Source organism: Crinia signifera, chromosome 8, assembly GCF_055691185.1.
Source record: "Crinia signifera chromosome 8, ASM5569118v1, whole genome shotgun sequence".
NCBI classification, from domain to species: domain Eukaryota; kingdom Metazoa; phylum Chordata; class Amphibia; order Anura; family Myobatrachidae; genus Crinia; species Crinia signifera.
The window spans coordinates 12,262,900-12,334,988 of NC_139224.1; the positions used below are offsets into that span (position 1 = coordinate 12,262,900).

A 72,089-nucleotide genomic window follows, 5' to 3' on the forward strand; every position below is an offset into this window, starting at 1 on the left:
ATTAAATGAGATGTTTGGAAATAAAAAAAAAAAATCACTAAAGATAAACAACCGGCGCGGATTTCTGTGTTTTTTTATTTTTTTATATATATTATTTTTTTAATTTTTGGAAGTGTTGGAACTGAAGACTTGAAAGTGAGTTCAGTCCTTGTTGCACTTCAAGGAGGCGGACGAGAGCTGGAGGTTTTGTAGTTGTGGTGCTTTGTGAAACGCGTCGCTTGGATGACCTGCACTCACCAGCTGTGGTAAATGATTTACATTAGAATTCTGCTTTTGTTCTGCTCGAGCCTTTTGAAATTCCCGACTTGCGAGTCTGTCTTCAAAATTCCAATCATGAAAAACCAAACATACTCTGATAAACAGTTACAGACAATTAAAGTGGAAAAATACCCTGTTTAGAAGTAGAGTTTATTTCACTATGGTCTTTTAATAAAACATTATGTGCGGTGAATGAAGGGTAAGCTTTCATCGAACCCCTATATAATAATGCTGCGTTAATCTCACAAAATGTTGGTGGTACACGTGCTACTCTTCAGGCGAATGCTGCAAGTTATACCCATTTGTACCAGCGGCTGCAGAACTCTTATGGGTCTATGTCGGTCTAGGCTATAGAACTGTTATTCTAAAACTGGAAACGCTTAAGGGAGGTAATTATAAAGGCATGGAGAGAGAGATAAAGTGGAGAGAGTGATAAAGAGGGGTTAAAGACTCCGCACTGTGATTGGATATACAGATCCCGGAAGACATAGACCCCGGTTTGTGTTCCACTGAAACCACGAACGCCAGGAAATACGCGATACCGGAAGTGCATCATGGACAGATGACCCGCATATGCGTTTCACGGGGCGGAAATGACGTCCGGGAGATGTTACCATAGGAAGCGGATATTACACAGGTTCCGGAGCATGAGACTAAAAATGTGATATGGATTATTCTCCGTTGTGGATCTTATTATTATTATACACCTTATATTTGTGGCGGTTTTTAATAATAAAGTTTTATGTGTATGTATTTAGAGTCATTATTGCTGTAATATATTTCTTAATGGGATATGTATACGATATATATATACAAGATGTTTAGAAATACACTATGCCAGGTTTTATGTGAAACCGAGTGAGGTTGGGTATAAAAACCCACCCTATGATCATTATAGTGTGTACTACACCCTGAGGAACAACTTATAAAGGATGAAACGCGTTGGTGTTTTAAAGACTTTTATTGGGGACCTTCAGCACCTGTCCTGGGCATCATCTGTGGACAAACTGTATCCTGTTTCCTCATTCCGGGTGAGGGAGCTAAGACGCAGCTGTGGCGGTGTGGGGTCTGCATTTTAAAGCATCAAATCTGTTGTTTTAACTTTGGGTTAACTACACGTGGTCCGGTGGAGTTCTTAATAAAGAAACCTTTTGATGAAAATAGGGACTGTTCCCTAGGTGAGTTTCTGTTCATATGATTGTAAAGCAGATAATAATTAAAGATACCTTGATGTGAAAATCTCCTAGTAATTCTAGGTGAGTCGCTTTTGGGGTTCGCCGAGTTGAATTTAAGAATACCCTGTGTGTTTTTTAACATAGAGACTTTCTATCTTTCCCCTGTGGTTTGGAGACCCTGGATGGAACTTTCCAGTTAAATTTAAAGAGTTGGATAGATCCTGGGAATAGCGCTGTGGAGATCCACCCCCTTTGTATTATATAGAGTGATAAAGCACTGACCAATCAGCTAGAGCCGACGCTACCCACTCAGCAGAAGCATGCTCCTTGCTGCTGGCACTGCACCCGTCACACTGTATGATGGCAGCAGTGCCGGCAGCTAGATGCTCCTCTCTCTCCTTGTGAAACCAGAAGCATGGCCATAAAATGGGCGGGGCTGCACAAGAGTGAGGGGTGGGGCTACACTGATCAGAGCTGCAGAGAAAAAGGATGAGCTACTACAAAGCCAGCCAGACAGTTGCTAGGTAAGTGAGAGTCAAGATAGTAAGGAATAGTGTGTAAGCCACACTACTACTCTGGGCATTATGTGAATAAGTGGCACTACTACTATGGGCATTATGTGAATAAGTGGCACTACTACTGTGGGCATTATGTGAATAAGTGGCACTACTACTATGGGCATTATGTGAATAAGTGGCACCACTACTGTGGGCATTATGTGAATAAGTGGCACTACTACTGCGGGCATTATGTGACTAAGTGGCACTACTCCTGTGGGCACTATGTGAATAGGTGGCACTACTACTGCGGGCATTATGTGAATAAGTCCGGACATACAGTATAGAGACGAGTTTAGGGAGCGGGGATGATGTCACCTTGTAACTAATGCGCACTCCTGCACACTTACACTCCCTCATCGGCTGAAAGGTCATACTCCCCCTCCCCCCTGACTCTGCTCACCGAGCACATCCCACACTTAGAAAGCCGTCTTATCACGAGTAGGTTACCCCCGTGCCTGCCGCCAGCTGACTGCACATTCTACCTGCATTCCCCCGATGCCGACTGTCTCCGCTCACTGCCTGGCCCGCTCACACCGCGGGGGGGGGGGGGGGGGAATAAAAGACAAGCTGTCAGGCTGATCTTATTGGCTAGATGATTTGCTGATCCGCTCTGTCAGTCCATTGGTTACCTGTATCTTACCGTATTCAATATAAATACTTTTACTCGCTACACCCATAAGGCCATTAACCAAACTACGCCATCACCTACATTATTTTTTACTTTTTTCTTATTTCAAATTATCTCCTAACCCACCTCTCCGCTCTGCACAAGATCTAAGTCTCTCATCCACGCTCATTACTCGCTCCCATTCCCAATTCCAGGACTCTCTTTGGGCTGCACCCACTCTGTGGAATGCCCTCCCAAGCACAATAAGACTCTCCTCCGGTCTCCAAACCTACAAGCGTTCCCTGAAAACTCACCTCTTCAGACAAGCTTATCCTATTCCAGAACCTCCCACATAACCTACATAAACCTTTTCTATCCAATTATATGCCCACTGTATAGTCCTCACATATCATCAGATATCTTCTCTTTCATCTCTTTTCCTTCCTTCTGACCCTGGTTCATCATTACCATGATGTGATATCAAGCAACCAACCAATAAGAATAAGAATACAGAACCAAATCCAGGAAGAACAGGTAGAGACCACTGAAGTATCATTGGCAAGGAGACTAGTCCCTCCATGACTTCTAAGCACCCAATGAGTAGGGATGGCCATTGGTCATCGATGGTTCATAATAATCAATGGTTTATGGCCAATGTTGAATGCTGAGCATAGCTCCACCCCCTAACACACATGAAGTCCCACCCTCAATTTCTGATTAGCCCAGGGGCCAACTAATCTAAATATATTGATGATTATCAGTTGATGAAACCATTGATGGTCATCCGATACTTTGCATAGATGGCAGCCATCGATGTCAACCAGATTTTTTTTATATGTATAAAAAGTGCACAACACAGAACACAAAAAAAACACCTCACACCTATATGTACGTATATGTTACTAAGCAACCAAATTGTAGCCATATCTAAGGGGTTTCTCCACCATTCACTAACGCATTTCTCCATTATTACCTATGGCAGTTTCCTCTGATGTCAGAGCCAGGATATCCTTAACACATGGTCTGTAACAGACTGTTGAGAAAACTTACCCTGTTAGCTCTTTGGCTATATTTGGGGCCTTTGATTAATGTAGATGGTCTGCCAGTTTTCCTAATGCAAGTGTGAAGGTTCCCCCTAACTTTCAGCAGCGGTTACTCATTAATGCTACAATGTGACAATATTAATGTAATGTCACCATGGGGAGTATAAAATCTGTGTCGCGTTCTGCTCGCCGCTGATATATACTCATGCACGGCTTCTCGTTCCGAACAATATTAGCAGTCACATCAGCCCCGTCCTGACCACACATTCACCCCCAATCCATCCTATCTGCATTTAACCTGTCAGCCACATTACACAGGTACTGTAAGTAAGGTTCTAATATATTCAGCTGTGAACAAAGCGGCTGGAAATAGGATGTGATATGACGTTATATATATAGGATGCAGAGATCACGGGAAATATATACTCTGCAATTATCCCTGGAGGTCATACAGGAGTGTACAGTATTATACTACAGTACTGCTACGATCCCCCGATACGGTTCTCAAAGCCAGGGGTGCAATAATAAAGCCAGCAGAATGCATAGTTGCCTACCCTCCTGCATTCTGCAGGAGACTCTCTGACATAGCAGAAATCTCCCTCTCTCCCTCATTAGTCTAGCAATCTCCCTCATGTCACCTAGTCCACATTACACTGTTACACCATAGTAACCTCCCCTGCTGCATTCTGCAGGAGACTCCCTGACATAGCAGCAATCTCCCTCTCTCCCTCATTAGTCTAGCAATCTCCCTCATGTCACCTAGCCCACATTACACTGTTACATCATAGTTACCTCCCCTCCTGCATTCTGCAGGACACTCCCTGATAGAGCAGCAATCTCCCTCTCTCCCTCATTAGTCTAGCAATCTCCCTCATGTCACCTAGCCCACATTACACTGTTACATCATAGTTAACTCCCCTCCTGCATTCTGCAGGAGACTCCCTGAAATAGAAGCAATCTCCCTCTCTCCCTCATTAGTCTAGCAATTTCCCCCATGTCACCTAGCCCACATTACACTGTTAAATCATAGTTACCACCCCTCCTGCATTCTGCAGGACACTCCCTGATAGAGCAGCAATCTCCCTCTCTCCCTCATTAGTCTAGCAATCTCCCTCATGTCACCTAGCCCACATTACACTGTTACATCATAGTTACCTCCCCTCCTGCATTCTGCAGGAGACTCCCTGACATAGCAGCAATCTCCCTCTCTCCATCATTAGTCTAGCAATCTCCCTCATGTCACCTAGCCCACATTACACTGTTACATCATAGTTACCACCCCTCCTGCATTCTGCAGGAGACGCCATGACATAGCAGCAATCTCCCTCTCTCCCTCATTAGTCCAGAAATCTCCCTCATATCACCTAGCTCACATTACACTGTTACATTATAGTTACCTCCCCCCTGCATTCTGCAGGAGATGCCCTGACATGGCAGCAATCTCCCACCTCTCCCTCATTAGTCTAGCAATCTCCCTCATGTCACCTAGCCCACATTACACTGTTACATCATAGTTATCTCCCCTCCTGCATTCTGCAGGAGACTCCCTGACATAGCAGCAATCTCCCTCTCTCCCTCATTAGTCTAGCAATCTCCCTCATGTCACCTAGCCCACATTACACTGTTACATCATAGTTACCTCCCCTGCTGCATTCTGCAGGAGACTCCCTGAAATAGAAGCAATCTCCCTCTCTCCCTCATTAGTCTAGCAATCTCCCTCATGTCACCTAGCCCACATTACACTGTTACATCATAGTTACCACCCCTCCTGCATTCTGCAGGAGACTCCCTGACATAGCATCAATCTCCCTCTCTCCCTCATTTGTCTAGCAATCTCCCTCATGTCACCTAGCCCACATTACACTGTTACATCATAGTTACCTCCCCTCCTGCATTCTGCAGGATATTCGCTGACATAGCAGCAATCTCCCTCTCTCCCTCATTAGTCTAGCAATCTCCCTCATGTCATCTAGCCCACATTACACTGTTACATCATAGTTACCACCCCTCCTGCATTCTGCAGGAGAGTCCCTGACATAGCATCAATCTCCCTCTCTCCCTCATTAGTCTAGCAATCTCCCTCATGTCACCTAGCCCACATTACACTGTTACATCATAGTTACCTCCCCTCCTGCATTCTGCAGGATATTTGCTGACATAGCAGCAATCTCCCTCTCTCCCTCATTAGTCTAGCAATCTCCCTCATGTCACCTAGCCCACATTACACTGTTACATCATAGTTACCTCCCCTCCTGCATTCTGCAGGAGACGCCCTGACATAGCAGCAATCTCCCTCTCTCCCTCATTAGCCTAGCAATCTCCCTCATGTCACCTAGCCCACATTACACTGTTACATCATAGTTACCTCCCCTCCTGCATTCTGCAGGAGACTCCCTGACATAGCAGCAATCTCCCTCTCTCCCTCATTAGTCTAGCAATCTCCCTCATGTCACCTAGCCCACATTACACTGTTACATCATAGTTACCTCCCCTCCTGCATTCTACAGGAGACTCCCTGACATAGCAGCAATCTCCCTCTCTCCCTCATTAGCCTAGCAATCTCCCTCATGTCACCTAGCCCACATTACACTGTTACATCATAGTTACCTCCCATCCTGCATTCTGCAGGAGACTCCCTGACATAGCAGCAATCTCCCTCATTAGCCTAGCAATCTCCCTCATGTCACCTAGCCCACATTACACTGTTACATCATAGTTACCTCCCCTCCAGCAATCTCCCTCATTAGTCTACCAATCTCCCTCATGTCACCTAGCCCTGGATCAGGTGGGTCTGCTGCACCATGTGCATAGTGCAAATTTGCATCATTTGCCCCAAGCCTCATGCCCCAACTCATTGTTGCATATTATTTGTCTAATATCATCATGCCCATTTCACTAGGAAGTGAGCAGCGTGTGGAAGAGCTGGCCACTCTTCCATGGGTGCAGGGGGGGGGGGGGGGGGGGGGGGGCGGTTTGCTCAAAAATTGGAAGTCTCCCAAATAATTGCTGGAGCTTTGGCATGTATGTTGTAGGACACTATGAGGAAGCATACAGTATGTATTTACAGGAGTACACTGCAGGCTTTATCAAGGCACCGTCCTAAACCACAGTAAAGTGTGTTCTGTTCTTTATGTCAGTGGTGAATACTTGTCTGCACTCCAGCAATAGTCCGGAGGCTCCCGATAATCAGACGGTGCTCCTACAGCCCCAGAAAGGTGGGTAGGTCTCCAATATCCCTTCCTGCCAGCCATTCCCCCTATGCACCAACCAGGAGGTCCCCTCCTGGGCTGTGGTCAACAAAGGTGTCACTTTACCTGAAAGAAAGGAAGAGACAGTGTAACATCACTTCCAGTATCTGCTAATGGCCCGTACACACGCTTCGATTCAGGGTCATTGTTGATTCGAATTTGCTTATAGAAGGCTGCCACATCAAAGTGTCATTACATTCCTTGGGCATCTCTCTAATCTCCCATGTGTCCCACAGGGCTGACTGACGTAGGGTAGAGGGGCATCATGGTAAGAGTTGGGCAAGCCCGGACCCAAACCAATACAGACTGAGTCTAGGAAACCACAAGGCTAATAGAGGTGATCCTTGCCCATACGGTGGCAAACGCAGGATTTCAAATGCAGTCCACAATCTGCCACTATGCAAACATTGGAGCAAGTGCTGGAGTCTGGGGGAGTGGTAAAAGAACCTAGTAATGACTTTTTATGCGCGGGATACAATATGAAATACAGTATTTATATTTAACACTATAGATGATCTATAATATAGGCTGTATCAAGTATTGAAATAATCTAAATAAGTGTTCAGAAAAAGGTTAAATATGTCAAAATAAATAAATACACCAAGCTCACATTCTCCCACCTCATGGTAAGGCTCCTGTCTCTTCTCCCTGGTAGCTGCTCTCTAGTCCTGTGCACTGATTGAGGACTCAGATTCATTCACAGGGCAAATATGGTAGAGGCTGCCACCAGAGGGCATGTTCAACAACTCCGGCCTGTCCCTTACACTGCATGATGTAATTGTGTCACAGTATATACCATTACTATTGTTGTCATAACTTAACCCACTTGCCTAGAGAAGAACGGTATCCAGGCAACCAGAACACCCCCCCCCCCCTGCATTTGCCTATGTCATCCCATAATAAAATAATAATAATGAAACCCCTCTGATCTGGGCGAAATGCACACACCTGTACATATCCCACAGGGCGACTCTGACGCCCTCCTGCAGCACTATAAATTACAGGCGTCAAAGTGGCTTCTCCCCCTGGCCCTCCAGATAAACTTTCTTCTACTAATGGCACAGAAATCAATACTGTGAGTGTGGGGTTTATATATGTGGAATGGCTGCCAGCCGTCTGTGTCCCTGAGGAGTGTTTGTCATCGCGTCATTCCTCACTGTGACAAGAAGCTTTCACACAATATTGATGCCCCCCACAAACGTACAGATCAGTGCGCAATCAAATGCTGAGATTTATTAACAGAGAGCCGGGATGTCACAGGTGCAGATGAAAGAGCGCAGCATCGGAGGATGAGACGCTCAGCGAGGCTCATTCCCAAAGACAGCGCCGTATGTATCTTGTACAGGGGAGGAAATGGAGCTTATGCATTCCAAATATGTAGGTCGCATTGGAGATGAAAGGCACCGGTATTACAAACATTGGTAAATTCCTATCGCTAAGCTATGTACATAATGCACAGGCTGGTATATATAACAGGCATAGGACAGTATATAACACGCACAGACCGGTATATAATGCACAGACCATTATATATAACAGGCATAGGTCAGTATATAACACGCACAGACCGGTATATAACACACAGACCAGTATATATAACAGCCACAGGCCAGTATATAATGCACAGGTCAGTATATAACTCATAGGACAGTATATAATGCACAGGCCAGTATATAATGCACAGGTCAGTATATAACTCATAGGACAGTATATAATGCACAGGCCAGTATATATAACAGGCATAGGTCAGTATATAACACGCACAGACCGGTATATAATGCACAGACCAGTATATAATGCACAGGTCAGTATATATAATGCACAGGTCGGTATATAATGCACAGGTCAGTATATAATGCACAGGCCAGTATATAATGCACAGACCAGTATATATAACAGGCATAGGTCAGTATATAACACGCACAGACCGGTATATAATGCACAGGACAGTATATAACACACAGACCAGTATATATAACAGGCACAGGCCAGTATATAATGCACAGGTCAGTATATAACTCATAAGACAGTATATAATGCACAGCCCAGTGTATTACACGCACAGTCCAGTATATAATGCACAGGTCAGTGTATATAACAGGCATAGGTCAGTATATAACACGCACAGACCGGTATATAATGCACAGGACAGTATATAACACACAGACCAGTATATATAACAGGCACAGGCCAGTATATAATGCACAGGTCAGTATATAACTCATAAGACAGTATATAATGCACAGCCCAGTGTATAACACGCACAGGCCAGTATATAATGCACAGGTCAGTGTGTGTTATACAGAGTGCTCTCTCCCTCAGCCAATCAACGGCCAGCCTATCTTTTGAAATATTTTTTTGCAGATTTTGCCGCCGCCTGGCACCCTTCGCTGCCCGCTGCCCTCCTAGAGGCTTACCTGTGCTCACCACACCCTGCACTCTGCCCAGCTGCAGATGCACACACGCTGCCCTCCGATGTTCAACCCACCGCCGGACCTGTACATATAGCTGGCACACACCTACGGAATCGTGCTAAAAAGCACCCGCGATGTGCCCTGATGGCACCAATTCTAACTCATCTTAAGCGCGGAGTGTCCAAATCTGACCCGATGCGCCTCCAATCAGATGTGATGTCAGATTTTGGGCCGATTTTACCCAATTTTTCAGCCCGATACACCAAAATTGGGTGAAATTGGTCCCAAGTCGCATAGGGGGTTATTCTGGTTGTCACACTCGCATGAGAATTCAAAGGCAACGCAATGTTTTTCTAAATGCGCATGTGCATGCACCAGGTTAGCATAAACATCCATTCGCAGCCTACGTGGAAACACCCAAATTATTCGATGGTCACCAACCATCGAATGATGTGGAGGGTGCTTGCAAATCTAAGTGAATCTCAGGTCATGGAACTGGGCAGGCAGCTGACATCCGGTGATGTCAGCTGCCCGCCCACCAGGTGATTGCCATGGAAACGCCCATGAAACGCTGGGTGTTCCCATGGCCGCTGCCCCACGCACGCAGTCTTGGGTGCGTGCGCCCGGCGAACACTCTGCAGAAATGCGCATGTGCATTTAAAAACATTGCGCTCGCTTGCAATTTTGCATGCGATCGTGACAACACGAATAACCCCCATAGTGTATTGGGGCCTTTAATTATGTTTTGTTTTTCATATATTCCTGTGAATGGGTGCGTACGGGCCCCAGTGCATTGCTCTTCCCAGGACCTACACTACAGTGCTGTTACGGAAGACAATAAGTGGGGTATGGGTGTAAAGTTGCTTGTAAAGCAGAACACTGTAGAAGGTAAATACATTTATTTACTGATACATCAAAATCTGGATTCATAGTCTGTTCATGCAAAAGAAATAACTGCGGTGGGGGGTCGTTACAGAGAACAACAGGGCCGTCTGAAGCTCGTTAATCAGGGGATTTATTGTATGTTTTATGCAAACACCAGAAATCCCCACAGCGGGAAGCTTCTATTGCCCAATTATAGATACAGTCAAAGTTCCTGATGTCCGGATAATTGCCGCTGAGAAATGGTACGGGGACATGTTCCGTGTGTGTCCTGCAAAGATAAGCCGTGTTCCACGTATGACCTGCAGTTACAGAACAGTAGGATTTTATTTCATTATATTACAGACAATCTGGCTCCAAGGTCACTGCTGAAAATTCCCCACAAATAATCTGCTCCTTTCATCCTGATTCCTCTGCTTTCTAGTGAGAGAACGTGGGCCTCAATCTGAGCTTCGCAGAACAAAGACGCCTTCTAGCAGTTATTCTCCTTCTTCATGCCAAGTGCAGTTATACCCACCAAGTGGGGCAATCTCTCATCAACCAACAGTCGTCTCTCAATGAAACTGCAGTGTGGCCGGAACCTGCAGCACAGGATCCGCCCACTCCCGCAAGCTGCGGTAGGACCTGGTGGCTGCGGTAGGACCTGGCGGCTGAGGTAGGACCTGGCGGCTGAGGTAGGACCTGGCAGCTGCGGTAGGACCTGGCGGCTGCGGTAGGACCTGGCGACTGCTGTAGGACCTGGTGGCTGTGGTAGGACCTGGCGACTGCTGTAGGACCTGGCGGCTGCAGTAGGACCTGGCGGCTGCTGTAGGACCTGGCGACTGCTGTAGGACCTGGCGGCTGTGGTAGGACCTGGCGGCTGAGGTAGGACCTGGCGGCTGCGGTAGGACCTGGCGGCTGCGGTAGGACCTGACGGCTGTGGTAGGACCTGGCGGCTGCAGCCGCACCACTAATGTGTGACCAGCTGTATAGGAGTCTGTGTGCAGACTCCTTGCGTCACAGCGGGTCCCGATGAACATCCTTATGTTTCATTGTACAACAGGTTCCAGCATAGACCAATGCCTATATTGTCTCACCAGAAGCAGGCGTTGTACAGAACAATACAGCTGTGGGGATGTGGTATACTGTTGGCTTCAGGTCCAGTTGATACATGGCCTATGGCAAAATGCGTTCTGCTGTACTGAGTTGGTCCAATTAACATACAAATAAAAATTGTAGGGCGCCGTGATTTGAGGGCGCCACCAAGTCTGCTATCACAAAATGAAGGATGTTTTTTCTTGTGTTCCTGTACGTCATGCAGGGGGTGGTGTGGAACTGTGGAACTAAGACTAAGGACCTTATTCTGGTTGACTAGCAAGGCAGCGTATTTGCACCAGGTGCCGCCATGCAAATGACGGGTTGTCAGCCCCCCTCTGCACACTGTGCTCGTTCACACGACCTGCAAATGGATATTTTACATAAACATCCATTCGCAGGCCAGGGGGGAAACTCCTACATCTTTTGATGGTCACTGAAAATACAAATACGCATAAAATAGGCATATTTTTTGTATACGAATAGGCCTATTTTATGCAAATTTAGCTTAGTAAATTTCCCCCATTGTATGCTAAACGATATCAGAACAGAAAAGTGAAAGCTATTTCTTTGCAGGGACACTGATTTGTTTGAAACTTGTTGGATATCAAGGAGGGAGCTGTGAAGACAGAGATAGGAGGTAGGAGCAGATAGAGACTGAGGGTGGGGTGGAGTTTGTGGGCTAAAAACTGTCACAGCTCAAAGTGAAAGTACATAGAGAGAGAGAACAGAGGCCTCACAGTCCATTATATTGTGACTACAACAGGGATGGGGAACCTTTGGCCCTCCAGCTGTTGTTGAACTACACATCCCAGCATACTTTGCAACAGTTTTAGCATTGCCAAATAGCAAAACTGTAGCAGAGCATGCTGGGATGTGTAGTTCAACAACATATGGAGGGCCAAAGGTTTCCCCATCCCTGGACTACAAGATCCCAGGCATTTCAATAGTTTTTTTCAGTGTTAGTAATCAACAATGAAATGAATGGGCCATTGAAACCATATTGTAGTCACACACTTTGGCCCTTATTCTGATTGATGCGTACTTTTCCGAATACTTTCGGATAGCGTATTTACGGCGTCTGCGCATGCGTGGGGAACGCAAGGCGCATGTGCCAAGCCTTGACTCCATACCTGTTCGTGCTAATCCTGTACAAAACTGTGCACCGCAATTACTCGGGAAATATGGGCGTATTATGGGCGTCATGCGGAATGACACATGGGCGTAGTTTCAAAGTGGGCAAAACTGGGTGGAAACATGGGCGGACACGGGGGAGTACACTTATGTTGGGGGGCGTGCATTCGGATAGCACTCCGAATGCACGCGAACAAAACCGATAGAAATGTGCGGTGTCCATAAGCAAGTATTGCTTTGCGGAAACCACTCGGTCCTGCGGTAGGCGAACGGAACGCCTAATGACTACAAGCATTAACAGCTGAACCCAATACAATCGACTCCTTTACTCATTACTCACTAATGGCACGCTTGTCAGTGCTTTAATTGAAACCATTGCTGCTTCAAGGAACCTTTACTAAACACACTATGCTGTACTTGTCACACACTTTGAAACTGCTAAGAATGGACATCACTGAATATTAATACTATCAATACACATGTGTATTCTACATGTACTAATTAAACCACACAATTTTGGTGAAATAAATAAATTTATTTCAATACATTTTACAGACACTGACACTGTGAAGCAATAAAAAACATTAAAAAAAAAAAGCATGTCAGGAATGTACATAAATAAATTATAATAGAAAATAAATCTAATTGCACACATTCATAACCACAGCAGAATCATTTGGAACACAAAGGGACTTAGCAACATCACTTCAAGTACAGCAGACAGTAATGGCAGGCAAAAGAGGGCAACAGGGGAACCAAAAATGACATATGAAGCAAGGGCTAATCTGGTTACCCTCAGCACGTGATTGGACACAAGAAGCTGACACACACAGCACAATGAAAGATTTGGGACCACATAACGGTGGAGATTAATGCAGCCACAAGTTCATTTGCGGCCACGTTTGCCCTTGGTAGGCTCCTTGGCCTGTGCAGCAGCTCTTCGGCCATGGACAGATGCTGGCCCAGGTGGAGCAGATGCTGGTGAGGGGGTGGATGGTCTACCCCTCCTGCCAGCAGGGAGTGTTGCTGGTGGTAATGCACCAGAAACGGATGACATTAGGACCCTATTGCTGTCAACTAGCTCCACCATAAGCTCATTATGGTGGAGGAGGAGATCATTTTGACGCGTGGCTTGCTCGGCCAGCACCTGAACACTTGCAGCCATGGCCTGATGCGCCTCAGCCATGGCCTGCATGCTCCCAGCGATGGACTGCTGGGTGCTGGCCAAGCTCGCCATGATCTCCTCGGTCCTACGCATCCGTTCTGATGCCAACTCTCCCTGCTGGTTAATGTCTCCAAGCATCTGGGCCAAGCTGGCATAATCGGCTTGGACCGATGCCTGCTGCTGCACAGGCCTACCACTGGGGCCAGGTGGCACGGACTCCTCCACCTCCTGAGAAGATTCTTCACCAAACGGTGGGGTGTCTGTTGAAAATGATAAACACAATTAGGACACATTCTAAGATAATTACTTCCACAAGCTTATGGCATGACAAATATTTACCTTCCACAAAAGACGCAAACACTTCAGCTGGGGCCTCGCTATCCATGGTGCTCACCCCCCTGACCTCCTCAACTGCAACACAGCACTCGGCCATCAACTCCAGGGGGGTGAACTGTAGCCCTGATGGCATGGGCCCGGCCCCAGATCTCTGGCTGTGTTCCCACCGCTTGGTCATCTTCCTCTTCAGGTTGGTTTTGAAGTCGTGCCACCTGCAATGTCAGTTGACATATTAATACATGTCACTCCAGATGTTTGCTGTTGCAGCCATTGCTATGTGCTACATATTACGACATGTGCTTAATGTCAAAAACATAACATTACATTCAACTATGATATCAACCCTTACAAAATCGTACCAACCTCACCGGACATTTGCCCAATCCATCTAAGCATGAATTCAAACATTACTTGTCTATTACTGGGCACATGTAACACAAAACAACTTGCCTCTTCTTGACGTGCTCCGTCTCACAAACTTGTGGCGCCACTTCATTAATCTCTGCAGTTATGTCTTCCCAAATCTTCCATCTGCGTGTGTGTGTCAGCCTCTCCGGTGGACACTCAATCCAATCACGTGCTCGCGGAACCAGGATGGCAAGCTCCTGTGCTTCATATGCCTTATTTCTGGAACTTGGTTCCTCTGTTGCCCTCTTTTTCCCCTGGCCACGCCCACGCCTACTGCCACGTGTCGCTGTACTTGAAGTGCTGGCCATGGTATTATCTTGTGAAGTCCCCGGTTGTGTTCCAAATGATTCTGCTGAGGCTGCATATGAGTCAGCTGCAGGTTGCCCTGCAGATGAAGGGCCAGCTGCAGGTTGCCCTGCTGATGAAGGGCCAGCTGCAGGTTGCCCTGCTGATGAAGGGCCAGCTGCAGGTTGCCCTGCTGTTGAAGGGCCAGCAGCCTGATCATTACCCAGTGCCTGCCTGTGCAGTGGCACATAGGAGGTGCTGGAGTCCATCCTGGCAAACAGTTGCTGCAACTCCTGGTCCACCTCAGATTGGGATCCAGACATGTTACCAGCAACTTTGTCACATTCTAATACACCTTTATATACTGTTTGTGTATCCTGTTTGGCGTACATCAGCGGCAGCTGCGTTCCGTGCGCGAGCGTAACGGCCGCCTGCGTACGGCGCGTTTTTTTCGCGACGCATACGCCACGCCCATAGTTGCGGAAATTCCATTGTGTAAAACCTGGCGTAACTTCTACATTAAATATCGGTCACCAATTCGAACATTGCATAGAATCTTCTGATACACCTGTGAGTATCGCACAATATACATGCTATTTGGGATTGTTCATGACTACTGTGGTATTGTTGAGTTTCATTGAAATGTAAAAGTAACCCAATCCCTTCGAAAATCCAGGCCACAAGTCATGCAATACTCATCACTAATGTTATAGACAACACATGTGAGAGGCCTATAAATAGTGGATTGCTGCTAGAACCATTTGTCTCCAGATCTGTAGTTGTCAGGGTCTAAGGTAAGCTCTTCCATGGTCCTTGTAGATATGCTATCCATTAACAATGTAAGTGTATTAATGTATGCACCATTGCCTCACTGACTACAGATTGTTGGGCCAGCAAAGGCTTTGTAGCATTATTGAAACATGTCACATGTTCACTATTTCACTCACAGGTGTTAAACCTGTGTGTGTCCATCTATTGCAGGACAACATGTCCCAGCAATAGGTGAAATGTGTCATAGTACATGATGTCGGCATCAAATGCAGACACCTATAATACTCAAGTAGTGTTTAGTAGTTACATGTTGTAAGCATCTGTGTGTTTAGGACGGTGTGTATTGAGTTCATATTATTGTTACATCATTATAGATTAATATGGATCTTCGGGACTTCCCTGGGCGGCCGTCTATTGTACGTATTGAAGCATATAAATATATTCTTTGTCGGATATGGCCATTATGTGCATAGGTGCATCATTATTTATGTGCATTTAATTATAGGTTGCTGAAGCAATGATGGGTTTCATGGCTAGGAGGCTAAGGGCACTTGCGGCTCTCCCCACTCGTCGGGCAAGGAGGCCAGGACGTGCTAGAATCTATCGCACACGGGTGACACTCTTTGGGATGCCCGATGATGAGGTACTTACTAGGTACCGGTTACCGCCACATGTCATTCTGGATCTTCTCTCGTTAATTGAGAGTGATCTGGAACCTCTTCACGGGATCACGACAGCAATTCCGCCTCACACACAGCTGCTGGCGGTGTTGCATTTCTGCGCCTCAGGATCATTCCAACAAGTAGTGGCAGTACTTGCTGGAATATCTCAGCCGGCCTTCTGCCGAATCCTGAGGCGTGTGACGTCGGCCATGTTTAGGCGCAAGGGGCACTTCATGGCCATGACATTTGCCACCGAGACCCTTCGCAGAAGCCAGCAGGCCTTCCATCAAATTGCTGGCTTCCCTAATGTGATAGGGGCTGTGGATGGCACCCATGTACCATTTGTGCCTCCATCACGAAGTGAGAAGATCTATAGGAACCGGAAATTGTTCCACTCACTCAACGTGATGGTGGTATGTGGCCCATCCATGGAAATTCTCGCCTTCAACTCGAAGTTTCCCGGAAGTGCCCATGACTCTCATGTTATCCGACAAACCGGGATTTGGCAAAGACTACAAGAGCTGGAAGGCCGTGATGCGTGGGTTCTGGGTGACTCCGGTTACCCATGTACGTCCTGGCTACTTACGCCGTACAGCTCCCCAGCACCGGGCCCACAGGAGGCATTCAATCGGGCGCATGTTGCCACCAGGCAAGTGGTGGAGCGCTCAATTGGCCTTTTAAAGGGTCGATTTAGAGTGCTCCACCGCACTGGTGGTGACTTACAGTATGCGCCTGAAATGGTGTCGAGGATCGTGGGCCTGTGTGTATGTTTTCATAACATTGCTGTGCGGCGTGAGATACCCTTTGATGAGTGGGAGGTTCCATCTGAGCCGCAAGATCCGCCCATGCGCCCATCCCGCGCCCCTGAATGCCGGAGGGGATACCAGCTGCGGGACTCTGTGGTGCAAAGATTCTTCAGGTAAATTTTATATAGTTGACCAGAACACACCAATTGTAGTAAAAATCACACCTTCAAATAAGTACAGTGTGTTAGTTGTCAGTCTTACAAATCGACAATTAGCCAGCCTGCCCTCCTAATGGCAAAGAAATAGGCGATATTTATCATATGTGGTTACTTTTGGTGGAAGTACAATATAGGTGCTCATTATTATACCTTGTGCAAGGGATCTTATGTGTTTGTTATATCTTCATTATTGTAGTTGATACTATCACTGATGTCTGGTGAGTACATTGATTTATTCTCTTATGTGGTGTTGACTTTTTTCTGTGTTGATGTATGATTTGTTTGCAGATATATATATATATATATATATATATATGTGATTTGAATTTATTAACATGTTTAGACATTTCAAGTAGGAGCCAGGCAGGCAGGCAGGCAGGCAGGCAGGCAGCCAGCGCTGGTGTATAATGGTGGACTTAGGATACCTGCACGTATGTGTATGTGTCTTTTAAACATAAATGTACGCATACACATAGATGCATAGAGTAAGTAATGCGAAGTACAGCTATGCGTTGCCAAGCTATAGCACGCGTTGCTTGGCGGTGCGATGCGTTATTCGATTTGCAAAGTGCATACACACTGTGTTTTATATATATTACATTTGTTCATTGCCATACATCAGCTCTAACGTTTTTAAGGCATGCGACTTTTTCGCCATTTGTGTTGGCGCAGAGACGCTGTTCATGTAAAGATGAACAATAAAGTTATTAACACAAATAACTGTGATAAACCAATTACAGCACATGATTGGTTGATTGATGCCAGTGCTAACATGGCGGAGACACGCAGAGCAGAGCCCTTTTCGCCTGCGGAGCTTCGGGCACTGGTCTCCGTCATGGAGACAAGGCTGGGCCGTGCAGGGCCCTTTATTACTAACGGCCAAAAGCGGCGAGCCTATGCTGCGGCAGGGCGCCGTATTTACGCCCGCACCCGGGTGCGGAGGAGCATCGGGCAATTAGAGAAGCGCTGGTCAGACCTCCGCAGGCGCCAGCCAGAGCTACTGCAGCAGATTAGGAGGGAAATAGCTGATTGTGAGTATTTTCGCTATGAAATTTCGCACTTACATCATAGCATATATAAACAATAAAAATTGTAGAATGTGAAGTGGGTGTCCATGGGTTTAAAAGTCCATAGACTGTTATGTGTGCTTCTTCCTGGTTAACATGCAGTCATGTGCCTTTTATATGTAATTACATAGCATTATTGATTCTGATGCATACAATGTGCCTGATGTAATATGTGTTAACCATTGATAAATGCAAGGGTTGTAATGATTGAACAAATTACTAACAATCACATATAACTTAAATTTCAGATTTTTAAGTCCATTAACAGTAAGGAGCAACTTTAAAGCATAATTTTCGATCATTATCACCCTTCCATGTATCTCTTGTTATGGCTTAATACATGTGCCCCAATGACCCTACATTGACATTGATGTTTGTTTTCTCCCACACAGCACGAGCCCAAGCACGACAGGCACGGGAAGAGGCAGAGGCAGGCCAGGGCGAGGAGGAGGTGCCTGAGGAGATGGAAGAGGATGATATGGAGGAGGAGGTGCCGGAGGTGGTGGAGGAGGAGGATGTTGTGGAGGAGGAGGAGCAAGTGGAGGAGGAGGTGGTGGAGGAGGAGGATGTTGTGGAGGAGGAGGAGCAAGTGGAGGAGGAGGTGGTGGAGGAGGATGTTGTGGAGGAGGAGGAGGTGCCTGAGGAGGTGGTGGTGGAGGATGTGGAGGAGGAGGAGGTGCCTGAGGAGGTGGTGGTGGAGGAGGTGTTGGTGGCGGAGGAGGATGTGGAGGAGGTGGCTGAGGAGGTGTTGGTGGCGGAGGAGGATGTGGAGGAGGTGGCTGAGGCGGTCAAGCCTATTGAGGAGGCCAGGATTGTCCCGGAGTCGGCCGATTCAGAGGGGGAGGAGGCGTGTGAGGCGGTGGAGGCAGAACAGATCGGTATGTATACATAATGCATCATTCATAAATTAGTTGTACTGGTATTTGTTATGTAGCACTGGTGAGGATAAATTTTGTTACAATACTATCAATACATAACACAAAGTGGGTAGCTACAGATACAGGTACGGGTTAGATGGGGTGTCCAAGGCATCCCTTTCATCCAGGACACCTCTTAATTACACAGGTTTGTGGGATGGCTTGGAGCTCCATTTTGACTGCCACCGTTGTAGTTAAACAGGATCCTGGAGTAAAGGGATGAGTGTATCATTTTTGGATTAAATTCACCTGCTGCAAGCGTAGAATCTGTCCCATCATATAGCTGAATATATGTTTTAGGTGAATGATATTTATAAACGATATGATGTATGCTATAAATGGAGTATGGCCCGGCCTACCTTGGAATGGAGTCACAAGTTGACAGTGTCCCTGGAGCCTCCTCTACCTAAACACCCCCTGTGGTTCAGATTGTTTTTTTCCCCTCACAGAATTGTAGGTTGGTTTAGACTGAATTATGATTTTGAGGATGTGTACTGTGCATTCCTGACATTTGCATAACTCCCATGCCACGAACCATCACTGAACTTAGACTGAGGAGATTGTGCCAAGTTGTTATTGACGGAGGACATGACATGCTTGTCATTGGTTAGTCATGGGTGGGTTGTGAATCAGAAGAAACACTATGACTGTTATGTCTTCTGCAGAGTAAAGGGTAGAGGGAAAAAAACACAGTATGTAGTAAATAAGTTTGCATGTATGTATATATGTGTGTGTCATATCTATTTATCTATGTGTGTCTCTATCTCTCTACATATATATATATATATATATATATATATATATACATACATACATACATACATACATACATACATACATGTCACCCTGCATTTCTGCGATTTATGTAGCAGTATGTGAAATGTTTGCATGAATATCATGACTAATTTTTGCCCCTTTGACATGCCCACAGATGCCACAACACAAGCAGATGAGGGTGTTCGTGGGGCCCTCATGCGGATGGGCCACCATTTGCAGCTACTAATTGCAGACCTGCAGGACCTTAGGGACTTGCTACTTTAATGTTATTTTTTTATTGTTTTATATTTTAATGTTTAACTGTTATGAAAATAAATATTTTATGCAAGTTCGAAGTTGTTGGTTTTCTTTGCACATTAAACAGTATATGTGTAGATTGTTTATAATATTTTACACAGGGACAAATACAAACCATTGCACTTCAATTGATGTAAGGGTTAATGTGTGCAATGGATGTGTTAGCCATGGTTGTAAGGATATATTGGCATGTAATTGATTCCAATTACAAATAAACGTTTTTTTATGAGGATAGGTAATTGAATAAGTGGGTCATGTGATGTATTGCAGAATAGACATAATAGTGGGTAGTTTTGCGTAAATACCCCGCTTCCGTGCGGACGCCCCGCTTGCCATCCATTCGGATGCGGTATCACCGTGCATACTCTGTAATACCGTGCCGAATCTGAGTGTGTCCACCGCACACGCATGGTTTGTATGTCGTCCGTAAACACGCCCTGTTCTTACAGAGTGAGTCCGTCCGAATGCGGAGGACACGTGGGCGTTTCTACGGACGATGGGCGCACGCTGCCGCACAGCGTGGCGTGCGGTCCGCACCGTAAGAATTCGGGAATATCCGCACCGATCAGAATAAGGGCCTTTATCTCTCCCCAAAGTTGATACATCTACCCCTACAACTTATCAAACAAACTAGGAACAAAATATTTTATATTTAATAGCCGGATAAATTAGAGCTTGGGTGTTCAATTTAAACAATCTTTATTAGTGTCTTTGTTTTGTGTTGACCCATTATCCTGACCAAAGACGTAGAGCCCAGTAAGAAGCATATTATTGTACATTGGGCGCTGCAAATGGGGCAGATGTAACAGGTGCAGAGAGAGTTAGATTGGGGGAGGTATGTTCGATCTAAATTGCAGTGTAAGAATAAAGCAGCCAGTATTTACCCTGCACAGAAACCTAATATAACTCCCCCAAATCTAACTCCCTCTGCACATGTTACATCTGCATCACCTGCAGCGCAGCATGGTTTTGTCCAAATGCCGCTGAATCAGGCCCATTGTGTCTGCATATCTCATCTCCATCAGTAGCAAGGAAAAGCCGGCTGCTCATGAGTTGCTTATATCCGGTGTGTGCGGCACAGGTAGAATTTACTGTGTGGATTCCTACGCTGCATCTATTGAACAGAAAACCCCATATTTCATTTGGCTAATAACAGTCAGGAGCTCAGTCATTGCCCTTCAATGCGCATTTGGCAGGTGACCTTTTTTTGCTGAGAAATACATCTGGGGTTTGTTGGGCAGAGGAAGCGGCGCTGAGGCAGTCCAGATAAGGGATGGCATTAATATATCATCGAAGCAGCGTCCTGCTCGTGATGTATTCTCAGCAGTAGCAATGCCCAAGGAACTCATATTTCATGGGGTAGTTACAGAGCGCAGCTCTCCCTTTCCGTGCCTGGCGCGCAGCTGCTTTATCCGTACCGCAGGAGGCCTTCGCTCTCACCGTTCAAGGATAAAGGCCTTGATACACATCTGAAGACTATTGATTATTAATATGATATTCGCTAAGAGCGTGTAGTAAGAGATATGGGATCCGGGACAACACTTTGTGGATGTGTCTATAACAGGCCCTGGAAAATGGGAAGCGGTTATTGTTATATGTATTGTGAAGCGATGAAAGACGTCTGCTAATATTAGAGTTTTCCGCAATCTGAGCACGCAGCCGCCATCTTATATTACCCGCTACTTAGCAATGTGCGCTCAAGCGGCGAAAATCAATTCTATTTATGAGCGGCTGTTGTTTGTCGCATTGGAGGGTAACTGCTCGGTAACACTTACGTGCGCTGAGCATCCTGCTGGGAGATTTGTATTTCGTAGGGTCCGTTGTTTTTTTTTCAGCCAACCTACGGTGATATCGTTCGTTTGACGAGTAAAACAGCGCAACAGGCCTTATAATATGATTATCAGCCCTGACGATTATTGAAAGACCGGTACGCAGGGCGCATACGCGGAGTCCCTCTGTGAACGGAGCCGTTTGCAAGATGTGTGACAGCCGGCCAATTTTTGTATGTGGAAGCCCGGCATTTTCTGGGCGTGCCGCCAAACAAGGCCTGGCCCAAGGGCGTAACTACCATAGCTGCAAGGGGTGCAGCCGCTATGTGGCCCAGAGCTGAAGGGGGCCAACCTTTACTATCTAAGTAATATGTTTTACATACATTTATCACCATCACTTGCTAAATAGGGGGCCCTTACAAACTTTTGCTATTGGGCCTACGAATATCTAGTTACGCCCCTGGCCTGGCCATTGACTTAATCAGCAGCACCTATCTCCCCATGGCCATCGCAGGTGTAGACTTAATCGGCAGTTGCACACGGAGGGGGTCCATTCGATGGTGGGAGTTTATGAATGGATTTCACCCTGTTCGCACAGATGATTGCTGGGCTCCGAAGATCTGCAGGTCAGAAACGGGCCCATAGATCATATTTGTTCTCAAAAATAACAAAACCATGCACTGCAGGTGGGGCAGATGTAACAGGTGCAGAGAGAGTTAGATTTGGGTGAGTTATTTTGTTTCTGTGCAGGGTTAATACTGGCTGCTTTATTTTTACCCCGCAATTTAGATTTCAGTTTAAACACCGTCCACCCAAATCTAAAGGCCCCCATACACTAGGGCGATTTGTCCTTAGGACAAGTCGCCCCCGACTTCCCCCTGAGCTTCCCCGGCTTCTCCCCGGGGGAGCTTGATTAGATTGGCACTTGATGTGCCATTTTTTACATGTGATAAATCGTCTCGATTTATCACATGTAAAAAACCCGGGGAGCAGGGGGGGGGGGGGGGCGCTACAGAGCAGGGCTGCTGGTGGGAGCAGGGGGGCTGGGGACGCTGCGGGGGACACGGGCGGCATAGAGTCGGGCAGAGGGAGCCGGGAGCTGTCAGTGCTAGAAAAAAAAGCCTATACAATGAATGGGCAGCCTGTGATTGGCTGAGCGCTCTCTCAGCCAATTGCTGACTGGCTGAGAGAGCGCTCAGCCAATCACAGGCCGCCCATTCATTGTATGGGCTTTTTTTTTATTCAATACTGACAGCTCCCGGCTCCCCCTGCCCGGCTCTATGCCGCCTGTGTCCCCCGCAGCGTCCCCAGCCCCCCCTGCTCCCTCCACCGCCGCGCCGCCCCACTAGGTCCCAAGTCGGGTGGTCGGACATGCAGCAGGTCCGACCACCCGATGCAGATCCGATGCGCACGGGACCATGCATCGGATCTGAGGGGACATCAAAACTAGCCGATTTTGGTCCGATTTCGGCCAGATCCGACTGATCTGGCCGAAATCTGACCAAAATCGGCTAGTGTATGGGGGCCTTTACTCTCTCTCTGCACCTGTTACATCTGCCCCACCTGCAGTGCACATGGTTTTGAGAACAAATATGCCTCAGGATTGAATTAGGCTCCATAAATTCATTTTTACAGCATGCAATCCTAAAGTAGAACTCTGTGAACCCTATTAAACCCTGTTAAACTGCCCCCTTCCCCCAAATAAATACATTCAGAGGAGGAAAATGCCACCAGCTTGTGTTTATCTTGCTACAAGAAGCGCTGTGCCAGGCTGGGCGCACTATTCGGTCCTCGCGTCAGGTTTTGAAAATGGCAATTTAAAGATTTGGATCTGGTGTCAGACAGCCAGGTCTAGTCACCTATTACAGCAAATATAAAGGTTTGTATTATCGGCCTGTGCCAGTGACAGAACTAGGCTGTAACCCTTAGCAACCAGTCACATATCAGCCGTTGTTAGCCGGATTACAGCCAATATCAGATAGGTTGCCATGGGTTACAAGCCAAGCGTAAAGTTTGCTTTATTTTATCAAATAAACCTTAGGAATGTCTCTGAATATAAATTCAGGACGGAGAGCCTGGACCGTATCTCGGTGATCTGAGCGTCCTAATGGAAATCAAACACTGACAAGTAATATACATACTACAACTATTCATGTTCCTCATTTCTTATCAGCTCTATGGAGAACATTATTAGCTTCTAAATTAGAAATACCAGGTGTTCTGCTGTTCCAGGAGAGACTGGGGCGCTGCCAAATTAAATGCTTAACGCTGAGCTTCGGTCTGTGCTCTCCGGTTATATCTAATCATTATATGTACTGTGCGCTACAATGTTTCACACTGGCCACAATGGGAATAGGCCCTTATTCAGATCTGATCGCAGTACAAATTTGTTCTCAAAATGGGCAAAACCATGAGCACTGCAGGTGGGGCAGATGTAACATGGGCAGAGAGAGTTACATTTGGGTGGGGTGTGTTGAAACAGAAATCTAAATTGCAGTGTAAAAATAATACAGCCAGTATTTACACTGCACAGAAACAAAATAACTCAATCAACATTGCTAACATTGGAAATACTGCTACATCAGCATGACCACAGAGACGCCAATGGTTCCCATGCACATTGTACCTGATTCACACGTGTTAGCAAAGTCTCAGGTTTGGCAAATGGACATGCTGCCCTGCAGGTGGGGCAGATGTAAGATGTGCAGAGACAGTTAGATTTGTGGGAGTTATTTTGTTTCTGTGCAGGGTAAAAACTGGCTGCTTTATTCTAAAGGCCCCCATACACTAGCCGATTTTGGTCAGATTTCGGCCAGATCAGTCGGATCTGGCCGAAATCGGACCAAAATCGGCTAGTTTTGATGTCCCCTCAGATCCGATGCGCGGTCCCGTGCGCATCGGATCTGCGTCGGGTGGTCGGACCTGCTGCATGTCCGACCACCCGACTTGGGACCTAGTGAGGCGACGCGGCGGTGGAGGGAGCAGGGGGGGCTGGGGACGCTGCGGGGGACACAGGCGGCATAGAGCCGGGCAGGTGGAGCCGGGAGCTGTCAGTACTGAATAAAAAAAAAAAGCGCATACAATGAATGGGCGGCCTGTGATTGGCTGAGCGCTCTCTCAGCCAGTCAGCAATTGGCTGAGAGAGCGCTCAGCAGCCAACAGGGGCGGGCTGGGCCGGGGGGCAGGGTGCCACATGCCCCCCGGGCCGGTATCTGCTGGCTGGGGCTGGGCCGGCTGTACCTGTGTGCATCTCGCCGCAGCCGCCTTCTCCGGGTCCAGCCACGGCGCAGGCAGCCTTCTGTAAGGCGACGGCCCCTCACAAAATGGCCGCCGCCCTGGAGGAGACAGACACTAGAGGTACTGCCATACCTCTAGTGTCTGCAGGGTCGGAGCTACATTAAAGCAGCTTCCTATGAGTGCTGGCCACTAGGGGGCGCTGCTAAGTTCGCTTAATACTATAATGAATGATGTCTCTAAAAAAGACATCCTATGGTGGCCATGCTATGTGACTTACCAGCCTCTGGTAAGTCACCAGTCTCTAGTGTGGTCACCACATGCACACAGCCAGAGATGTCCGTGCACATGCAGCTTCAGTGCACTGCTGCCTCTCCCCCTCAGCCAGACACAGAGAAGCTCCGCCTCCGGGGAAGACATGGAGCTGGTCTGAAACTGGGGAGCTGCATAATGATCATGTGAGGATCTTCATTGCAGCAGACAGTCAGAGACCCCAGCAGCCAGGGCTCAAAGTTGAGGCTGGCCTGACAGATCCATGGCATGTGCAACCCATCCCATCTGCCTTCTCCTGACCTGCTCTGCCCAATGTAGCTGCAGTGCTGTCCCTGAAGCTGAAATGCAGAGGTGAGCCGTCTTTTTTTTTACTGTAACCCTAAACACCCCTGCAGTTTGACCCTAGCCCTACCCACTAGTGCCTAGCCCAACACCCACCGACTACACCTCACCCTCACAGCTTGCAGCCTAGGCCTAACCCCCCCCCCCTGCAAAGGACATAACCTAACCACTAGTGCCTAACCCTCACTGCCTAAACTTAACCCCCAAACAGCCTGTTCTAACCCCCGCACCCCACCACCTAACCCCCCCATTGTATATGCCTAAACCTAACTCCCCACAGTGTAACCTTAAACATTCCTATTACCACAGCCTAACCCTATGTCCCCCCAGGGTTGCATTAACTAAACCCCCCCCCATTCCAGGGTGCTTGCTTGCTAGCATCACACACTCACCAACCAGGATCCCGGCAAATACATTAGCAATTCTGATTCTCTAGGCCAGTGGTAGCCAACCCTAGCCCTCGAGAGCTACCAACAGTTCACATTTTCCAGACAACCTAGCTGCTGCACAGCTGCACTCATTAATCACTGACACATTTTAAAAGATACACAGATGGAGTTAATTAGCTCACTTGTGATTCTGTGAGGAGACCTGCAAAACATGCACTGTTGGTAGCTCTCGAGGACTAGGGTTGGCTACCCCAAACTAGGCCGTGGAGCTGCTAACATTTACAAGTGAAACTGTTGGCCAGGATTGTAAAGATACGGCCGCAGGAGCCATCGCAGACTCACAATTGTGTCCACATTAGCTGACTCTAAGCAATTATGGAAAACCTCAAAAGTAAGAGCTGGTCTGTGACTAAGCCGTCTGGCCACAGCAGCAGAATATATACTGTACATTCCCAAATCAGCCATGGAACATCTGCATGCGCATTGCCAATGCAGCACATTCACAGTTTGCCCTGTGTAGGCCTACAGGGCAGGAGTGGGCATTTATGTGGGTTATGGCATGAATGGTCCACGGTCTGTAGGTTGGCAGTCACTAGACCGACCATTAATGGTCGACAGACAGAAGGTTGACATGGTCAAAAGGTCGGCATGGAAAATGTTGACATGGAATACGTTTAACCTTTTTTTTGCCTATGTCAACATGGACACCATCTAGTGCGCCCTTGGCACACTATTATAATCTAACTGTATACCCACTGGGATGGTAAAGTATGAATAGTCCTTTTTTTATTAAAAAAATCACAAAAAGTTATGTCAACCTTTTTCCATGTTGACCTTTTGATTGTGTTAACCCTTTGACTATGTCAACCTAATGCATGTTGTCCATTTTCATATGTCGGCCTTCTGTCTGTTGACCTAGTGACTGTCCACCTAGACACCTAATTACTGGAAACCATTTATGCCTATGTGAGGGGTTGGCCAGAGAGTGTTTGGAAGGAGCAGGGGTGCTATTATTTAGCTTTGCCTAGGGCGTCAAGAAACCTTGCACCGGCCCTGAGTGTCTGTCAGTGCAGCCAGCGCTACCTGGAAGTGCGGATTCGGGTAGCGCTGGCGCGCTGTTTAAGGAACAATAGCTTATAGTTCCCCTTCAGTTATACTTACTGCATTGTGTAATAGCACTTTTCCATTATCCCAGCCAGTTCCTCTTCTGCAAATGTAACTATTTCCCCCCCTGTATGTACCCTGGCTCCCCCATGCCAAAAAATAAATCACTTCCCCTGGCAACAACCAGCCCCCCTCCCATATGGAGTGCTACATGCCCCTTCCTTCAGCAATGAGCAAGCAGCACTCCATAGCAACAAGCATGTAATTTACCCTAGCAATGAGCATGTAACCCCTGGCATCGAGCAATATACCTCTGACAGTGAGCAGTTATGTGTTATAATATGTAATAGGCATTATTTTGTTTATTGGGCATTACGGTGTGTGGCATTATGTGTAATGGGCATTACGGTGTGTGGCATCATGTGTAATGGGCATTACGGTGTGTGGCATTATGTTTATTGGGCACTACATTGTTGGTATTATGTGTAATGGGCATTACGGTATTGGCATTATGTGTAATGGGCATTATAGTGTGTGGCATTGTGTGATGGGTATTACGGTATTGCATGTTTAATGGGCATTACAGTGTGTGGCATTATGTGTAATGGGCATTACATGGTAACATTTTGCAACGCGCCTTTGGCGCACACTATACCCGTTTCTGGTGTATGTGTGTGTGGGGGGGGGGGAATGATTGTTTAATCCTTGCTGCATACTAGAGGGGAGAAGGGAGAGGGTAGGGTAGTGAATCGATGGCGGTGGGCCACTTGCTTGTGTTGCCCCCCAGGCTGAAAGTTGCCAGCCAGCCCCTGGCAGCCAATCACAGGCTGCCCATTCATTGTATAGGCTTTTTTTTCTAGCACTGACAGCTCCCGGCTCCCTCTGCCCGGCTCTATGCCGCCTGTGTCCCCCGCAGCGTCCCCAGCCCCCCCTGCTCCCACCAGCAGTCCTGCTCTGTAGCCCAACATGTGATAAATCGAGACGATTTATCACATGTAAAAAATGGCACATCAAGTGCCAATCTAATCAAGCTCCCCCGGGGAGCAGCCGGGGAAGCTCAGGGGGAAGTCGGGGGCGAAATGTCCTAAGGACAAGTCGCCCTAGTGTATGGGGGCCTTTACACTGCAATTTAGATTTCAGTTTGAACACCTTATTTAAATCGAACTCTCTGCACATTACATCTGCCCCACCTGCAGTGCAGCATGGTTTTGTCCATCTGCAAAAACTGCAGCCTTGCAACCAGGTCTGATTGCACACACTGGGAAAATTATTTGATGGCGAGTGTGTTGCGAATGGATTTTGCAGCTGGCCGCGATCAGCGATCCAATTGCTTGTCATTTGCAGACTGTCTGGGCGGGGGCTATCTGATCGCAGGGTGCTGCTACATCACACAGCAGCAATCAGCTCTGGATCAGGCCCAAAGACAGTAGAGCAATGTAAATGTGCTTGGCATAGGTATTCGAGTTTCCTTAAAAAGAAGTAAGGGGGGTCCCACCCTCATTAAGTAAATTCAGCAAATCATGGGTCTTCGAGGAGGGGGTAGGGCTGAAATCATGGCGATTCCTGTTACTTTAGCTCTGCCCCCTCAGTGAGGACATATTCTATCTGCTTCCGTACGAAATAAGCAGCGGCTGAATGCTAGCAGGATACAGGCTGGGCGCAGAGGCGCGCTGTTACCATGCCAACCCGAGAGCAACAACACCGGCATTATTTGGGTGTACGCTGCTACTTAGGGAGAGCCGTGTGAGTCTGAGATAAGAGCTCCCATTAACAATTAACCAGACTGAGAGGAGCAATAGAATTAATTGTATTTAATTAATGATCAGCTGTTGTTGCAGCTTTGCTAATTGATTTACTTACAATCATTATTTTAAACCACCATCGCTGAATGTAATGGCATTGCATTGGATTGCATTTACGTGATAACCCTGTTACCTTCCGATACCAATCCTGCAACTGCAGACTTTCTCGTCCCTTTTTGGGATCATGTGGTCACTGACTAAACGATTCTGATTATTAACATTATAAATGTTTCTTATATACAGTGTTTGTGACCGATGCCTGCCCTGACCTTCGCCTGTTGCTTGGACATATAATTGACCACTGCCTGCACTGTCCATTGCCTGTGGCCTGGAGATATAATTGACCACTGCCTGCCCTGACCTTTACCTCTTGCCTGGACATATAATTGACCTCTGCCTGTCCTGACCTTCTCCTCTTGCCTGGACATATAATTGACCACTGCCTGGCCTGACCTCCTCTTGTCTGGACATATAATTGACCTCTGCCTGTCCTGACCTTCACCTCTTGCCTGGACATATAATTTGCCACTGCCTGTCCTGACCTTCACCTCTTGCCTGGACATATATTTGACCACTGCCTGTCCTGACCTTTACGTCTTGCCTGGACATATAATTGACCTCTGCCTGCCCTGACCTTCACCTCTTGTCTGGACATATAATTGACCTCTGCCTGTCCTGACCTTCACCTCTTGTCTGGACATATAATTGACCTCTGCCTGTCCTGACCTTCACCTCTTGCCTGGACATATAATTGACCACTGCCTGCCCTGACCTTTACCTCTTGTCTGGACATATAATTGACCACTGCCTGCCCTGACCTTTACCTCTTGTCTGGACATATAATTGACCACTGCCTGCCCTGACCTTCTCCTCTTGCCTGGACATATAATTGACCTCTGCCTGCCCTGACCTTCACCTCTTGTCTGGACATATAATTGACCACTGCCTGCCCTGACCTTCTCCTCTTGCCTGGACATATAATTGACCTCTGCCTGTCCTGACCTTCACCTCTTGCCTGGACATATAATTGACCTCTGCCTGCCCTGGCCTTCTCCTCTTGCCTGGACATATAATTGACCTCTGCCTGCCCTGACCTTCACCTCTTGTCTGGACATATAATTGACCTCTGCCTGCCCTGACCTTCTCCTCTTGCCTGGACATATAATTTGCCACTGCCTGTCCTGACCTTCTCCTCTTGCCTGGACATATAATTTGCCACTGCCTGTCCTGACCTTCACCTCTTGCCTGGACATATAATTGACCTCTGCCTGCCCTGACCTTCTCCTCTTGCCTGGACATATAATTGACCTCTGCCTGCCCTGGCCTTCACCTCTTGTCTGGACATATAATTGACCTCTGCCTGTCCTGACCTTCTCCTCTTGCCTGGACATATAATTTGCCACTGCCTGCCCTGACCTTCACCTCTTGTCTGGACATATAATTGACCTCTGCCTGCCCTGACCTTCTCCTCTTGCCTGGACATATAATTGACCTCTGCCTGCCCTGGCCTTCACCTCTTGTCTGGACATATAATTGACCTCTGCCTGTCCTGACCTTCTCCTCTTGCCTGGACATATAATTTGCCACTGCCTGCCCTGACCTTCACCTCTTGTCTGGACATATATTTGACCTCTGCCTGCCCTGGCCTTCTCCTCTTGCCTGGACATATAATTGACCTCTGCCTGCCCTGACCTTCTCCTCTTGTCTGGACATATAATTGACCTCTGCCTGTCCTGACCTTCTCCTCTTGCCTGGACATATAATTTGCCACTGCCTGCCCTGACCTTCACCTCTTGCCTGGACATATAATTGACCTCTGCCTGCCCTGGCCTTCTCCTCTTGCCTGGACATATAATTGACCTCTGCCTGCCCTGACCTTCTCCTCTTGTCTGGACATATAATTGACCTCTGCCTGTCCTGGCCTTCACCTCTTGTCTGGACATATAATTGACCACTGCCTGTCCTGACCTTCTCCTCTTGCCTGGACATATAATTGACCTCTGCCTGCCCTGACCTTCTCCTCTTGTCTGGACATATAATTGACCTCTGCCTGCCCTGACCTTCACCTCTTGTCTGGACATATAATTGACCTCTGCCTGTCCTGACCTTCACCTCTTGTCTGGACATATAATTGACCTCTGCCTGCCCTGTCCTTCACCTCTTGTCTGGACATATAATTGACCTCTGCCTGCCCTGTCCTTCACCTCTTGTCTGGACATATAATTGACCTCTGCCTGTCCTGACCTTCACCTCTTGCCTGGACATATAATTTGCCACTGCCTGCCCTGACCTTCTCCTCTTGTCTGGACATATAATTGACCTCTGCCTGTCCTGACCTTTACGTCTTGCCTGGACATATAATATAAACGCAAGTACATATGAGCATATAAGGGATCCAAACTTTGGACATGCATTATGTTGACAATCATAGGTCAACCTCTTAGTTGACATGGACAAAAGGTAAACACAAGAAAAATGTAGTGGGCGATACAGGAAAAGGTTTTCATGAGTTTTTAACAATTGTTGTAATGTTTTTTTAAAATTTTGGACTTCACATCCACAATTGGGACTGGTAAAGTGGGCCGAGCACAGTGAAGTACAAGGCCAAAAACAGGGTGAGCAAAGTAGGGGTACGCGGGACACTAATTGGGGGTCCACAGGTTCAAATTGATAAAACTGTGAAAAACTCAAGTCGACCTTTCCACTCGCCAACTATTTATGTTATCAAACCTTCAGAAGACAAGTACATGTATTGCCCTGTACCAACCAATCAGATTGAAGCTATCAATTATCTAGTACATCTTATATTAACATAATAGGATGTGATTGGTTGCTATGGGTGATATCTCCCCTTGCTCTCTTTAGAAGGATTGATATCTCTCCCCATAAAGCAAATTGAAGAGGAGATTTTTTTACCTTGAGGTCAGCTATAGCCACACAGGAACCTGATCTGATTGGACGGCACCAGATGTCACCGGGTCATCTTGCTTCTTATATGTGTTTTACATGTCAACCATTTTCTCTGTTTCTCAGCCCCTGTATAATGGATGAAAGCATTAGCGTCCCGGACCTAGATCATATCTCACTGATGGCTCAGGGCCACATAATATCCGTGTGACGAACAGGAGACTTCAGCCTATTCATTCACCACTGTGTTATACATATACACATCTTACACAGAGTATATCAGGAGATGAGGACAGGGCTGCATGTGACAGGGGCAGTGACATGATGTGAGGAGGGGAATGGAGGCAGCAGGAAGCCACAGACTGAGAGTTATATAGTGGGAGGAGCAGGGTCCCCAGCAGCACAGAGTATATCAGGAGATGAGGACAGGGCTGCATGTGACAGGAGCAGTGACATGATGTGAGGAGGGGAATGGATACAGCAGGAAGCCACAGACTGAGAGTTATATAGTGGGAGGAGCAGGGTCACCAGCACCACAGAGTATATCAGGAGATGAGGGATGTGTCAGTGAGGACAGGGCTGCATGTGACAGGGGCAGTGACATGATGTGAGGAGGGAAATGGGGGCAGCAGGAAGCCACAGACTGACAGTTATATAGTGGGAGGAGCAGGGTCCCAGCAGCACAGAGTATATCAGGAGATGAGGGATGTGTCAGTGAGGACAGGGCTGCATGTGACAGGGGTAGTGACATGATGTGAGGAGGGGAATGGAGGCAGCAGGAAGCCACAGACTGAGAGTTATATAGTGGGAGGAGCAGAGTCCCCAGCAGCACAGAGTATATCAGGAGGTGAGGGATGTGTCAGTGAGGACAGGGCTGCATGTGACAGGGGCAGTGACCTGATGTGAGGAGGGGAATAGAGGCAGCAGGAAGCCACAGACTGAGAGGTATATAGTGGGAGGAGCAGGGTCCCCAGCAGCACAGAGTATATCAGGAGATGAGGGATGTGTCAGTGAGGACAGGGCTGCATGTGACAGGGGCAGTGACATGATGTGAGGAGGGAAATGGGGCAGCAGGAAGCCACAGACTGACAGTTATATAGTGGGAGGAGCAGGGTCCCCAGCAGCACAGAGTATATCAGGAGGTGAGGGATGTGTCAGTGAGGACAGGGCTGCATGTGACAGGGGCAGTGACATGATGTGAGGAGGGGAATGGAGGCAGCAGGAAGCCACAGACTGAGAGTTATATAGTGGGAGGAGCAGGGTCTCCAGCAGCACAGAGTATATCAGGAGATGAGGGATGTGTCAGTGAGGACAGAGCTGCATGTGACAGGGGCAGTGACATGATGTGAGGAGGGGAATGGGGGCAGCAGGAAGCCACAGACTGAGAGTTATACAGTGGGAGGAGCAGGGTCCCCAGCAGCACAGAGTATATCAGGAGATGAGTGATGTGTCAGTGAGGACAGGGCTGCATGTGACAGGGGCAGTGACATGATGTGAGGAGGGGAATGGGGGCAGCAGGAAGCCAAATACTGAGAGTTATATAGTGACAGGAGCAGGGTCCCCAGCAGCACAGAGTATATCAGGAGATGAGTGATGTGTCAGTGAGGACAGGGCTGCATGTGACAGGGACAGTGACATGATGTGAGGAGGAGAATGGAGGCAGCGGGAGGCAACAGACTGAGAGTTATATAGTGGGAGGAGCAGGGTTCCCAGCAGCACAGAGTATATCAGGAGATGAGGGATGTGTCAGTTATGACAGGGCTGCATGTGACAGGGGCAGTGACATGATGTGAGGAGGGGAATGGAGGCAGCAGGAAGTCACAGACTGAGAGTTATATAGTGGGAGGAGCAGGGTCCCCAGCAGCACAGAGTATATCAGGAGATGATTGATGTGTCAGTCAGGACAGGGCTGCATGTGACAGGGGCAGTGACCTGATGTGAGGATAGGAATAGAGGCAGCAGGAAGCCACAGACTGAGAGTTATATAGTGGGAGGAGCTGGGTCCCCAGCAGCACAGAGTATGTCAGGAGATGAGGGATGTGTCAGTGAGGACAGGGCTGCATGTGACAGGGGCAGTGACATGATGTGAGGAGGGGAATGGAGGCAGCAAGAAGCCACAGACTGATAGTTATATAGTGGGAGGAGCAGGGACCCCAGCAGCACAGAGTATATCAGGATATGAGTGATATGAAGACCATTTCTTTAGTGCAGAATAACAGACTGTGTGGTACTTTATGTTAAACATGTTATACAATACTTATACTGTCTCAGGTGGTAGGTAGAAAAAAGTCTTTATAATCCAGGTCAGACTGATATCTATGACAGCGCCGGTCTGTAACGGAAGCTTTGATGCACCACCGCACATAGGCCCTTATTCTGGTTGGTGCGGCCAGAGCCGCACACGGTGCTCTGGCCGCACAAACCAATCCCCGCCCACGAGACGGATCGCCACGGCCGTCCGTACACGGACGGCTGGCGATCCGCATAAAAATGGTGGGGCGTACGCCTCCACCATGGTGGGAGCTGCCCCCTGCATTCGATGGTCGACGACCATCGAAGGCAGGGCCGCACGCTCCCCCCGCTCACGCAAGCTTATAGCACACGGACAATCGTCCGTGTGAAAGCTTGTATTTGGGCGGAGAGCTGACATCCGGCGATGTCAGCTTTCCGCCCCCATCAGGGGCGTCATAGCCTCATTACCATGCATACGCCCCGCGTTTGCATGGGAACGCCCATGAAACGCTGGGCGTATACATAGGGTAATGAGGCTATTAAGCCCCTCACGCCCCTATACGCCCCCTTTGCGGCGTCTAAATTTTTTCCTCGGCGAATTCCCCTGCACATGCGCAGAGTGACCTCTGCGCATGTGCAGAGTGTAAACATCGGCGGTACGGCCGCACGCGGGCCGTACCGCCCAGATCAAAATAAGGGCCATAATGACGGCGAGGTAACTTTAATATAGCTGTAACCATTTCATAAACACATATTTCAGGATACAGATCTTGTCTTTTCCCTAAACATATTGTTCGCAATGCTGGCGTGCCCATTAATGTCTCTAAACACTTCACAGAGCCCAGATAATGAGCCGCCGCGTCTGACTGAAACATTTTATTAGCTGAAATTATATGGCACGACGGAAGAGGGTTTTTTTGTCTTCGGAAATAATACCCGGTTACTTTCGCGCCCTTAATCAGGGAGACGCCTATTGTTTTCCTCTTGGCAAATACATAATTACAAGCGCTTTATTAAAGCGTAGGGATTGATATGCAGCGTTCATTTGTCTCCGCGTGATTCTTCTTCTACATGAGTGTGAACATTAAACGGGAAAACATTTTGTAATGAAACGTCAAATTAGAGATGGCAGTCAGAGCTCCCAGCCAGATAAGTGAGGCAATTTCCCCGCTCATCCTCTTCTGTTTTCCGTCTTGTTACATAGGTAGTTGACGATTCAATGAGGTGTGATATGATGAAGCTCCGCCTTCAGGACGGCGCCTCCGAGAATGCTAGATGCAATTATTCCATCTCCTCTGTAATACTGGCTGTGCTAGACTTAATATACCGCTCAGTAATGGCTGTGCGAAAAACATCCATGTGGCAGAAGGCATTAGATCTCACCTGAGGAGGAAAAATGCCGTATTGGGGCTGATTCTCAGTCATATGCATCTGCCGGCACTTTCGCCTCTTGCCCTAGCAAGTACCATCCTGGGTCTCCATGTGTCTGGACTCTTGCACCAACCACTGTGGGGGTGACGTACACTGTGGGGGTGCAATCGATCCCGATGCAATACCTGTATTCCATCGCTGTATTAGAAATGTTGAACTATCTGCTTTATAAAAACCTGTAGATCCTAATTATCTGATTATACGGTACTTGTTTCCTAGTACGGCGCCCATCGCATGGCATTGTGTACCTTGTGTACCTTATTTAGTGGTGTGCGATGCGTGCGATGCGATGCTTGTACAATTAAATATTGCATAGCATCGCATGCTAGCAAATGGGATGCGATGTGATGCAATTTTTAATTGTACAAGCACCCATGCCATGAGATGTGTGGGTGCTTACAATGAGATGTAACCCCCAGTATCCACGCCATCGTGAAGCGTGGCGAGCAGCGGCTGAATGCGTCCTCCGACCTTTTCATACCCCCACTATCCACGTCGGTGATAAATCACCTAGTATATATATATATATATATATATATATATATATATATATATATATATATATATATATATATATATATATATATATATATATATATATATATATATATATATATATATAGTAACACCATATATGGGTCATTAACATGCCAAGTAAGATGAAAGCTTTACGCAATGCCATAAGGAAAGTGATATGCCCATCTATAGTCTCTGAATGTGATCATCAGAATGCCCTGGTTTGAATGAATGAAATGAGCCAATTAGGTAATCCTGGGGGGCCCAGCTTGCACCTACCCTGGCATCAAGTATCCTACCTTCTTCTTCCACCTACTGTCTCTCCGGTGTGTGACCCACGTCAGCTGCAGCTTGTTACATGATGTAGAGTGGTAAAACAGATTGGTCTTACCTTGCTTAGATTCATCCACTGGGCTAGACCTCTTGCTCTGGCCTTGATTCTTCTCTGGCGTAGACTTATCCCCAGACTAGACTACTTCCCCTGGTTTAGCCTCAACCCCTGGCCTAGACTCCTCCCCTAGCTTAGACTCCTTCCCTTGTCTAGACTCAGTCCTGTCCTAGACTCATCCCTTGTTTAGACTAAGCCCTGGTCTAGACTCCTCCCCTAGCTTAGACTCCTGCCTATGGTCTAGACTCATCACCAGCCTAGACTCCTTCCCCTGGCTTAGAGTCCTCCTCTGACCTAGTCTCCTGCTCCTGGCCTACACTCCTTCCCCTGGGCTACAATCCTCCCCAGGTCTAGACTCCTTCTTGAGGCCTAGATGCCTTCCCCTGGCCTTACTCATCCCCCTTGGCTTGGACCCTCCCTTGGCCTAGACTTCTGCACTAGACCAGGCTTCTTCTCTAGCCTAGACTCATCCTCAGGCTAGATTCCTTTCCCTGGCACAGACTCCATCCCCTGATATAAATAATTTTCCCTGATTTAGACTCCATCCCCTGATATAAATTATTTTCCTGATACAGACTCCTTCCACTGGCCTAGGCTCTTTCTGTTGTCCCTGACCTCCCCTGGCCTAGAGAAGTTCCTCTGGTCTAGACTCCTTCCCTTGGACTAGCGCCCTCCCTTGACCTAGTCTCCTGCTCCTGGCCTACACTCCTTCCCATGGGCTACACTCCTCCCCATGTCCAGACTCCTTCGTGAGGCCCAGACTCCTTCTCCTGGCATAGAACCCTACTTGGCATAGACTTCTCCACTAGCCACTCTTCTCCTCTAGCCTAGACTCATCCACATCATTTACTCCTTCCCCTGGCGTAGACTACTCCCCTGGCTCAGACTCCATCCCTTAACATAGAATCCTTCCCCTGATATAGACTCCTTTCTCTGGCCCAGACTTCTACCCTGGCCCAGACTTCTTCCCTGGCCTAGGCTCCTTGTGCTGTCACTGACTTCTCCCTTGGACTGAGATCCTTACTCTGACCTAGACTCCTTCCCCTAGCCTAGACTCCTGCCACTGGCCTAGACTCCTTCCCCTAGCCTAGACTCCTGCCTGGCTTAGACTCCTCCCCTGGCTTCGTCTCCTTCCCTGGCTTAGTCTTCTTCCACTGTTCCTGTCTTCTTTGGCCTAGGCTCCTTCCCCTGACCTAGACGCCTTCCCTTGGCCTGAACCTCTCCCCTTACTTAGACTCCTACCCTGGCCTAGACTCCCCCCCATACTTTTTTACATTGTATATGCAGACTGGCTGGGTCCCACTAACTCACTATATGAACCGAGTCAAAACCTGGTTTGGATTTCCCAAAGAGATCTGATCCAAAATGAGTACCAGTTCGGATCTTCCTGCGGTTTGGAATTCAGATTTTAAAATCCGAACTGCAGTGTAAAAATAAAGCAGACAGTATTTACCCTGCACAGAAACAATGTATGTGCAGAGTAAATACTGGCTGCTTTATTTTAACACTGCAGTTTAGATTTTAAAATATGACTTTCAAACCCCAGGAAGATCCAAACTGGTACTCGTTTTGGATCAGATCTGGAAATCCAAACCAGGTTTTGACTCGGTTCATATCCACAAAATTTTGGTGGATTCGGATTTATGGAGATCCAAACCTAACATCTCTTGTTTTGCGGAATGTGGACAACAGGAAGCCCAATGTCATAGTGCTGACACAGAACTTGTGCTGCTGACATAAATGTAACCGTGTCGATAGGCGTGAAGACTTGGAATTCACGTAACTTTCAAACATTTTACTACCATTTCTTAATAATGACTTTTAAACATGTATTATATTACTATTTTTATTATTATTATTATTATTATTATTATATTACTAATATTATTATTACAGATGTATATTCCTCTGCTTTTCCCAAGGTTAAGCCAAGAATAGATCACACGTAAGAAGTCGATATTTTCTTCATGGTAGACCGAGCGCAATTAACTGGGATGAATGTAAAAACAAATGTACATAATTTATCGAGTAGCAATCGCACGACTTTTGTACATGACGAGCGTTGCGCAAACAACAGGTAACGTCTTTGGTTGAATTTATTAATGCATTTGAAGTGGCTATCCCCGCTTTAGCATAATGTGTGTTTACACTCTCCATGATGTGTTAATTGTCAGCCACTTAAAGCCCAGCGCCAATTACATTAGAATTCAGACGCATCTTGTTACATTTTTTGTTTTTCACCGTCTGGTGAGAATTAGAGATTTTATTTATTTATTTATTTCAGCAACTCGGGAATATTCACAATGACTAAATATGGGGGAGGTGACGCCGCGCTAGCTGATGGCTCTGTGTCTGGGAATGCGTGATGTGTACGTGAAGGCTTATATGTACCAATGTATTCCTGGAGGACCATGCGGGACAATCGTATTTATGTAGAACCATGCGGGACAATCGTATTTATGTAGCACCATGCGGGACAATCGTATTTATGTTGCCCCATGCGAGACTATTATATTTATGTAGCACCATGCGGGACAATCGTATTTATGTAGCACCATGCGGGACAATCGTATTTATGTAGCACCATTCGGGACAATCGTATTTATGTAGCCCCATGCGAGACTATTATATTTATGTAGCACCATGCGGGACAATCGTATTTATGTAGCACCATGCGGGACAATCGTATTTATGTAGCACCATTCGGGACAATCGTATTTATGTAGCCCCATGCGAGACTATTATATTTATGTAGCCCCATGCGGGACAATCGTATTTATGTAGCCCCATGCGAGACTATTAAATTTATGTAGCACCATTCGGGACAATCGTATTTATGTAGCCCCATGCGAGACTATTATATTTATGTAGCCCCATGCAGGACAATCGTATTTATGTAGCACCATGCGGGACAATCGTATTTATGTAGCACCATGCGGGACAATCGTATTTATGTAGCACCATGCGGGATAATCGTGTTTAGGTAGCAACCTATGGCACAATCATAGGAATCGGGACATCTGTCAGAATGAACTTAGGTCTACAGTCATTAGGTCGACCCCACTAGGTCGACTGGCAGGAAGGTCGACCTGACTTAAGGTCGACATGGGCCAAGGTTAACATGACTTAAGGTCGAATTTGCATAAAGGTCGACATGAGGAAGGTCGACTGGTCATACGGTCGACATGGGTTTTTCACTGTTTTTTTATACGAATGCTCGACACAGTCGACATGGACACAGTTGGCAATGAGAATCGGACCCTCGCATCGCTCGCTTCGCTCGCTGTGCTTCGGGCACGGTGCCTCGCTGCGCTCGGCACACTATTTTATTCTCCCACCACGCCCTAGTGGATGTTAGGGCATGAAATACCGCCTGTCGGCACATGTCGGCTCAAAAAACAGTGAAAAACCCATGTCGACCTTATGACCAGTCGACCTTCCTCATGTCGACCTTTATGCAAATTCGACCTTAAGTCATGTCGACGGCCCATGTCGACCTTAAGACAGGTTGACCTTCCTGCCAGTCGACCTAGTGGGGTCGACCTAATGACTGTAGACCTAAGTTCATTCTAATAGATGACCGCTTCCCCAATCATATGTATTTATGTATGTTCAGATATTGTCTGTAAAGAGCTGCGGAATATGTGTGCGCTATATAATAAACTGTTAATAAATAAATAAATAAATGTAGTACAATGAACCAGTCTACACGGTTAGGAAGATTAATGCATGGAAATAAATACTGTACTAGCAATTTGTCAGGTATTGCAAAACATAAGGAACCAGCACCTGTTCTACGCAGCTCAGAGTCTAATTACATATAGGGAAAACAAACAGAAATAGTGGGTAACACTTTATGCTATATTGCATGTAGGGGGGGGATGGTATTCAGATGGTTCAACAAATAACAGACTCCTGTGTGGAAACAAAACACAAAATTACCATTATTATAACATACATAGCCAAATAGAAACGTAAAGAGAAACATACTACTTCTCTGAGGTGACTGCTATTGGGAAATCCAATTATCCTTCACTGATTAGCAACCATTATGGATGGTTTGCATTTGACACAATGAGGTGAAACATGTGGTATCATCCATAACCTCCTTTATAATGAATTATTACACTGTATTGTGCCAAATGAAATCTAATCAAACAATGTATTTTATGAGAAATCAAATAATACCTTCATGTAATGCATTATTTTTCTCTTTAGTGCAGTACTTCCTCCTGGCCTCCAGATGTCACTGTTTCACATCCCACAAAAGCAATTGGTCAGTGACTGCAGTACATCTACCGTTATACAGCTGCGGCAACAGCGACACCTGCAGGCTGCAAATTAAAACTGTCTGAAGTATTAATAAACACCAAAAGTGCTTTGCAAGTTAAAAGAGAACTTTTGAATGATACATGAAGCAGCGGTAGTGGCACTCATGTTTTAATCAGCGAGAATAGCTGTACTATAAATATGTTTTTCACAACAGCTATGTAACGCAGCCAGACAGCAATTTCACGAGGTGATTTTTAACTATTATCGAACACATTTTACAAACTACAGTCCTGCTTCCACTTCACTGTACATTGCTGGAACATCGGATTATTCACAGGCTAGTGGCAAATGCTGGATTTGGAGAGGGGCTTTCCAAATATAGCCCACAATCCCCCACTCTGCAGAACAATGGAGCAAGTGCGGGAGTCTCGGGGAGCGGTAGAACCTAGTAACGATAACGACCCTGGACATAAATGTAAACATTGGTCTTTTTTGTACACTGGATACTGCATGGAATACAGTATTAATAGCTAACACTATATATGGCCCATAGTACAGGCTGTATCAAGCATTTATATAATATAAATAAGTGGTCAGGAAAGGGTTAAACGTCCCATAATAAATACACAAGGATAATAGAACCAGTACTGCACTTTCTAAGCACACATTCTCCCACCTCATGGTAAGGATCCTGTCTCTTCTTCCTGGCAGCTGCTCTCTGGTCCACTGCACTAACACACAGCAGACTTGGTAGAAGAAGCTGCTACCATTGGACATGTGCAGCCGCTCTGCTCTGTCCCTCACCCTGCATGATGTGTAATTACGTATGAATAAAGGTGATGTAGGAATAAAGTCTGAAAAAACACGTGTGTTCTAATTCAGCATGTTGGCTTTCTCCAAGGCTGCCTGTATAATGCAGCTACCCCAAAAAAGTTCAACGCCCCCATCTCTACCCACCGCTAACAGGGTGCCTGCCATTGCCAGGTCTGTTGCTGCTTCGCTGCCGGCTGATACCAGCAAATCTAACTGTCTGCGGCCCCGATCCTCCCCCTGATACAATGAAAAAAATGTCCCCTGCAAAATGGCAGCTGCCTCACAGCAGACAGTTATTAAAGATTAAAGACTATTATCCACTCACTGAGCATATCCAGGCGTGACTACCGCAATCTCCTCCTAACTGGTATCCCTGACAAATGTCTGTCTCCACTCCAATCTATCCTCAATGCTGCAGCCCGGCTCATCTTCCTCAACAAATGCACTACCTTCTCCTCCCCTCTTCTACAAGCCCTTCACTGGCTTCCCTTCCTTTTCAGAATGCAATTCAAACTTCTCACACTCACTTATGAAGACCTCACCCACTCCTCTCCCATTTACATCTCTGACCTTATATCCCTTTACAATCCCACTCGTCCACTTCGCTCGGCTAACATCCATCGGGCTCTCCTGCTGACTTATTACCTCCTCCCACGCCTACCTCCATGATTTTTCACGTGCTGCTCCCTTACTTTGGAATTCTCTTCCTCTCCCCCTCAGACTCTCCACTTCTATACAGAACGGGCTCTTTCTTAAGACCCCCTTCACCAAACCCAGCAAACTGTCCTTCTAACCGTCTGTTCCTCGCCCTGTCTACCCCTCCGGTGTCACCCCTGTCTGTCTGCCCCTCCTCTTTAGAATGTGAGCTCACACGAGCAGGGACCTCCTACCTCATGTGCTTATACTTTCTTACTTCAGCAGTCTTCAACTGCACCAAAGCTCGCTGTCTGCTGACACCTGGATACTTATGTTGCAGCATTCAGCTGATGTTCCTATAATCATTTACCCTGTATTTGTCCTGTATTGTCTTTAACTGTAAGTTACTGTATTTTATCCCTGTTTGATTATATGTACTCTGTAACTGGGCGCTGTGGAACCCTTATGGCGCCATATAAATAAAGGATAATAATAATAATAATAAAGATGCAAGAGGAGGCCACAGCTTCCTTTACCATCCTCTGTCTGCTGTGAGGGAGCAGCCATTTTGTGTGGGGCATTTATAATGGCAACAGGAGGAGCACCGGGACAGGAAGATCTTCTGGTCCCGGTGGACTGGCAGCGGAGCAGTAACAGATGCGGCGATGGTCCCGTTAGTGGAGCTGCAATATTCCCCCCACCCCCACAGACCCCCGGCATCCAAACTTCCCAAGCGTCACCATGGGGCCTGCAGAGCTTCTGTTGCAGATTTACTTTAAATGATGTCGGGCCTGCACGCAAGGCGGAAAATGGATGTTTACAGCACGCAAAGCATCCACTGCAGCTACATCCCAGACCTACCTTCCATCCGTAGAAGCAGAGTCATAGGAGACGGCGGAGAGGAAAAGATTTGTTTTCTGTTTACACGACAAATCCTTTTGTTTGTTTTTACTGACAATGTGATTGTCTGCGCTGTTACATCATTAGTATCAGTGGCGTAACTAGCTTTTGGGTGCCCCCCCGCCGTTAAAGGGAGGGCGCCCACCCACGCACGACGCCGCACCAACCTCCACCCGCCAGCCCCGCCGCACCAACCCTCGCCCGCCCCGCCGCACCAACCCTCGCCTGCCCCGCCGCACCAACCCCCGCCTCGCCGCCCATGCAATCCCCCCCATCCCCCGCAGTCTTACCTACACTCAGTACGCACTGGTCCCGGCTCCCTTCTTCTGCTATGAGGACCACCACAAAATGTCCGCCCCCATGCAGCAGACAGTTTCAGAGAACTGTCTACTAAATGGGGGCGGACATTTTGTTGTGGTCCTCATAGCAGAAGAAGGGAGCCGGGACCAGCGCGTACTGAAGACACTGACAGGTTAGTAAAGACAGCGGGGGATGGCGGCGGGGTGTAACTATAGCACTGCAGCCCCCGGCGCCCGCACATGCACAGCGCCCCCCCCCCCCCCCCCCCTCAGGGGCTGCGGTGCTATAGTTACGCCCCTGATTAGTATATAATGAACACTGGCCAATGGGAAACTGGGGACAAATGCAAGGGGGGGGGGGCTATTTGCATTTGGAGCACTTTTCGTTTATGTCTGCTAAATAGGAATAGCATGAACTAAGGATACTGTACTGTTATTATGTTACTTCCCCTTGAAATGACCAAATCCTAAAAACAAATATTCTGCATAAAAAAATAATAATTAAACTAAATCTGTCCTACAACGCCCCCTGCTGGCTGTGTTTGGACGTGTTCTTAGCTGACAAAAAGTTAATTCCTAGAGACTGCTTAAAAACCAGCCATAGTGGTGGTCTGTTTTTCCCTCAAATGAATCAGTCCAACCCCCCCATCCCCCCCCAAAAAAACACATTTTTATAGTAACCTGAATAAGTAGAGATATTTACCGGCCACCAACTGATTATCTGGCTGCGATGAATTCTGTATCTGCTCTCTTGACAAAACCATTACGGACAGCTCACTACTTACATTACACAATGCATGCGGGATGCAGGAAATGGCGCGGCCGGGGGAAATTTGGGCAATTACTCTACTAATGGACGCATATACTTAAGTGCATAAATATTACAGATACTGTGTACTGTGGTACTGTATAATATATACAGAACACATTCAGCTGCAGCCATTTAGAATGATTTCCTATTCATTTTCTATAATTTATTAAAACTTATAAGAAGTGCAAATCAGACAATACATGCTTTAATTACAAGTCATTTGCGAAGTGGAACGGGAGATACCGCAGGATTTGTTTGGGACTACACTCTTGTTTTTTAGTCAGATTATTATTATCATTTTATTTATAAGGCGCTGCACGTGTTTCGCAGCGCCGTACAGAGGAACAGTACAGGGAGACAAAGCTTAGCATTACATTAAATAACAAAGTACAGGTGAAGAGCGCCACAGTTCAATACACATTACAGCTTAAATATAACTAGTGAGGACTCGATCAACGTACTACTAGGGGCTTGTGGCCAATGATGGAGATGAGAATGCGGACAGAGGTGGTCACAGAGTGTTTGAGTATAGGAGAGCTGTGAGTGAAGGCGGGGCTTAGACAACAGGAGGGAAGAGAGCCCTGCTCAGAGGGGCTTATAATTTAGTAGTGTTTTCTAATCAGTATTTGAAAGGCATACGCAGTGTTTTGTTTCTGCGCATGACCATACATGAGCGTGTGCAGGCTCTGGTGGCGAAGGATGCGGCAACTTGAATAGTCACCGGCCCTTATGCACAGAATGTGGGCCGCACCTGTGAAACCACTGGGTGTTCGGGTGGGAGGAGGTGTGCCAGGTGTGGATGGCTGAAGTCACATGACGCTGTGTTCGGCGAAATGGCCACAAATATAAGTCGGTCTTCACTCACTTCTATTTGCGTAGCCTGAAGAAATCATTTGATGGACGGCGACCAACAAATGATTTCGGGCCGGCATGCGAGGCTGCGGAGAAAATCAGCGTTTGACCGGGGGGGGGGGGGGGGGGTTCCTGCCGGCGGCGTTTAGAAATTTGCTGTTTTGGGAGTCAACCAGAATGACCTCCTAAATGTTCTCTATAGCTTGAATGGAAAAGCTCTGTATCACCATCTTGTGGTCATGTGCAGTACTACACTGTTTTATCTCAATTTTTAATTGACATGGTAGATGCAGGCAAACACCGTGGATGTGTGATATACAGCTTTCCTCTGAAGTACCTGCCTATCAGATAAGAGGAAATGCAGGCAGGGGGTGGTATGCAGGCGGGGGGGGGGGGGGGGGGTATGCACTGCCTACTGCATTTGCATTGTTATAAGGTGAATAAGGCCCCAAATCTCCCATTCACTGTTGCTATTTCTCGCTAGAGGAAAACTCTCCCCCTCTCCTCTCACACAGAATTACAGCTGAGCAGAAGAGAACCCTAACCTACATGTCTCTGCCTTTCCTGTACCATCCAGCATCTATATACATGGGATCAGCAGTGACTGCCATGCTAATGTCATTTCCCAGAAGCTGCTTATTAGCATATTGTCACTCATGAATCTCAGTCACCTCCCTGAATGTCACATAGGCCGGGAGCCGTCTCGCCCCAATGCCAGGTATGGAAGCTGTTTCCGTGCCCTTGGCTGGTTGCCTCCGCCTGGATCACCGTTGCCTGTCGCCTCCAGAGGTTATCGGGATTTGACATAACAGTCTGACGTGAGAAACAACCTCATTTAACGATCACAGCAAACAGCGCTGACTGTCCTGCGGGACAGGTGACACCTCCCTCCATGATCCCGCATTCTGGAATAATGACGTGACTGACCATGTGATCCTCTCCGGCAGATGTGTCCGCCATGGATGTGAAATTGCTTTTCTATTCCGTGTCCGTGAGCTGCTGCAATTCTGCCCGGGATCCTTCTCCCGCTCCGCACAACTAAGCATCAATCTTACATTATTACATCTCGCCTCATTAAGTGACCTCAGGCTCCTCCGCCACATGTGGCACTCTCGCCGTACCTCGGCCCAATTACCCGGGACCAATAACTAATAAATGAGTTTAAGCCGTAGCAGTATTTTTAATAGCTGGGATTTCACACTGGGCCAGTCCGCATAAAGGGCCCTGCAAAGTGAGAGAGCTCTTTCCTCCGGAGACAAAGGGAAGAGTGAGCGGTGTGAAGTGAGAGATGCAGCGTGTCAGTTCATACATCTACAGCAGTGCTGGAGGAGTCTGGGCTCTGAGCAATGAGCTGTGTCACTTGTGCCGGGAATATTCTCTATAAGGTCACAAGTGATAGATCTCCGGCTGCCGCTCGGCAGATGAATGTCTTTAGTACTCAGGCAGCGGCACAGAGACGGATTGGCAGGGGCACCTCTCTGCTCCAACCTGAGCACTTCAGGGTTTTGGAGAAGGGAGGGGAGGGGGCCTTAATGGTAGGCCATTTTTTTTAGTGCCTAGACCATCATGATTGCACATCGCTCCATAATTCTAAGCCACTCAAGGATGTAGTAGTCGGGAAGGCGGAGGCGGATTCTTCATTTTTCTTCTTTCAGTTCAGCTTCAGCGCTGAGAGATTCCAGATGCTTCAGTACGTGTAACAAGGGCTATCCGCTGTCCTAGCGCACTAAAATGGTGGGGTGGGGAAGTACGCAGGCGTTTGGTCAACATGGAAACGCAACGGGAATATGGTGACACTAGCAATGTCAACATGGCCACTCCATGTCACACTACCCAAAGGGCGTGTCTAGTGCCTCATAGATGCGTATCTAGCTCCTCATATGGGCGTGTCTAGCTCCTCATATGGGTGTGTCTAGCTCCACAAATGGGCGTGTTTAGCTCCTCATATGGGCGTGTCTAGATCCTCATATGGGTGTGTCTAGCACCACATATGGGCATGTCTAGCTCCTCATATGGGCGTGTCTAGCTCCTCATATGGGTGTGTCTAGGATAACATGCTTGTTTTTGCGAGATATTTCTATATAACATTAGAAATAATATATTTTGGGATGGTTTGCAAGTATTGATATAACATTGCTGCCTGCAATATGGGGTTTCTTGTTTAAAACTATATATATATATATATATATATATATATATATATATATATATATATATATGTTGTGATATTTATTTTCTCACTCAGCACAGTATATTGTACAGGATTAATGTGATGTACTGTATATGCAATAAATTCCAAATGCCATTTGACCTGGTGTGAATTCATCCCTAAATATACAAGTGTGTTTTCAGTGTATTAAATGTTATTTATTGTGAAAACTGGATTTCCTGAAATTTGTAGGCACTACCTATATTTATTGGATGTGCTGTTTTTCATACCATTATAGCATTAGCCAAATCAGTATAGACACCAGGTACTCTAAATAAACAATGGTGTTTAACTAAAGAAAGTTTACTAGCAAAACTTCTTACTCTTTCACTCACTAACACCAGCAGCACGATATGGATGAGCACACAACAGATAAGAATGTTACAGTGTGGTATAATATGTAGTAAGCATTACGGTGTGGAATCATTTGTAATAAGCATTGCAGTTTGTGGCATAATGTGTAGTAAGCATTCTGGTCTGGCATAATGTGTAAGGGTAATTTTTCCGTTATTAGGCAGATTTTTATTTCAAAAATTTTAGTTGCTCTGCAGGAGTTTTATCTTTGCCCAATTACGGTTGAAGACCACTGGAGTAAGCCAATGGTCCTGGACAGGACCTGAACCAGTGGGTTTTGGAATGGAGAAGTTGAACACTAACGATTGGATGTTGTGTTTTATTTGGTCCTACAGTCCCTGTGTTACCCATGTGTAAGCACAAAGGCAAAATGCGCTGTTGTGATCCAGATGCACAGCATGACAAATGCCTCTGAAAACTCGAGGGGCGGCGACAGAGAGGTGGCTGACCGCCCGCGTGGAGCTGATTCCTCTCATGGATATGCTATTGCAGTGCCATGGTTTTGCGGGCTCGACTCACATGAGAAAACTTTGCCTGCCCTAGTGTTGGCACAATTTCCGATGGTGCGACTGATAATTGCATCCAAAGAATCACCAAACGGAATATCAGTGACTATAGAAGGTGACAGCCGGCTTCTCAGCCCTTGCACAGTTGGACGCATTGATGTGCACCAGGGAAGGGATTATTAAGGGGATTCTTAAGGGCAACTGTGTACAGTCACAGCCTGGCAACCACCATTATTTGCAGCTGCAGTTGCATCTCCAAATGCCTCTTAATCAGCCCCTTTGTGTTCCATTGGTAGTAGTGCAGAAGTCGTGCAGTGAGACATTCTCTAAATGAAAAATGCAGGTTTTTACCGCATTGTGGGATGCACTAAAGCTGGCGGTGCCCCATAGAAACCTATGGGTTTCTATCGCAACCCACCGCTACCACGAACGGATCCCCTCCGCCCCGCACGGACCCACGCCGACCCCCCTCACGTGTGTCCGGGCAGCACAGGGCTGTGCTGCAGGGACCAGGGAACTCCTCCCTGCCCTGTAAATCTTCTTCCGGGTGCAGAGAGGAGGAGGAAAGCCCACCCCGCAGCAGCAGCATCCGGCCGGGTAAGGGAGGGAGGGGCGAGCCGCTGGTGAGCCGCTGGGACCCGCTGCACATCGCCGGCCAGATCGCAAAGGACAGCTCTTAACACAAGAGCTGTCGTTTGCCATAATTATCACATATGTTATTGCATATGCGATAATTATGTCTGCGGTAGCCGGCGATGTGTGGACACGGATATTAGAGAATCCCGCCCATAGTGTCGCTGGGGGCTTCCTCCCATGGCTGAGCCCCTGCGTCTCCCGGTTATCCTGCGGCAGGAACGGACGCAGACGTCTCTCGCGGAATCAGACAGCATTGTTTTGCAGGATGCATCTGCAGTCTGAAGGTTACACAGAAGTAACAATGCAGATAATATATGAGAGCGTTAAATGATTATAAGTCCAGCCAAAGCCAAGTGTCTGGCAGCAGCGGATCGCGGCTATTGCTGCATTTCATTAAGGCAGAGGTGAGTCTAAGGTGAGCGTAATGTAATATTTGTACAATGCGAAGGCAAACAGACCAGAAGCTTCCTCTCCCTCAGCTAATAATGCTCAGCGCTGGTATTGTCCCTGCTCATTTATCCTCTGCTATCCTATCTGCGTTATATTCTGCCACCCCGGGATCCCTGCTAATATATTAATGATCTCCCGGAGACAAATTGTGTTCCTGCAGTTTCTCCGCTCTCCCTAATTACTTATTACAGGGAGGTGGTATTGGAAAGTGCGTGCGTGTTGCACTTCAGAGTACCGTTAATTAGAGATGCATCGCCCCCCGAGCCCGCCGCGAGCCGCGCTCGCGAGTTTCCAGCTTTGCTCGGAAACCGGAGCACGGCCAACTGCGGTAGGTGTGCAGCAGAGGGGTGTTGTGCAGTGAGGTGTTGTTCTGCAGAGGGGTGTTGTGCAGTGGGGTGTTGTGCAGAGGGGTGTTGTGCAGTGCAGAGGGGTTTGTGCAGCATTGGGGTTTGTGCTGGGTTGTGTGTTAGGCAGGCTGTGTCAGTGGCTGTCAGTCAGTGTAGTGGGGTACAGTACACAGGCAGGCTTTTTTTCATTGTTTGTGGTGTGTGGTGTACTGCACTGCACCCCAATACACCATATACTATACTGTCAGAAGTTCTGTGTGTGATTGTTCTGCCTCCATGCAGTGTTATACAAGCCCTGTCCATAAAAAAACAAATGTTGCTCTTCTTTATTGTTTGTGTGTACTGCACCCCAATACACCATAGTGATACTGTCAGAGGTTCCGTGTGTTAATAACCAGCCAGCTTGCTACAGACTTTGGCCCTAGGGACAAAAAAATGCAAAAATTAAGTGATGTGGGCGTTTTTTGACCGTTTTTGAAAAAAAATTCCAAATCCAAAGCCTTTCACCGACGCTTAACAAATCCAAAATCACGGCGACGAATCCAAATCTTCGGCCCAGGCACCCATTTCTACCATTGATGCCATCTTTGCCGCCCCATAAAAGGGATCACCCTCTCCTGGCTACCCGGAAGGGAAGGCAAGTCTCCTGACTACACCCCTAGACCCGGCTGCCCACTTTATGATCATCCTAATCTGACTGTATAATGCTGGTAATCTCTATATAGCAGCGGCGCGGCGGTCCAAGGGGTGACGGTTACAGTATAACAGATGGACAAAGTCTAGGTCAATACCTTGAAATGGTCAAAATACCACAGGTCAACATTGACAGAAGGTCAACACATCTGAAATGATCCCTCCAAATATGTCCGCCACCTTGGAAGAGACTGATGCTAGAGCTCCTAATGGACCGCTTGCGTCTGACCGGGAAGCGCAGCCAATGTAAGCACCTGTGAGCACTAAACCCCAGGCACCGAGCATGTAACCCCTGGCAGCAAGCAAGAAGCCCCTGGCAATGAGCAAGAAGCCCCTGGCAGCAAGATTGAAACCCCTGGCAGCAAGTAAGAAGCCCCTGGCAACGAGCATGTAACCCCTGGCAGCAAGCAAGAAGCTACTTTCAAGGAGCATGCAACCCTTGGTAACGATCATGTAACCCCTGGTAACGATCATGTAACCCCTGGCAATGAGCATGTAACCCCTGTCAATAAGCATGAAATACCTGGCAGCAAGCAAAAATGCTCTGGCAACAAGATCTAACCTTTGGCAACTAGCAAGAAGCCTCTGGAAATGAGCACAAATCTCCGTCCATTTATTATCTGGACAACGCTTAGTAAATAGACTTAGTATATAAGATTAGTACAAATGATAACAAGAATATCACTCGTTGGTAAATCTGACACAAGGGCCACGTTCAGTCAAAAATAGCAAGTCATTTTGTATCTGGAACAAAGCATGTTGCTATGCAGGGGGAGTGAATACATTTATAATTGTTTCTGTGCAAGGTAAATACTGGCCAATTTTGCATGAAGCCCACATATGTTACGCAGCTCTATTTTTAAAGTGCAATATACTGTAGATATCAGTTTGAACTCATCTCACCCAAATCTAACTCTCTCTGCATGTTACATCTGCCCCCCTGGTTTTGCCCATTTGCTTGCTTTTTTTTGCTTGGCATAACAAAGCTGAATAAGGCCCAAAAACTCTACCGAACCTGTACATAACAAATAACATAAGGACCATGAGGTCCCTGAGAAGAGGATGAAGCGTATGTGACTGCAACCAGGGGAGAGTTTAAGCTTCACATGGAAATACAGCAAATCCGGGGCACTTCTGTCACGCGGCCTAATTCCGGTTTCTGAAAATTTCCAATAAAAGCAACAATTTATTATGCAATTAACGCTCATTAATGTACATTTGGCGAGCGTGTATAAAGATCATTTAAGCGACTTATAAATAATGTGCCTTTAATGTGGAGCTGGCAAACAGAAGCCGCGCCACAAAGCGGCACATTATAAAGCTGGGAAAATGTTGCGTTTAAATAACATTTTATGCGCAGCGGCCCCGCGCTCACATTAGGGAGTTGTTGGAGAAAATAATTTGTATACCTTCTCCGGTAATTTGTCTACAGGTATAAATGAAATTCAGCTTTAATAAGTACGTCATAAAATATGTAATTAAAGTTTGTGATTCAGAAAAAGCAATAAAAAAAAGTTGGTAAGATAAGACCCGGGCACAGAGCTGTCTCTTTTACTGCGGAATCTATATAGCTGTGATATATCCCCAGCCATGGAAGTCTTCCACTGTACTCAGCAACAGCGCCCTCTTCCTTGTCTCTCTGGAAATGCGCCATAGTAACATTCTACTCATGATGAGATGGCAGTACATAGTGGCCCTTATTCTGGTTAATTTGTTCGGATGCGAATTCGCACAGGGACCGATGTTTTGTGTATGCGCAGGCGCAGCAGCATTTCTGCTCATGTGTATACGCTGGGTGCGTGCAAACTCGGCAAGAAGTCTGGTCGCCGAGTGCACACTCCCAGCCTTGCGAGCAGGGGGTGGAGAGGTGCGTGGGGTGCTGGCCTGGGTCATTACCATATGCATACGCCCTGCATTTCATGTGCATTCCCATGAAACCGCTGGGCGTACATCTGCTGATGCATCTGTGACGCACATGAAGGGGACGGACAGCTGACATAGCCGGATGTCAGCAGCCGGCCCAAATCCCTGCATTTCTTCACTCATAAGTACGAGTGGTCTGGACCACCCTTACATATGCCTGTGCTTTTGCCATCATTCGATGGTTGGCAACCATCGAATGACGGGGGAGGTACCCACTGGTATGCGAATGGGTGTTCATATAAAACCTCCATTCGCGAGCAAATTCGGCGTGCGAATGGGTGGTGCGGCCTAGCCAATTGCAAGGCAGGGTTTGCTTCTTTCGCAAGGGTCCGTGCACGCATCCGAGCGAACTAACCAGAATAAGGGCCAGTGAGTGATTCACATCCCCTCGCATGTGGCCGAAGGGGAGAGTAATAATCCGATGGTCACCGACCATTGACAACGTAGCATTTAAATGTAACATTTAAATCACATCGGTCCGTATTCATGTTCGGGAAATTTGTCAATTGAATGAAAGTCGTCGGAGCCTAATGACCTTACCCAGCGATTCTGAGAGTTTTGGGAGTGAGCATTTTCCCCATTGTTTCCGCTTTATTTTATGGATCCGCCTTCAGCGCACGATGCAGCTTTGTGGTAGATACGGACGCGGCCAACACTCCGCGACCTTGTGATTATTGACCGTGGAACTTGCTTCTCGTGATGATAGCTTCTCGCATTGAATCAATGCTGTGAGACTGTATCACTCCTGGTAACAATTAGGGGGAGTCTTCCAGCTACGCGCCAGGTTCCATCAGTACCTCCTGCTGCACACTGTGGGTCTGGTTCTCTGTCTCACGCTAAGCGCACCAAGTATGGGCGATCTATGTCTGGCTGTAGGAAAATCAGTTCATTAATATTAGCATTGTTGAATTTCCTTAATTTTTGGGAATGCCATTAAAGTTTTCCACCAACACCCCCTACCTCCCTACACCTGTTCTGACAAAGTGGGTGTGGTCTTTATGTTGCTAACCTTGTCATCAGACAATGCCGCCACTGGGCAATGGTGTTTGCTGACGTGAATCTTATTACCCAGACTCCATCCAGGTTCGCTGTGCTCTAGAAGTAGATACAACTTTACAACAATTCTTCCATTTTAATGCAGCTACTTTGGTAGATGGAACGGTTAATGGATATTTGCCTACTTTGGCAAGGCCGGTGGGTGGGATGGAGGCGGAGCACCACAATATATGTCATATAGCCCCACCCCCTTGATGGTTTGCCATTATTCCCTGCTTTGCGTGGGTGGTATGTAGGTGGGGCACTGTGATATCAATCATCACAGCTCCGCCTCCTTGATGGTTTGGTGGTATTCTTGGATTTGTGCGAGTGGGATGGGACAGAACAATGTAATATGCATCATACTGAGATGTTATCCAGCGGACTTCGCGTCTGCAACTGGGATCATGTGGGAGATTTGTCTATTACACTGGGATCTGGGAGACTCCCCCAATTTCCAGACTGTGTTACCGTTCAAAAAGCTTATAATTCATAGGGCCAGATAAATCAAGCAAGAGAGAGAAACAAAGGCGCTGATTTAGATTTCTTTCCGCTCCAGCACTTGATACATGTCCTCCATAGCCAGAATTACGCTGCGTCTCCACAGACCGGATTATGTAAAATCTAGAAGAATAAAAAAAAAAAAAAAAAAAAACACATCATTAGATTATTTAAAAAAAAAAAAAATTCTTGCCTCAATATTTGCCTTTAATGATTATCTTAATTATATAATTCATAGTCAGAGATTTCCTGTCTTTGTGAATTAAAATGAAAACAAGAAAACACTGCGGTAATTAGGCGGCGTGATGCTAATGTGCTACCTCATCCTCGTTCAAAGCCCTTCCACTGTGAAATCTCTCATTTATTGTCAAACAGAACATTCGTCGTATGCTGGCTGCAGCTCATTAATACGCCAATACAGGATCTCTCCGCTAATTAACCTGCCAGGATTTTCGTCAATCCATAAGGACGAAAATTCTATTAAATTTCTGTCATTTTTTTGTCTAAGAGTAGGCCTCTAGAAAACTTTGCTTTATTTGGAATTTGTAGAGCGGTCGCCTCGGTCCCCCCTCCCCCCTTTCCTCCAATGGAGCTGAATTTTTTGGTTGCACCAGGTTTTCTGCAGCGCCTTGTCTCAGCCGTCACGTCTCCGAGTCTGCTTTTATTTACATTTTCAAAGGGAAAGAGATAAATTGTTTCATTGTCTTCCTGTCGTCGTTAAAAGTGCATCTGTTTATTACTCTCTGTGTCAAGATATCACTTATGATATAACTAAATACCCTACTCGGCGGAATGACAATTTGTGGCGTGTTTTACATAAGACGCAAACTGCTGTTAGGTGAATTCATTGAAATTCTAAAGGAATCGGTTGTAAGGAAATAGAGGAAGCAAATTATTAGTGTTACTTGGCACGCTGCAAGAGAGCAGCGGGGGTGATGACAGCTGAGGTGCGCTTTGTTTTATGGCTCCGCTTCCCCGCAGTGTACAAATATGTTTTACTCTCATGGAGATGTCCTCTTTTCTGTCTCTTCCCAGGTGCAGCCGCCTTGAACGTCCCATATTAAAATATTATGGGTGATTTCAATGTGTGGATTCAAATGACGGAGGTATGAAAGGTAGAGCTGGCAATCTCTACGCATAAATCTCCGCTCGTTAGACGGTCTACGATGGCTTTCAAAAAACAAAGACAAAAAGTTTATGAGGTGGTGCACAATGGGATTTGCATCCTAATATTGAATACAATATAACTTTCATTACAGTGGTGCTCACAAATGAATAATTCAGAAATCCTTCATTCTTATTACTAGAGATGAGCGGCGGGCACTTTTTCGGGTTTTGGTTTTGGATCTGGATCTCCCTTCGTGTTTTGGATCTGGATTGGTTTTGGCAAAACCACCCTTGCGGGTTTTGGATCTGGATTTTTATGAAAAAATGCTAAAAATGGCTAAAATACCAGAATTTTGAATACCTGTTGAAAAAACATAGCATAGCGCTAGTTATTTTCTATTCACTACAGGGACCCCGCCGGCCGCAGCCAGCTTTATACACATGACGGCGCCGCAGGTACCCCTGCGGCACGAACACCCCTGACCGCTCCAGCAGCACTGCAGGGACGCCGGGGCGCAAGTTTTTTCCACAGTTCGCTGGGGGTGAGGGGCGAACTGCCGCCCTCCAGGTGCCTAGTGGTGGCGCCGGCCCTGCTCCATCATCCTCCAAAAATGTGTTTTTATTTATTACTTTTATTTATTTTTATTACTTTACACTGGACACAGCCTGTCACACTGGACACAGCCCCTGGACACTGGACACTGCCCCTGGACACTGGACACAGCCCGTCACCCTTGACACAGCCCCTGGACAATGGACACAGCCTCTGGACACAGCTCCTGTACACTGGACACATCCCCTGTCACACTGGACACAGGCCCTGTCACACTGGACACAGCCTGTCACACTGGACACAGCCCCTGGACACTGGACACTGCCCCTGGACACAGCCCGTCAGCCTGGACACAGCCCCTGGACACAGCCCCTGGACAATGGACACCGCCTCTGGACACCGCCCCTGGACACAGCTCCTGTACACTGGACACAGCCGTTCATACGGGACACAGCCCCTGGACACTTCCCCTGGACACAGCGCCTGGACAATGGACACAGCCCCTGTACACTGGACACAGCCCCTGTACACTGGACACAGCCCCTTGTATTATGGACACTGCAGCCCCTGTACACTGAGTGTACAGTAAGCAGCACTGCAGCCCCTGCGTGTGAGCACTGCAGAACCTAGTTTACAACAAAATAAAAAATCAGTCACTAAATAAATCACAGCACGGGGCACAGAGCACGGAGCACAGATCCCAACTTCCCTCTCCTATAATGGAGTGAAGATGGCGGGGCACGCGTGCGTCTTATATAGAATCCAGATCCCGCGAGAATCCGACAGCGCGATGATGACGTTTTGCCTCGTTTTCGGTCTGGAATTCAGGCGGGAACTCCCGAGCCGGCTCGGATCCTGACGCGGATCACCATATTCGGATCTGTTGGATCCCGGAGATCCGGACCCGCTCATCTCTACTTATTACATGCAAAATATTCAGAAGAAATATTTAGCATGTAATAAGACTGTAACTTTTATAAATTAACTATTTATTTTAATAAATTAAAGCTATATTTTATACTATATTATAATACAAATCCCATTGTGCACCACCTATTTTTTGTAACTATTTGAATTGCAAAAGTTGGGTAGTAAATTATGCAGCAGGGGTAACAGAACCTCCCAGATTTCCAAGGATAACAAAAAGGCATAGGAAATGCTTTTCAACATTTTAGTATGTAATCTAAATACACAACGGCTCAGGTTCCGGTTGTTGCCAAGAAACAGGGACACCGAACCTTACAGCGTTAAGGTCCAAAAGTCCCGCTGGTTGCCAGGCATTCAGGACACTGGCAAGGATGGTGGCTGCACTCTTGGTGATTCTGATCTCAGGCATATGTGCAGGACTGCAGATGCGCTTACTTGTTTAATCAGGAGTCAATTTATTTAATGGCTATTCTCATTCGTGGCTCTACCTGTTATAAGGCAGCCATGCCAGTTTGTTCCTGATGGTTATAATTTGTGCTTAGGTCACTGGTTCCCAAATGTTTTGGAATCATGGTACCCTTATCTTTTTCATGGCACCCCATAGCTAAATGTTTCTTGAGAAATGACTTGCTGGAGGATTAAGTCCTGGCGGCCTCCTAAGTACCGGTTTGCTAATGAAGCACTAAGGGAACAGGGAATGGCTGTTAAAGGCAGCAGATGCTCCCTAGGCTCTAGGGGTCTTACACAATTGTACTAGATTTTCCTAGCAATGTCTTGCGTACAGCAGTTTTCATCTCATGAATGGTTTTTGGTTGATGTGAGTAGTCATCACCTCTCAGATGGCCCCGTTGGCTGTGTAGAGACCACTCTTGAAGCCAATGTGGATTATTGTCGCCCAGTAATGAAAATTCCTCTTATATTGAGACACAAATGTTGGTAATGGCACTCATCTTACTGTAGTTCTTAGTTCTTTAAACTCCAACGACCATAATATGGAATCTGGTTTAACTCTGCACCAATATTGGTACCCAAGGCTGCCACTTTCCGTGTAGATGTTTTTATAAAGTAGAGGAAAAACAAAAAACATATAGGTATGATTTTGCAGAATGTTAAAACCTGTGTGTAAAAGGTCAAGATATGGGATGTTGCATACTGTACCTCTCACTCTCAACCAGAACAAGGTGCGTTCCCCACTGACAATCAGGATAGTGTTGGTGTACACATAAAGGTATCTTATCTGGCCAATACTGTATCTAACACATGGAGGAATAACTGGGATCACGGGTTTACAGAAGGTCAGTCATACCGTACTCACACAACTGACAAGATGACAATGTGTAATAATACCAAAATGTATCATATCACACTAAGGGGCCAGTTCTACACTTTCCCCCAATATTGGAGTATAGGGCATGCGAGTAAAAAATAGCCATCTCAGTGGAGTTAAAACAGTTTATTAAAAGGTACTTATATGTTAATTGGGCGCCTGTTACGTAGTTTGCGTAGTGGTGTATTGAGAATACCAATACACCACTATGCTGGCTACGTAAACTACGTAACTCGCCACGCATTGGGCTCGGTGGCTCGCTGCGCTCACCACACTTTATAAAATTAACTCCACGCCCACGTGGACACTGGAGTTATGACGTGGATAGTGGCCATATGTTTGTGTGTGTGTAGTGTGTGTGTGTATGTGTGTGTGTAGTGTGCATGATACTCACCATCCCGGCGGCTCCGGCACTCGTCTCCCCGGAGTCCGGCATGCAGCTATGTATGCTATTAGCGTAGTCACCGCTGGGGAAGCTGGGAAACCATGTGATGCTCCCCCAGCGGTGACTACGCTAAATCGCCGCCATTGCTTCACGTCGCCTAGAGGTTTGGACGCCACCTGCCCGCCACTGATTCCCCGCCGCCAGGACAGGGTAAGTTAACCCCACACTTGCCCCCCTGTCTGCCCCGCGGCCCCCGCCCACCACACAATGCCCGCCCGACACCCGCGTTTAGCCGGCCGCCCGGCAATGGCAACGCTGATAACGTAGCCAAAGCTAACGTAGCCAAAGCTACGTTGTCAGCGTAGCGTAGCCGGGCGATGGTACTAAAAATATCACCTGAACAGCAAATAAATGGCCGCTTTCCGCGGTCCCTGTGACAGTGTTATTCATTAGGACACACGCTAATGACAGCCAGAAACTCTTTATTGATGAGTTTTGACAAACATGTTGTCTTTTTCAAGGTTCCTTTTCCCTAATATGCTTTTCCTTTTATTACCTACACTATCACCCCCCCCCCTCCCCCAACTTGGTATTCTTCATACAGTCAGTGATTTTGTCCCTGTGTGATTACCATCTACCAATCCACCCTGCCCTCCTCCCTACCTATCCCTTTTCCTTGCCCTCCTCCCTACCTATTCTCCATACCCTCCTCCCTACCTACCCTTCCCCTTGCTCTCCTCCCTACCTATCGTTCCTCCCCACCCTACTCCCTACCTACCCTACCCTCCTCCCTACCTATCCTTTTCCCCTGCCCTCCTTCATACCTATCCTCTCTACCCTCCTCCCTACCTACCCTTCCCCCTGCTCTCCTCCCTACCTATCATTCCTCCTTGCCCTCCTCCCTTCCTACCCTTCTCCCTGCCCTCCTCCCTACCTATCCTTTCTCCCTGCCCTCCTCCCTACCTTTCCTTCCTGCCCTTCTCCCCACCTACCCTTCCCCCTGCCCTCCTCTCTAGCTACCCTTCCGCCTGCTCTCCTCCCTACCTAACATTCCTCTCTACCTATCCTTCCTCTCTGCCCTCCTCTCTACCTATCCTTTTTTCCTGCCCTCCTCCCTACCTATCCTCATTAGCCTCCTCCCTACCTACCCTTCCCCCTGCTCTCCTCCCTACCTATCATTCCTCCCTGCCCTCCTTCCTACCTATCCTTCCTTCCCTTCTCCCTACCTACCCTTCCCCCTGCCCTCCTCTCTACCTACCCTTTCCCCTGCCTTGCTCTCTACCTACCCTTCCTCCCTGCCCTCCTCCCTACCTATCCTTTCTCCCTGCCCTCCTCCCTACCTATCCTTTCTCCCTGTCCTCCTCCCTACCTATCCTTTCTTCCTGCCCTCCACTCTACCTATCCTTCCTGCCCTTCTCCCTGCCTACCCTTCTCCCCTGCCTTCCTACCTACCTACTCTTCTTCCCATCCCTCCTCCCTACCTACCTTTCCTCCCTAGCCTCCTACCTACCCTTCCTCCATGCTCTCCTCCCTACCTATTATTCCTCCCTGCCCTCCTCCCTACCTATCCTTCCTTCCCTTCTCCCTACCCTTCCCCCCTGCCCTCCTCTCTACCTACCCTTTCCCCTGCCCTGCTCTCTACCTACCCTTCCTCCCTGCCCTTCTCCCTACCTATCCTTTCTCCCTGCCCTCCTCCCTACCTATCCTTCCTCCATGTCCTCCTCCCTACTTATCCTTTCTTCCTGCCCTCCACTCTACCTATCCTTCCTGCCCTTCTCCCTGCCTACCCTTCTCCCCTGCCTTCCTACATACCTACCTACTCTTCTTCCCATCCCTCCTCCCTACCTACCTTTCCTCCCTAGCCTCCTACCTACCCTTCCTCCATGCCCTCCTCCCTACCTATCCTTCCTGCCCTTCTCCCTGCCTATCCTTCCTTCCCTTCTCCCTACCCTTCCCCCCTGCCCTCCTCTCTACCTACCCTTTCCCCTGTCCTGCTCTCTACCTACCCTTCCTCCCTGCCCTCCTCCCTACCTATCCTTTCTCCCTGCCCTCCTCCCTACCTATCCTTCCTCCCTGTCCTCCTCCCTACCTATCCTTTCTTCCTGCCCTCCACTCTACCTATCCTTCCTGCCCTTCTCCCTGCCTACCCTTCTCCCCTGCCTTCCTACATACCTACCTACTCTTCTTCACATCCCTCCTCCCTACCTTTCCTCCCTAGCCTCCTACCTACCCTTCCTCCATGCGCTCCTCCCTACCTATCCTTCCTGCCCTTCTCCCTGCCTACCCTTCCCCCTTGCTTTCCTCTCTACCTACCATTCCTCCATGCCCTCCTACCTACTTGCCCTTATTCCTGTCCCTCCTCCCTACCTACCCTTCCTCCCTAGCCTCTTACCTACCCTTCCTTCCTCCCTCCCTATCTATCCTTCCTCCTGCCCTCCTCCCTACCTCCCCTTTCTCCTTGCCTTCCTCCTTACCTACCTATCTTCTCTGCCCTTCTCCCTACTTACCCTTCCCCCCTGCCCTCCTCTCTACCTACCCTTCTCCCTGCCCTCCTCCCTACCTACCCTTCCTCCCTAGCTACTCTTCATTCACTACCCTTCTTCCCGGTGCTCCTCCTTACCTATCCTACCTAACTATACTTGCTCTCTACCATCCTCCATACCAGAACATCAAACACAGGTTAAGGTTTCATTACAAGCCTTAAAATATAATTTTTACATCAAACTGTGTGTTTGAAGTTGCAGAGATCTCATTTCTGGCATCCATTCTATCCACAAAGGGGTATTCCCAATTATTCAGCAAATGCTCCTGATCAGATTTTTGCTGCAGTTAAGACCCATACACACTGGGGGACTTTGAGCTGAAAGTCGCTCAGTTTACTCGTCTGAGCTGCATTCAGCACGAAAGCCGCCCAATGTGTACGGAGCAGCGATGAGCACTGATGTGCGCTCCTGCATCATCGCTGACCCGGTTGCTCATTTGCTGGCGGAGTGGACGGCTTTCCATAGCGTCCACCCTGGGGAAAATCACTAAAACGGCTGAAAAAGGCTCAGTGGCCCTTATTCATGTCTGATCGCAGTACAAATTTGTTCCCAAAATGGGCAAAACCATGTGCACTGCATGTGGGGCAGATGAAACAGGTGAAGAGAGAGTTAGATTTGGGTGGGGTGTGTTGAAACTGAAATCTAAATCACAGTGTAAAAATAATGTAGCCAGTATTTACCCTGCACAGAAACAAAATAACTTGCACTAATCTAACTCTCTCTGCAGATGTTACATCTGCCCCACCTGCAGTGCACATGGTTTTGCCCATTGTGAGAACAAATTTGTACTGCGATCAGATCTGAATAAGGGCCAGTGTGTATGAACAGTAGCACTAGCCATATGTTCTGGATGGTATGACCGCTATAGGAGACTGATTTACTCTTTGTGGAAACAATAACAGCTGCAATGAAGAAGTCACCTGCATTCCTGTATCTGTCCCACTGTTATCTGCCGTATAGGAAGCTCCTGCCGCACGTCACACAAGACTTAATCTACCGGCGTTTACTGCTGAAGTTGAGGCTTCAGATGTAGGAGTGGGATCATCGCTTTCATGTAATAATCCCTGAGATAATAAATTGCCTCTTCTCCTTCTTTCAGTAGAATATAATGATGATACTGTGACCGTGAGCTGGGCTGGTGTAGAAAGGAGATGCCGGTTAGAGGGTCAAACCGTAACGCAGGTGTCCTAAGACAGAAACCTCCCATGGAGCAGAAGGGCATTTCATCGGCTGCAGGAGGAGTCCCATGTATACATCATTTCATCAGCTGCAGGAGGAGTGTCATGTATACATCATTTCATCAGCTGCAGGAGGAGTGTCATGTATACATCATTTCATCGGCTGCAGGAGGAGTCCCATGTATACATCATTTCATCAGCTGCAGGAGGAGTGTCATGTATACACCATTTTGTCAGCTGCAGGAGGAGTGTAATGTATACATCATTTCATCGGCTGCAGAAGGAGTGTCATGTATACATCATTTCGTCAGCTGCAGGAGAAGTGTAATGTATACATCATTTCATCGGCTGCAGGAGGAGCGTCATGTATACATCATTTCATCGGCTGTAGGTGGTGTCATGTATACATAATTTCATCGGCTGCAGTGGGAGTGCCATGTATACATCATTTCATCGGCTGCTGGAGGAGTGTCATGTATACATCATTTCATCGGCTGCAGGTGGAGTGTCACGTATACATCATTTCATCGGCTGCAGTTGGAGTGTCATGTATCCATCATTTCATAGGCTGCAGGAGGAGCGTCATGTATACATCATTTCATCGGCTGCAGGTGGAGTGTGATGTATACATCATTTCATCGGCTGCAGGAGGAGCGTCATGTATACATCATTTCATCGGCTGCAGGTGGAATGTCATGTATACATAATTTAATCAACTGCAGGAGGAGTGTCACGTATCCATCATTTCATCAGCTGCAGGAGGAGTGTCATGTATACATCATTTCATCAGCTACAGGAGGAGTGTCATGTATACATCATTTCATAGGCTGCAGGAGGAGTCCCATGTATACATCATTTCATCGGCTGCTGGAGGAGTCCCATGTATACATAATGTCATCGGCTGCAGGAGGAGTGTCATGTATACATAATTTCATCAGCTACAGGAGGAGTGTTATGTATACATAATGTCATCGGCTGCAGGAGGAGTGTCATGTATACATAATGTCATCGGCTGCAGGTGGAGTGCCATGTATACATCATTTCATCAGCTGCAGATGGAGTGTCATGTATACATGATTTCATCGGCTGCAGGTGGAGTGTCACGTATACATCATTTCATCGGCTGCAGGAGGAGTGTCATGTATGCATAATTTCATTGGCTTCAGGAGGAGTGTCACGTATACATCATTTCATCGGCTCCAGGAGGAGTGTCACGTATACATCATTTCATCAGCTGCAGGAGGAGTGTCATGTATACATCACTTCATCGACTGCAGGAGGAGTGTCATGTATACATCACTTCATCGGCTGCAGGAGGAGTGTCATGTATACATCACTTCATCGGCTGCAGGTGGAGTATCATGTATACATCATTTCATCGGCTGCAGGAGGAGTGTCATGTATACATCATTTCATCGGCTGCAGGAGGAGTGTCATGTATACATCACTTCATCGGCTGCAGGAGGAGTGTCATGTATACATCATTTCATCGGCTCCAGGAGGAGTGTCACGTATGCATCATTTCATCAGCTGCAGGAGGAGTGTCATGTATACATCACTTCATCGACTGCAGGAGGAGTGTCATGTATACATCACTTCATCGGCTGCAGGAGGAGTGTCATGTATACATCACTTCATCGGCTGCAGGAGGAGTGTCATGTATACATCACTTCATCGGCTGCAGGAGGAGTGTCATGTATACATAATTTCATCGGCTCCAGGAGGAGTGTCACATGTACATCATTTCATCGGCTGCAGGAGGAGCGTCATGTATACATCATTTCATCGGATGCAGAAGGAGTGTCATGTATACATCATTTCATCGACTGCAGGAGGAGTGTCACGTGTACATCATTTCATAGGCTGCAGGAGGAGTGTCATGTATACATCACTGCATCGGATGCAGAAGGAGTGTCATGTATACATCACTTCATCGACTGCAGGAGGAGTGTCACGTATACATCATTTCATCAGCTGCAGGAGGAGCATCATGTATACATCATTTCATCGGCTACAGGAGGAGTGTCATGTATAGATCATTTCATCGGCTCCAGGAGGAGTGTCATGTATAGATCATTTCATCGGCTCCAGGAGGAGTGTCATGTATACATCACTGCATCAGATGCAGAAGGAGAGTCATGTATACATCACTTCATCGGCTGCAGAAGGAGTGTCATGTATAGATCATTTCATCGGCTCCAGGAGGAGTGTCACGTAAGCATCATTTCATCAGCTGCAGGAGGAGTGTCATGTATACATCACTGCATCGGCTGCAGGAGGAGTGTCATGTATACATCACTTCATCGGCTGCAGGAGGAGTGTCATGTATAGATCATTTCATCGGCTCCAGGAGGAGTGTCACGTATGCATCATTTCATCAGCTGCAGGAGGAGTGTCATGTATACATCACTTCATCGACTGCAGGAGGAGTGTCACGTATACATAATTTCGTCAGCTGCAGGAGGAGTGTCTTGTATAGATCATTTCATCGGCTCCAGGAGGAGTGTCACGTACACATCACTTCATCGGCTGCATGAGGAGTGTCATGTATACATCACTGCATCGGATGCAGAAGGAGTGTCATGTATACATCACTTCATCGGCTGCAGGAGGAGTGTCACGTATACATCATTTCATCAGCTGCAGGAGGAGTGTCATGTATACATCACTTCATCGGCTGCAGGAGGAGTGTCACGTATACATCATTTCATCAGCTGCAGGAGGAGTGTCATGTATACATCACTTCATCGACTGCAGGAGGAGTGTCATTATATAGATCATTTCATTGGCTGCAGGAGGAGTGTCATGTATACATCACTTCATCGGCTGCAGGTGGAGTATCATGTATACATCATTTCATCGGCTGCAGGAGGAGTGTCATGTATACATCATTTCATCGGCTGCAGGAGGAGTGTCATGTATACATCACTTCATCGGCTGCAGGAGGAGTGTCATGTATACATCATTTCATCGGCTCCAGGAGGAGTGTCACGTATGCATCATTTCATCAGCTGCAGGAGGAGTGTCATGTATACATCACTTCATCGACTGCAGGAGGAGTGTCATGTATACATCACTTCATCGGCTGCAGGAGGAGTGTCATGTATACATCACTTCATCGGCTGCAGGAGGAGTGTCATGTATACATCACTTCATCGGCTGCAGGAGGAGTGTCATGTATACATCATTTCATCGGCTCCAGGAGGAGTGTCACGTGTACATCATTTCATCGGCTGCAGGAGGAGCGTCATGTATACATCATTTCATCGGATGCAGAAGGAGTGTCATGTATACATCACTTCATCGACTGCAGGAGGAGTGTCACGTGTACATCATTTCATAGGCTGCAGGAGGAGTGTCATGTATACATCACTGCATCGGATGCAGAAGGAGTGTCATGTATACATCACTTCATCGACTGCAGGAGGAGTGTCACGTATACATCATTTCATCAGCTGCAGGAGGAGTGTCATGTATACATCATTTCATCGGCTGCAGGAGGAGTGTCATGTATAGATCATTTCATCGGCTCCAGGAGGAGTGTCATGTATACATCACTGCATCAGATGCAGAAGGAGAGTCATGTATACATCACTTCATCGGCTGCAGAAGGAGTGTCATGTATAGATCATTTCATCGGCTCCAGGAGGAGTGTCACGTAAGCATCATTTCATCAGCTGCAGGAGGAGTGTCATGTATACATCACTGCATCGGCTGCAGGAGGAGTGTCATGTATACATCACTTCATCGGCTGCAGGAGGAGTGTCATGTATAGATCATTTCATCGGCTCCAGGAGGAGTGTCACGTATGCATCATTTCATCAGCTGCAGGAGGAGTGTCATGTATACATCACTTCATCGGCTGCAGGAGGAGTGTCATGTATACATCATTTCATCGGCTCCAGGAGGAGTGTCACGTGTACATCATTTCATCGGCTGCAGGAGGAGTGTCATGTATACATCATTTCATCGGATGCAGAAGGAGTGTCATGTATACATCACTTCATCGACTGCAGGAGGAGTGTCACGTGTACATCATTTCATAGGCTGCAGGAGGAGTGTCATGTATACATCACTGCATCGGATGCAGAAGGAGTGTCATGTATACATCACTTCATCGACTGCAGGAGGAGTGTCACGTATACATCATTTCATCAGCTGCAGGAGGAGTGTCATGTATACATCATTTCATCGGCTGCAGGAGGAGTGTCATGTATAGATCATTTCATCGGCTCCAGGAGGAGTGTCATGTATACATCACTGCATCAGATGCAGAAGGAGAGTCATGTATACATCACTTCATCGGCTGCAGGAGGAGTGTCATGTATACATCACTTCATCAGCTGCAGGAGGAGTGTCACGTACACATCACTTCATCGGCTGCATGAGGAGTGTCATGTATACATCACTGCATCGGATGCAGAAGGAGTGTCATGTATAGATCACTTCATTGACTGCAGGAGGAGTGTCATGTATACATCACTTCATCAGCTGCAGGAGGAGTGTCATGTATACATCATTTCATCAGCTGCAGGAGGAGTGTCATGTATACATCATTTCATCGGCTGCAGAAGGAGTGTCATGTATACATCATTTCATCGGCTGCAGGAGGAGTGTCATGTATACATCATTTCATCGGCTGCAGAAGGAGTGTCATGTATACATCATTTCATCGGCTGCAGGAGGAGTGTCATGTATACATCACTTCATCAGCTGCAGGAGGAGTGTCATGTATAAACCATTTCATCGGCTGCAGAAGGAGTGTCATGTATACATCATTTCATCGGCTGCAGTTGGAGTGTCATGTATACATCATTTCATCGGCTGCAGGAGAAGTGTCATGTATACATCATTTCATCGGCTGCAGGTGGAGTGTCATGTATAAACCATTTCATCGGCTGCAGGAGGAGCGTCATGTATGCATCATTTCATCGGCTGCAGGAGGAGTGTCATGTATACATCACTTCATCGGCTGCAGGAGGAGTGTCATGTATACATCATTTCATCGGCTGCAGGAGGAGTGTCATGTATACATCATTTCATCGGCTGCAGGAGGAGCGTCATGTATACATCATTTCATCGGCTGCAGGTGGAGTGTCATGTATAAACCATTTCATCGGCTGCAGGAGGAGTGTCACGTATACATCATTTCATCAGCTGCAGGAGGAGTGTCATGTATACATCACTTCATCAGCTGCAGGAGGAGTGTCATGTATACATCATTTCATCAGCTGCAGGAGGAGTGTCATGTATACATCATTTCATCGGCTGCAGAAGGAGTGTCATGTATACATCATTTCATCGGCTGCAGGAGGAGTGTCATGTATACATCATTTCATCGGCTGCAGAAGGAGTGTCATGTATACATCATTTCATCGGCTGCAGGAGGAGTGTCATGTATTTATCACTTCATCAGCTGCAGGAGGAGTGTCATGTATAAACCATTTCATCGGCTGCAGAAGGAGCGTCATGTATACATCATTTCATCGGCTGCTGGAGGAGTGTCATGTATAAACCATTTCATCGGCTGCAGGAGGAGCGTCATGTATACATCATTTCATCGGCTGCAGGAGGAGTGTCATGTATACATCACTTCATCGGCTGCAGGAGGAGTGTCATGTATACATCACTTCATCGGCTGCAGGAGGAGTGTCATGTATACATCACTTCATCAGCTGCAGGAGGAGTGTCATGTATACATCACTTCATCGGCTGCAGGAGGAGTGTCATGTATACATCATTTCATCGGCTGCAGGAGGAGTGTCATGTATACATCATTTCATCGGCTGCAGGAGGAGTGTCATATATACATCACTTCATCGGCTGCAGGAGGAGCGTCATGTATACATCATTTCATCGGCTGCACTAGGAGTGTCATGTATACATCATTTCATCGGCTGCAGGAGGAGTGTCATGTATAAACCATTTCATCGGCTGCAGGAGGAGTGTCATGTATACATCACTTCATCGGCTGCAGGAGGAGTGTCATGTATACATCACTTCATCGGCTGCAGGAGGAGTGTCATGTATACATCATTTCATCGGCTGTAGGAGGAGTGTCATGTATACATCATTTCATTGGCTGCAGGAGGAGTGTAATGTATAAACCATTTCATCGGCTGCAGGAGGAGTGTAATGTATAAACCATTTCATCGGCTGCAGGAGGAGTGTCATGTCACTTTGATCTGTGACAGTTTTTAGCCCAAAGACTCTCCACCCCAAACCCAGTCCCTATCTGCTCCTATCTCCAATCTCTGTCGTCACAGCTCCCTTTCTCCATATCCAACAAGTTTGTAACAGATCAGTGTCCCTGCAAACACTGCTTTTACTTTCTGTTAAGGAGTAATTTGGTTTGTCGAGTGGCCTCTAGTGGTCACTGGCGGTACTTTACCTCATAGAGGTGAGGAGTAGTTAGCCTTTTATATATAGACACAGTAAGTTATTATTAGGTAATCTACCCCTCTCTGCCCTCCCACATACACACCACCCCAGTCGGGAAGCATTTAATGTACATTCCTTCTAATTTCCTTTCCTTACATAAGACGAATCTTGAGACTGAAATTAGGGAGCCTGTTTTCATTGCAAATCAGCAGAATACAGCAGTGCTTTATCATACAAGTAGGCTGATGATGAGAGAGTCCCCAGTATCTTCAGTGGTACCGGTCTGATGCATTACAGTAAGTCCTCGGGACGCCTGTGTAATGTACCATGTTACACATGGCTAACACTGGGCTCTCTGGTGCATAGAAGTAGCTTCAAGCACCACTGTACTGTAAGTGTTGGCAAGTACAGATCTCATTTCATGCCTGTTTTCAGCTAATTCCATGAAGGAATAGCGCCCTCTGCTGGCAATTGTATAGAATGCACCCAAAATGTGTGACAATTAGCACTAAAAATTATAACAAAATATTGTATTGTACAATGCGCTCCCAAGCATTAAAGACACCAGCAGTTAAAAATAAATGCATGGGAAACTGCATAATCCATATTAAACAGCAATGCAAAACTACACTAAAACAGTATGGCTTTATTAATAATATTAATAACGCACTTAGTCTATACTGCGGTGCAGTTTTTTTTTTTTTAAATTGCCTAGAATACAAAAAACAAGCTGTAAAAATGGAAATTGAATCGTTCTGAAACATTGGAAGCTGTTGACTTTTAAATATTTTAAAGACATTTCTTTAAGGACTCAGCGGCATGCCATCATCTCAGATATGGCCCAGCGAAACAGTACAGCGAGGGGAGGGGGGTGAAGGGGCTGTTGGGGATAAATGAATGTGTCTTAAACAGACGGAACCCAGCAAACAAATACGCAGAGACACAATGATGTAAAAGAAATAAGAGTGTGTGTGTGTGGGGGGGGGGGGGTTGTGTCATCCTCTCTAAGCACGAGACGCTTTGTTGAAGTATGTAAAATTAAATGCTTCTCTAAAGAAAAGCTTCAGCATTCGAAAAGCAGCGGCGCGCCTCTTCCATGAATTATTCATGAGGGACTTTAAGATGTGTGTGAGTGCCCAGCAGGCAACTGTGCAAAAACTCAGATTGCTGTGTTCAAAGACCAGCTCGCACAGGCTTTTCTTGACCTTCAAAGGTGGGGAAATGTCATTGAACCTTCAAAACCGTCGCAGGCCTCAGACAGCCTGAATCCCAATCCGTACCGCCTTCCACTGCAAATGCATTTGCTGCGCGGGCCTATGCACCCCCCTTGACTTGTGCAGGCAGCTGGCAGCCAAGGGGTTACATGTATTATACCAGAATAAATTGGGATTCAGTTATTCTCCTGCAACCTTAGTCAGCAGCAACTATCATCGTGACTAATGGCTATTAAATTGGATAGCACGCTGCACATGGCTTTTGTGTACACACATTACTTCATATCCTGAAACCAAAGCAATTACTGCAAGTCACCCGCATTAACTATCACGGCTTTCAGACACTGCGCCGATTATACTGTTGTATCAGGCAGACCATGTAATAACCGCCATTACCTCCTGGCATCACACATAACCTGTAATAATGTGTAACCGCTTTATCTATCTCATGTTATATAATGCTGCCTCAGGGATAATGCGCTTCTCTGGGGCAGAGATCTGTGCCCAGGAGGGGCAATATTGTGTATGGAGGGAATGTTTTGCTATAGCGATACCATAGTCATGCTAGAACGAGAAAATAATTAATTCAGGGTTGTTTGCGCTTTTTTTACTATTTGGCAAATGCCCATTACACTATTATCCTATATGATAAATGGTTAACTATATGGCAGGAATTCAAGTGTTTTGCACCTGCGGCCACTAGGTGGCACTCAACAGAGTGATTCAAGTGTTACTCTGTTCTGATGTGCACAGCCGACGGCGATGACGTTACTGTTGTGTTGCGTTGTTATTTTGAGAGGCTGGTTAATAATTCTACATAAAATATAGAACTAAGAATACTATACAAACCCTGTATCAGAACTATCTTTATATTATTATTATTATTATTACCAGTTTCGTATATAGCGCACACAGATTCCGCAGCGCTGTACAGAGAATATTTGAACATTCACATCAGTCCCTGCCCCAGTGGAGCTTACAATCTATATTCCAGGGTTGCCGACTTTAAGATTCTCCTCTCCGGGAGAAGCCCGGAGAGGAGAGTTTCAGCAGCCGCTCAGGGGGCGGGGCTTATGAGTGACATCACTAAGCCCCGCCCCCATGCTGTTAAAGCAGTGAATTCATGGATCTCTGTGGAGGGGGCAGGGCTAAAATGACGCGATTGTGCCGTTTTAGCTCCGCCCCCTCCTCTGAGACCCGAGGATTGCGGCATTTTAATGCAGCGATCCGGGGGTCCCCCCTGAATCCGGGAGGGTTGCCCACCCTTCCGGGGGGCTGGGAGGGGGTACCCGATTTTCGGGAGACTCCTGGAAATTCCGGGAGGGTCGGCAACCCTGCTATATTCCCTACCACATGTACACGCACACACAGACATTCAAGGGTTAATTTTGTTGAGAGCCAATTTTTTTGGATTGTGGGAGGAAACCAGAGTACCCGGTGGGTATAAACATTACTACAACCTACTGATATAAAGGGGGAAATTTGATAGGATGAGAGATTCAGAAAGTGAGAGATTTGGGAAGAAATCTCCAGGTTTTTTTAAAGCGGCAATCATTTACACTGCACAACCAGTTTGATTTTGCAGTGTAAATGATTGCCACTTTAAAAAAAACTGGGGATTTCTTACCAAATCTCTCACTTTCTGAATCTCTCACCCTATTACATTTCAATAATCGTTTTTTTTTTTATTATTATTTACCTCCCAGTCTTGGCCACAGTACTGGTTGGGATGAGTGGGTGGGCAAATCACAAGCTGGCAGTGGGACTTTGTCCTCTAGCAGACCATGGATACAGCTGGATCATCCATTGGGCAAACTAGGCTCCTGCCTATGGCCCAGCGACCACTGAGGAGGCCAAATTGTTGTAATCTAAAGTGTTTGTTTGGTCTTTCTTTTTGGCAAACTGAGATCTATGGGATCTCAACGGATATTTACTCGAGGGCCCCAACATGGGATCCAACACCGGTTGTGTCAACATTGTGTTGAAATTCTAGTGTCAAAATTTTGACTACATTCTATTTTACAGGTGTGATATCCCTACTGGGTGTGGTACGTGGGGTTGACATGATTTAGGGTGACAGTGTCTAGATCATCCCTGAAAAGATCAACAGGCCCAAGTCGGACACATGAAAAGCCCAACGTGAGTTTTTCACGGTTTTTAGTGTCAATGTCAACACCAGAACTCATGGACCCCCAATTAGTGTACCGCGTACCCTCGCTTATCTCACTTCTCTCGTCATGCTTCGCAACACTTTATGTCCTAGATGGTACCTTGTAGATGTAAGAAAACGTCTAAAACAGGCTTGTCCAACGTTGGCCCTCCAGGTGTTTTGAAACTACACATCCCAGCATGCTTTGCAATAGTTTTAGCATTCTCTAATAGCAAAACTGTGGCAAAGCATGCTGGGATGTGTAGTTTCAAAACATCTGGAGGGCCAACGTTGGACATGCCTGGTCTAAAACAATGCAAAAATATCATTAAATCTCCCCCTATGTGTGTAGTTTGTATGTAATCCCATTTGCTTTAGTGGCTTTCCTCCAGGTGTCCTGGTTTCTTCCCACAGTCTAAAATACTGTTATAATAATAATAATCTTACATAGACCATAATAATAATTGCATATTAATGTGTCCTTGTTCATGTGTAACAATTGGCATCTGAGGAAACGTTAAATGGTCGTCTCCTCCTTTGGGCCTGATGTTGCGGCATTTCCGACTTCAGGAAGGATGATTATTACGTTTCCGAGTCTGTTTTCAGGATTTTCTATAAGAAGTTATTGCTCCACTTAAGGCGGACTTGTAACATAAC

At 47.0% G+C, this 72,089-nt stretch overlaps 1 long non-coding RNA gene across 1 annotated transcript; it reads left to right on the forward strand.

The window, feature by feature from the left end:
- The first annotated feature begins 25,303 nt into the window (after positions 1-25,303).
- LOC146026936 (uncharacterized) lies at positions 25,304-41,519 on the forward strand. Its single transcript, XR_014454582.1, has 3 exons — positions 25,304-25,671; positions 38,354-38,508; positions 40,650-41,519. It is a non-coding gene; the product is annotated as an uncharacterized LOC146026936 (long non-coding RNA).
- The last annotated feature ends 30,570 nt before the right edge of the window (positions 41,520-72,089 follow it).